The 60,948-nt window shown below is 37.7% G+C and overlaps 1 protein-coding gene across 1 annotated transcript; it reads left to right on the top strand.

The window, feature by feature from the left end:
* The first annotated feature begins 5,608 nt into the window (after positions 1 to 5,608).
* On the top strand, positions 5,609 to 55,719 carry HCFC2 (host cell factor C2). Its single transcript, XM_070370244.1, has 15 exons — positions 5,609 to 5,785; positions 7,468 to 7,616; positions 9,003 to 9,163; positions 19,766 to 19,974; positions 20,718 to 20,802; positions 22,876 to 22,982; positions 23,091 to 23,279; positions 29,767 to 29,934; positions 30,457 to 30,509; positions 36,190 to 36,367; positions 39,427 to 39,630; positions 40,175 to 40,248; positions 42,135 to 42,272; positions 43,771 to 43,956; positions 47,324 to 55,719. The coding sequence occupies exons 1-15, from the start codon at positions 5,623 to 5,625 to the stop codon at positions 47,636 to 47,638; spliced, it is 2,379 nt and encodes a 792-aa protein (XP_070226345.1). The 5' UTR covers positions 5,609 to 5,622; the 3' UTR covers positions 47,639 to 55,719.
* The last annotated feature ends 5,229 nt before the right edge of the window (positions 55,720 to 60,948 follow it).

Raw genomic sequence — 60,948 nt, 5'->3', positions numbered from 1 at the left:
TGGAATTCCAGCTGAGCTATTTCAAATCCTAACAGATGATGCTGTCAAAGTGCTGCACTCAATATACGAGCAAGTTTGGAAAACTCAGGAGTGGCCATAGGACTGGAAAAGATCAGTTTTAATTCCAATCCCAAAGAAAGGCAATGCCAAAAAATGCTCAAACTACCATGCAATTGCATTCATCTCACACGTTAGTAAAGTAATGCTCAAAATTCTCTAAGCCAGGCTTCAACAGTACGTGAACCGTGAACTTCCAGATATTCAAGCTGGTTTTAGAAAAGGCAGAGGAACCAGAGATCAAATTGCCAACATCTGGTGGATCATGGAAAAAGCAAGAGAGTTCCAGAAAAACATCTATTTCTGCTTTATTGACTATGCCAAAACCTTTGAGTGTGGTGGATCACCACAAACTGGAAAATTCTTCAAGTAATGGAAATACCAGACCACCTGACCTACCTCCTGAGAAATCTGTATGCAGGTCAGGAAGCAAAGTTAGGACTGGACATGGAACAACAGACTCGTTCCAAATAAGGAAAGGAGTACGTCAAGGCTGTAAGGCTGGGCTGGATGAAGCACAAGCTGGAATTAAGATTGCCAGGAGAAATATCAATAACCTCAGATACGCAGATGACACCACCCTTATGGCAGAAAGTGAAGAACTAAAGAGCCTCATGATGAAAGTGAAAGAGGAGAGTGAAAAAGTTGGCTTAAAGCTCAACATTCAGAAAACGAAGATCATGGCATCTGGTCCCATCAGTTCAGTTCAGTTAAGTTCAGTTCATTTGCTCACCGACACTTTGCGACCCCATGAATTGCAGCACTCCAGGCCTCCCTGTCCATCACCAACTCCTGGAATTCACTCAAACACACGTCCATAGTCGGTGATGCCATCCAGCCATCTCATCCTCTGTCGTCCCCTTCTCCTTCTGCCTTCAATCTTTCCCAGCATCAAGGTCTTTTCAAATGAGTCAGTTCTTCACATCAGATGGAGAAAATATTGACATTTCAGCTTTAACATCAGTCCTTCCAATGAATATTCATGACCGATTTCCTTTAGGATGGACTGGTTGGATCTCCTTGCAGTCCAAGGGACTCTCAAGAGTCTTCTCCAACACCACAGTTCAAAAGCATCAATTGTTCAGCGCACAGCTTTCTTCATAGTCACTTCATGGCAAATAGATGGGGAAACAGTGGAAACAGTGATAGAGTACTTTTTTGGACTCCAAATCACTGCAGATGGTGACTGCAGCCATGAAATTAAAAGATGCTTATACCTTGGAAGAAAAGTTACAACCGACCTAGACAGCAGAGACATTACTCTGCCAACAAAGGTCTGTCTAGTCAAGGCTATGGTTTTTCCAGTAGTCATGTATGGATGTGAGAGTTGGACTATAAAGAAAGCTGAGCACCGAAGAATTGATGCTTTTGAACTGTGGTGTTGGAGAAGACTCTTGAGAGTCCCTTGGACTGCAAGGAGATCCAACCAGTCCATCCTAAAGGAAATCGGTCATGAATATTCATTAGAAGGATGGGTGTTGAAGCTGAAGCTCCAATACTTTGGCCACCTGATACAAAGAACTGACTCACTGGAAAAGACCCTGATGCTGGGAAAGATTGAAGGCAGAAGGAGAAGCGGGAAATAAAGGATGAGATGGTTGGACGACATTACCAACTCGATGGACATGAGTTTAAGCAAGCTCTGGGAGTCAGTGATGGACAGGGAAGCCTGGCATGCTGCAGTCCATACAGTCGCAAAGAGTCGGATACAACTGAGGGACTGATTGGATACAACTGAGGGACTGAACTGAACTGAAATGTTTGTATCCCTGTCCAAATTCAAATGTTGAAATCCTCACACCCCAAAGTGATGGTGTTAGGATGTAGAACTTCTGCTCTTGATCTAAGGTCATGAAGGTGGGGCCCTCATGAATGGAATTAATGCCCTTATAAGAGATCCCAGAGAGCTCCCTCTGGGAGCAGTGAGAGGTCAGCAGTGTGAAACTTGCAAGAGAAGTCTTCATCAGAATCTGACCATGCTGGCACCCAGACCTTCCAGCCTCAAGAACTGTGAGAAATAAATGTGGGTTGTTTAGAAACCATCCAGCCTATAGTGCTACAGTAGCCTGAACCGACTAAGACATCTCTAACCTTTTCATCTGAATTCTTCCTCAGGACCACAATCATGTTCAAGTTTCATCCCTGGAAAAGAATAAGAATAGCTTGCTCTGTACCCAGCCATTCCTCCCCTCCAGCCACTGTTTTTTCTTTCCTTTCAGGGGCAAGTCTGTGTAAGAAGTAAAGTATACATGTTATCTGTGCAGCCTCACTTGTTATTCATTCTTCGATCTTCTGTGGCTTCCCTCCTCCCACTCCACTAAGTATTTTAATCTAGGCCATTAATAACCTCTTAGTCTGCAAATTCAGCAGATGCTGCTTCTTGGTCTTTTTCTTATCTGACCTCTCTATGGCTCTTGGCTTTGATAACCACTTCCGCTCTGTGAAAGCCCCTTTGCCTGCGGCTTCTTTGACGTCGCCCTCACCCAGTTCCCTTTTGACTTCTCTGGCTATTTATTCCCCATTTCGTTCATGAGAGCCTCCTCTGTCTTTATCACTTAGAAGTTGGTTTCTTTAGGGTGCTATTCTGCCTCACTCTTCCCTTTCTACACTCTTCTCCTAGATGGCAACTTGCATTCTTAAAGTTTCAAAGATTGAAGGTAGCTTTCTTGAGAACTGGGGACCTATTCTAGACTTCTCACTTAAGCAGAGCTGAGCTGAGTCATAGGTACTCTGTTAAAATATCCTTCATAGTGGATTAAGCATCTTGTCATATATTGAAATGTGTCCCCCAAAAAGATATGCTGAAGTTCTAACGCCCAATAGCTGTGATTGTGACATTTGAACACAAGGTCTTTGCAGCTGTAAACAGGTTAAGATGAGGTCAGCAAGTGGGCCTTAATGTGATATGACTGATGAACTTCTAAGAAAAGGAAAAGAGACACAGACACAGGGAGGACACCATATGAGGATGGAGGCAGAAGTTGGAGTGATGTGGCTACAAACCAAGGAAGGTCTATGATTGAGAGTGACTACCAGAGGTTAGAAAGAGGCAAGGAAGAATCCTTCCCTACAGGTTTCAGAGGGATTATGTCCCTGCTGATACCTTAGATTTCTAGACCCCAGAAGTGTGAGACAGCACCTTTCTGTGGTTTTAATCCACATGGTTTGTGGTACTTCATTACAGCAGTCTTAGGAAACTAATACAGACGTGTCCCACCATCCTGAAGCTCCTTATCTAAGCAAGCAGTTATCACTTGTAATCTCTTTTGTCTTAACATTTTGCCTTCATCTTTCCCTTAGTTCAGAGGTTTTCAGACTTTCAAATATCATACACCAGTTTGGGTTTTTTAAAATCTGAGTATCAACATTGGGTTTGCAACTTTTAATTTTACCCTTAGTCATTTGCTATAAGGACATTAAAACAAAACAAAAACGAACTACCATTTACTTAAAAGCATCATTTATAAAAGCTAGGACATTTTAACACTAAACTCTCAGAATAAAGTACAGTTCTTTAAACTAAATATTTAATGTTTTATGAAAAACTCATTGCTCTATCCCAACTTTTCCAGTATTGTTTCAGATAAAAAATATATAACCAAAACAGTTAAAAGCACATGGTATGTATGTAACCAAAAAAAAAAAAAAATCAGTACATAAATATTCATAGCTTTCTTTTCTTTGTTTCCAGCCATCTTCCTATTCCAAGTTCTCTTTGAACATATCATGAAGTTCAGGCATTAATCAGCGAGAGTAAAAACTTGAGAAACAGGAGCTGTAAAGAATAATAAGAATTCCTTCTTAAAAGGAAGAGAATGACCTCTCAAAAGGAAGTTTAGATGAATGAGTAGGTGGGAGAGGCATGGTTAGGTTTCAGAGAGTTGGGGACAGGAGATGAGCTAGGCATATGAAAGAAACTGAAAATAAGATGAGGAAAACGAAATTTTAGGAAATTTGGTCTACACTATGTGTATTCCCTCTTTGATACCTTAAGAGTGTGAGGTAGGGATCTATATTGCTTTAAAATTTCTTTGGAAGGAATGATGCTAAAGCTGAAACTCCAGTACTTTGGCCACCTCATGCGAAGAGTTGACTCATTGGAAAAGACTCTGATGCTGGGAAGGATTGGGGGCAGGAGGAGAAGGGGACGACAGAGGATGAGATGGCTGGATGGCATCACTTACTCGATGGACGTGAGTCTGAGTGAACTCTGGGAGTTGGTGATGGACAGGGAGGCCTGGCGTGCTGCGATTCACGGGGTCGCAAAGAGTCGGACACGACTGAGCGACTGAACTGAACTGAACTGAATTGCCCCCCACCTCCCACCACCCCAGCCCCACCTCTCCCCAGCCCCCCCGCCTCCCCGGCCCAAGACTTTGAGTGTGATTCTTTATAGGACCAGATCACAAGGCAGCCCGGACTTAAAAGGGTTACTTATGACTGCATTCAGAGGAAGTATGGTATAGTGGTTAGGGGTTGGTGCTCTGTAATCAGAAGTTGTGCCTTTGAATCCTGGCCCTACTTCTTCTCTGCTGTGGGCCCACGAGAAAATTACTTTTCTGTACCTCATTTCTCCATTCACTAAAAGGAGAAAACAGTACCCACTTCACTGGATTGTTGGGAGAATCATGAGTTAACATATAAGGCAAGGAGGACAGTGCTTGTCAATTAAACACCCTCAAACGTCTGACAACAATAAAACAGAAATCTATTCATAACCTCCCATCTGCTTAAATATTAACTTTCGCGGCTCACCGTTCCTAAACTTCTTGGCATGGCACTCTCCAAATCTGATCTGCCCTATTTGTCTTAGCAAGCTTAGCTCCGGTCTTCCTCCAGAGTCAGCTACAGCGGGCACGCGGCGCTCGCAGACGCTCGTTCGTGGTCCAGATTCCCTCCTGCCCTCAGACCGGCTCCCCCTACCCCCCCACGCCCGATCACCCCCGCCCGCCTTCCCTACCCCTCATTACCCCGCCCGGGTCGCCCCATGCCCCCGCCTTCGTGGGCATTCTCGCCGCCCTCGCGGCGCCTGGGCACGCATGTCACGCCCTCTGCGGAGACCAACTCTCCTCTCCTCTCGCCCCGCTCCCGGCACTTCAAAACCTCTAAGCGAGCTTTTCTCTTGCTGTGCTGTCATTGTTTAAAGGGTCCGACTCGCTTGCACATCCTAGATGCTCAGTTAAAGTGACCGTAAAGGGAAACGGTCTATCTTCTCCTGCAAACACAAAACTGCAGGTACTGGGTGGGGAGGGGAGACTGGTCAGCAGTAAATTTCCTTCCATCCTAAAATCCGTTGCCCCTGGTGCCCAGACCAGACACGTCGCCCGGGGATAGGGGCGGTAGTGCCTTCCAGTACTTCGCCCCCCACCCTGCCCCGCCCCGCCCCGCTCCGCTCCTTCCAGCCTTGCCCTGGACCCCCGAGGTCACGTGACCATCATCCCCCACCTTGGGGTACCGTCCCCCGCCCCAAGCGCACAGCTGGAGGCCGGTCCCCGCCCTCCCCCGGGAGCAGCGGCGCCGGAGCGGGCGCAGTGCATTGTGGGCAGAGGGGCGGGGGTTGGGAAGATGGCGGCTCCCAGCCTCCTCAACTGGAGGCGGGTTTCTTCCTTCACGGGGCCGGTCCCCCGCGCCCGGCACGGACACCGAGCGGTGGCCATCCGGGAGCTGATGATCATCTTTGGAGGAGGCAACGAGGGCATCGCGGATGAGCTGCACGTCTACAACACCGGTAGGCGCGGCGACGGTTCTTCGGCCCCTCCTGCGGGAGCCGCGGAGGGGGAGGGGAGACGAGGCGGCGGCCGCGGCCCTGACAGCTGTCACCGCCGGGTCACTGCCGTCTCCGACCGGCGGCAAGGAGTGCGGCTCGGCCGGGTGGCCCAGCTCCCGCAGCGTCCCGGGCCGTAGCTCCGTTTCCCCGGGTTTCCCTCGGGCGAAACCGGCCCCGGAGCGGGGCGCGCCGGCCCTCTGGCAGACGGTCGTGGACACCCCCCTCCCGGCCCGCGCCAACGCTGCTGGCGGACGTAGGCGAGAGAGACAGTTTCCACCCGCCTGGGCCTCTTGCCGAAGTCTCGCCCACTCCGGTGCCCCGAGATCCCTCCCTGTCAAAACCCAACTCCAAACCAGCGCTCCTCGGGGCCTTCCCTGTCTTTGCTTTCCTTCCTTCGTGGGAAGAGAATATAGGGGAAATGAGGAGGGAAAAGGAAAGGCCATTTGGTACTTTCACCCCTAGTTGAGCCCCGTATCTGGCAGGTGGCAGTCAAGATATTTACCCCGTTCTCAGCGCTCTTAACTGGCGGGGAAGTGGTTCGTGGGTGAGACCGGCGCCTGGGTCTGCGCAGTTTGGTGTGTGTGCCCAAGCTCAGCCGTTTGGCGCTCGGCGATCTGGGAGGGCCGTCGGCTTCAGCACCGCTGCGGATGAGAAATGCCTCGGGCCGCGGAGGCCCTTGCCCTTGAGTACCTCTGTGGAATATACGGGAGGTTGGAATTTCATTTTTTTCCCACTTGTAAATGCGCCAACTGTCATAAGAAAGCTGTTTTCTTGGTGTAACGTTAATTGATGAGTTTCAGGTCAACGTCGCGGTCCGTAACTTTTCTCTGGCCGAATAGCTTAACTGTAGCGGTCATTTAGAAATGAATAAAATGGAGTAGGAGAAATTTTTTATTTTCTCACCTTCTCCTCCTTCTGGCACCCCAGCCTAAAAAGTTAGAAAGTTAATCGGTACTTCGGTAGAATGTGAAAATCTTGGCTTTGAAGTTAAGTTAGACCCAGTTTGAATTTTGCTCTGCCAGTTGCTTAGGATCCGCGCTAAAGTTAACCGAAGTGTCAGATTTTTCACTTGTAAAATGGAGAGGATGATACTCCCCAGGTAGGGTTTTTGTTGAGAAATTAAATGATATATAGATCAAGGTTTTTCAGCAGCATGTCTATTGACATTTGAACTGGGTAATTTTTGGTTTTAGGGGGCTTTACTGTGCATTGGGCTTCCCTGGTGGCTCAGAAGGTAAAGAATTGGCCTGCAATGCGGAGACCTGGGTTCAGTCACTGGGTTGAGAAGGTCCCCTGGAGGAGGGCATGGCAACCCACTCCAATATTCTTGCCTGGAGAATCCCCATGCACAGAGGAGCCTGGCGGGCTACAGTCCATGGCGTCGCAGAGTCAGACACGACTGAGCGACTAAGCACACGGGTACTGTGCACTGTAAGATGTTTGGCAGTCCCAGTCCTACCCACTAGCTGCTAGTAGGACTCCCGCCGTCCACTTATGACAGCTAAACATTTTTTATTTGTCTCTGACCGGGCAAAATCATTTCCAATTAAGAACCACTGATATAAACGATCCTTATAAAAGTACATACTCATAGTTTATGATAACTTTATTATAATTGGTTTTCATTTTATTTTGGCTACTAGTTACAAATCAGTGGTTCCTACCAGCTGTTAGAGGAGACATCCCTCCAGGTTGCGCTGCCCATGGATTTGTCTGTGATGGTACCAGAATATTAGTATTTGGGGGAATGGTTGAATATGGAAGATACAGCAATGAGTTATATGAGTTACAAGTAAGTGTATTTCAAATTTATTATCTCAGACTGAAATGTTAATAATGATATTGCTCTTAATTCTTTGAAAGATTGCAAAATATTTCATTAACATGCTGAAGGTAAGTGTGAGCTCCACATTTTATAGCTTCGAGGAAAACGTTTCCACTTCACTAAAAAGCCAAAGTTTCTAATGTAATTCTTTTTCCAATACCCAGTGCAACATTTGTAACATTAAGATATCTGTTACTTAGCATCAGTTGTACAAGTTATATTTGGGCTTTTGTATCTTAGTGCAGTCTTTCTTAAGCTTTAACCTGCAACAGAAGCAGGAGGCGGGTTTGTGAAAACAGATTGCTGAGCCCCGCCCTCAGAATTTCTAAATCAGTATTGTCTACAGAGAATTTGCATTCCTACTAAATTCACACCTGCTGCTGCTGATCCCCAGACCACACCTTTTGGAAAACTTCTGCCTTAGTTATAAAAATTGTTCCTCTAACACTAATAATCCCCGCCCCCCCCCCCACCCCCCACCCCTCGCCCCAGCAATGCATACAAAAGAGTAACAGTTTCAGATAGCCTTCCAAATTTGACTCTCCAATGAACCGGACTCAGAGCCCACTGTGACAGCCCTGACTAATTTTTATTCCTAAACTGTGCTTGTATTCCCAAGGCTGTGATCATGAGGGTGTTTGGTAGTTGGCAGATGTAGATGGATTATGCCTGTTTATAAGCAGTTCATTTCAAAAAATGTAAATCCATGACTAGAGAGTAAGTTTTGGAGTTTGGTTTGTTAAATGATCTTTACATTGGACTTCCCTAGCAGGCCAGTGGTTAAGACTGCATTTCCACTGCAGAGAGCACAGGTTCTATCCCTGGTTGGGGAACTAAGATCCCACATGCCCTGTGGTGTGACCAAGAAAAAAAAGTTGTTTTATATGATCTTTATGTTTATTTAAAGATTAAAATATATACCATTCATGGATTAACTAATTTCAAAAGGTGAGAGTACATAAATTGCATGTAATCTTAAAGTTGTAAATAATTTTGAATACCTCATTTGGAAAATACTGGGTTGGCCAAAAGTTTGTTTGAGTTTCCCCATGATGTGTTGCTGAAAAACTCTAACAAACTTTTGGCTAACCCAATTTTTATGATTACTAGTGTTAATGATTATTAGCTTAGTTTGCCATGTGGAAAGCTGTGAATATGGAAGACTAGACTGATTTTCTGTTGGAACACTCATTTTAATTTCAGAATTTATTTGGTTATTTGTCATTTGTCCCCGAAGTAGTTTATTGAAGCCTTCTGATTGGATTCAGATTAAAATGTATTGGTATGATATTTTAGTATTTTAACAGGAATGTTTCGTGATTTTGTCTGAGTGTATCTATGCTCTTTTTTTAGGCAAGTCGTTGGTTATGGAAAAAAGTGAAACCCCATCCCCCTTCTTCTGGTTTACCTCCTTGTCCTCGACTGGGACATAGCTTCTCTTTATATGGTAACAAATGCTATTTGTTTGGTGGCCTGGCAAATGAAAGTGAAGATTCAAACAATAATGTTCCCAGGTATGCCAACACTTTTTCAGATCGAATGTTTATTTTATGATTTAGATTAAGAACATGTAATTTCTTCCGTCTTTAATTATTAAAAGCAATGAAGCTTATCCCTTTGCATTTGAACCTAACAGTGAACAAATTTGTGTCCATTTGTGATTTTTCCTTAGTCCCTGGAGTATATCACTTTTCAAAACTGTGCCTTTTTTAATCAAATCATCTTACTAAATTGGTATTAATATAACTGCTTGTGGCAGTTATATTGTATATGTTGAGCCATAATGTGTTTTAGTTGTTGTAAGTGATAATGAAAAGTAACAAATGGTTGTTTACAAATTATATTTCTCTGGGAATTTGGTGACAAAAATCTGAATATCAAATGAAGGCCATCATTTCCACTTTTCACATAGGGAGCTGTTAAGAGTGGTTCACACAAGCAAATACCTTTAGAACCAATCCTCTTCTTTTTTCGAACAGAATTAATCACTGCCTCTTTTCTTTTTGCATAATGTTTTGATCACATGGTCATTATAGCATTCAGGATTTGGAGGTTTAGAGTCCACAAGGCTGTTTTCTGATTCACTGCTTACCATGTATGTGTCCTTTAGTGGAAGTAATCTAAGCCTGTTTTCCTTCACTGTGAATGGGAGTGATTAAATCCAGTGTCATTGTGGTTGCTAAATAAGATCATTGGCATAATTTTCAAAGCACTTTCAAGTTGCCATCAGCAATATCAGTAGTTGTCATCACCATTATTAATGTGTCTTTTTATCTACATTAGATTGATTTTAGAGCCTTACCTTTTTTTCCCTACAAACTTAAAAAAAATAACATATGCTAAAACTACGTAGAAAATTTGGAAACTAGAGAAAAAGAGGAAGAAAAAATGTATCCCCCACACTAATCCAGATACTTTTAGTACATATCTTTTTTCATTTCTCCATTAAGCAGATTTATTTTGAGATACTGACTTGTGAAATTCAAGGAATCAGACAATGTAGAAAGTTCTTTTTCGCAGGATCCCTATTCCCCAACATAGGAAGAAACACATAATTCAATTTGATGTGTATGTTTTGGGACCTTTTTCATATAACACATTGTATTAGTCAGTTTTTGACGTGTTAAGGGTAAGCTTCTCAAGTTTATGCTGCTTGAGAGAATAACTAGATACATGTGATGCTTTTTAAAGCCTTGATTAAAGCCAGCACATTCATTTCTGTTGACATTCCATTGTTCAAAGCAAGCTCTAAGGCCAAGACCTGAGTGGGTGATGCAAGGATACATGTTTTGCTTTCTGGGAGAAGGGACTTGGGAGTATTAATCTGATTCTACTCTTTTTTTTTTTTTTAATAAAGTGAGAGCTTTCCTTTTGCTTTATGACTTTGAGTGTTTACTTGTTTGGGTTTTTTTGTTTTTTTTTTTTACCTTTAATAATATATGTTTGGGTGAACTCCGGGAGTTGGTGATGGACAGGGAGGCCTGACGTGCTGTGATTCATGGGGTCGCAAAGAGTCGGACACGACTGAGCCACTGAACTGAACTGAACGGAATATATGTTTACATGGCAGTAGATATGGATTGGCCTCTTATTAACAGTGGAAAAGTAGTCTGAGTTATGCAAATTATCTAACCATTCCCCTACAGATGGACACTTAAATATTTCCATTTTGCTATTATAGTTTTTGCATAATGTGAAATTTTTTGTAGGATTGATATTTATGAATGGAATTGGGAAGGAGATGGTGGTGATCAAAGGATACATTTTAACTTTGTTCAGTTCAGTTCAGTTCAGTTGCCAGTCCTGTCTGACTCTCTGTGACCCCATGAACCACAGCACGCCAGGCCTCCTTGTCCATCACCAACTCCCGGAGTTTACCCAAACTCATGTCCATCGAGTTGGTGATGCCATCCAACCATCTCATCTTCTGTTGTCCGCTTCTCCTCCTGCCTTCAATCTTTTCCAACATCGGGTCTTTTCAAATGAGTCAGCTCTTTGTATCAGGTGGCCAAAATATTGGAGTTTCAGCTTCAACATCATTCCTTCCAATGAACATGCAGGACTGATTTCCTTTAGGAAGGACTGGTTGGATCCCCTTGCAGTCCAAGGGACTCTCAAGAGTCTTCTCCAACACCACAGTTCAACAGCATCAGTTCTCTGCACTCAGCTTTCTTTATAGTCCAACTCTCACATCCATACATGACCACTGGAAAAACCATAGCCTTGACTAGACAGACCTTTGTTGACAAAGTAATGTCTCTGCTTTTGAATATGCTGTCTAAGTTGGTCATAACTTTCCTTCTAAGGAGTAAGCGTCTTTTAATTTCATGGCTGCAGTCACCATCTGCAGTGATTTTGGAGCCCCCAAAAATAAAGTCAGCCACTGTTTCCCCATCTATTTGCCATGAAGTGATGGGACCAGATGCCATGATCTTCGTTTTCTGAATGTTGAGCTTTAAGCCAACTTTTTCACTCTCCTCTTTCACTTTCATCAAGAGCCTCTTTAGTTCTTCTTCACTTTCTGCCATAAGGGTGGTGTCATCTGCGTATCTGAGTTTTTGATATTTCTCCCGGCAATCTTGATTCCAGCTTGTGCTTCATCCAGCCCAGCGTTTCTCTTGATGTACTCTGCATAGAAGTTAAATAAGTAGGGTGACAATATACAGCCTTGACGTACTCTTTTTCCTATTTGGAACCAGTCTGTTGTTCCATGTCCAGTTCCAACTGTTGCTTCCTGACCTGCGTACAGATTTCTCAAGAGGCAGGTCAGGTGGCCTGGTATGTCCATCGCTTGAAGAATTTTCCACAGTTTGTTGTGATCCACAGTCAAAGGCTTTGGCATAGTCAATAAAGCAGAAATAGATGCTTTTCTGGAACTCTGTTGCTTTTTCAATGATCCAGCGGATGTTGGCAATTTGATCTCTGGTTCCTCTGCCTTTTCTAAAACCAGCTTGAACATCTGAAAGTTCACAGTTCATGTATTGTTGAAGCCTGGCTTGGAGAATTTTGAGCATTAACTTACTAGCATATGATATGAATGCAATTGTGCAGTAGTTTGAGCATTCTTTGGCATTGCCTTTCTTTGGAATTGGAATGAAAACTGATCTTTTTCAGTCCTGTGGCCACTGCTGAATTTTCCAAATTTGCTGGCATATTGAGTGCAGCACTTTCACAGCATCATCTTTTAGGATTTGAAATAGCTCAACTGGAATTCCATCACCTCCACTAGCTTTGTTCGTAGTGATGCTTCCTAAGGCCCACTTGACCTCACATTCCAGGATGTCTGGCTCTAGGTGAGTGATCACACCTTCGTGATTATCTGGGTCATGAAGATCTTTTTTGTATAGTTCTTTTGTGTATTTTTGCCTCCTCTTCTTAATATCTTCTGCTTCTTTTAGGTCCATATGATTTCTGTTCTTTATTGAGCCCATCTTTGCATGAAATGTTCCCTTGGTATCTCTAATTTTCTTGAAGAGATCTCTCAGTTCAGTTCAGTTCAGTCGCTCAATCGTGTCTGACTCTTTGCGACCCCATGAATCGCAGCACGCCAGGCCTCCCTGTCCATCACCAACTCCCAGAGTTCACTCAGACTCACGTCCATCGAGTCAGTCATGCCATCCAGCCATCTCATCATCTGTTGTCCCCTTTTCCTCCTGCCCCCAATCCCTCCCAGCATCAGAGTCTTTTCCAATGAGTCAACTCTTCGCATGAGGTGGCCAAAGTACTGGAGTTTCAGCTTTAGCATCATTCCTTCCAAAAAAATCCCAGGGCTGATCTCCTTCAGAATGGACTGGTTGGATCTCCTTGCAGTCCAAGGGACTCTCAAGAGTCTTCTCCAACACCACAGTTCAAAAGCATCAATTCTTCAGCGCTCAGCCTTCTTCACAGTCCAACTCTCACATCCGTACATGACCACAGGAAAAACCATAGCCTTGACTAGACCAAACTTTGTTGGCAAAGTAATGTCTCTGCTTTTGAATATGCTATCTGGGTTGGTCATAACTTTCCTTCCAAGGAGTTAGCGTCTTTTAATTTCATGGCTGCAGTCGCCATCTCCAGTGATTTAGCATGTATCAAATGTTTTTTCCTTTTTATTGTTGAATAATACTCCATTGTACTGATATGTCAGATTTTATTTATCTGTCATCAGTTGATAGACATTTGGATTGTTTCCAATTCGGGGCTCATATAATAATGCTGTTATCATTTGCCTACAAGTCTTTCTATGGATATGTACTCATTGCTCTTGATTAGATACCTAGTAATAGAACTGATGAGGCATGTGGGAAATTTATATTTAACTTTTAAGCACTACTGGACTGTTTTCCAGTGACTACCATTTTACCTTCCCACCAGCAGTGTATAAGGGTTTCAAATTTTCCACATCCTTGCTAACATTTGTTATTGTCTGTCTTTTTGACTGTAGCCAACCTAGTGGGTATAAGGTCATGTCTTACGGTTTTGGTTTGCATTTCCCTATTGACCAATGATGTTGAGTTTCTTTTCATGAGCTTTTTAGCCATTTATATATCTTCTTTGGAGAAATTTCTGTTCAAATCTTTGTTCATTTTAAAATTAAATTGTTTGATATAGATGGCCAATAGGCACAAGAAAAGGTGCTGAACCTTGCTAATTATTAGAGAAGTGCAAATCAGAATAATAATCAGGTACCCCCTCACACTGGTCAGAATGGCCATCATTAAAAAGTCTACAAATAACAAATGCTCGAGAGGGTATGGAGAAAAGGAAACTCTCCTACACTGTTGATGGGAATATGAATTGGTATAGCCACTATGGAAAACAGTATGGAAGTTTCTAAAAAAACTAAAAGTTGTCATATGATCCAACAATCCCACTCCTGGGCATTTTTCCAGAAAAAACTATAATTAAAAAAGATACATTGCACACCTATGTTCATAGCAGCACAGTTCACAATACCCAAGGCATGGAAACAACCTAAATGTCCACAGACAGATGGATGGATAAAGAAGATGTGGTACATATATACAATGGAATACTGCTCGGCAATAAAAAAGAAGGCAATTTGCAATAACATGGATAGACCTAGAGATGATCATACTCAGTGAAGTAAGTCAAAAAGAGAAAGACAAATACCATATAATATCACTTATATGTGGAATCTAATATATGATACAAATAAACTTATTTATGAAACAGAAGTCGACTCACAGACATAGAGAACAGGCTTGTGGTTGCCATGGGGCAGGGATGGATTGAGAGTTTCAGGTTAGCAGGTGCAAACTGTCATATAGAGCTGGGTAAACAACAAGGTTCTGCTGTGTAGCACAGGGAACTATATTCAGTATCCTGTGATAAACCATCATAGAAAGGAATATAAAAAAATGTATATAGATATGTGTAACTGAGTCACTTTGCTGTACAACAGAAATTAATGTAACATTGTAAATCAACTATACTTCAATAAAATAAATTTAAAAAATAAAATTTAGTTGCTTGTATTCTTATTATTGAGTTGTAAGACTTCTTTATATATTCTAGATACAAGTATTTTTTTACAAAATCAAATATATGATTTGCAAATACGGATTATGCTTTTAGCATCCTTTTTAAGAACTGTTTGTCTGTCTTCAAGGTCATAAAGATTTGTTCCTCTATTTTGTTCTAAAAGTTCTATAGTTTTATCCTTTACATTTATATCTGTGATTCTTTTTGAGGTAATTTTTATGCCTGAAGTTACTGAGTAAATTCATCCTTTTACATACGGCTATTCAATTTTCCCTTGTAAAGATCATTGTAAAGATTACCCTTTTCTCATTATATTGTTTTGGCATCTTTGTTGACTATCAATTGACCATAAATGTAAGGGTTTATTTGTAGACTTCTAATTCTGTTCCACTGATCTATATTTCTGGTCTTATGCCAGTACCACACTGTCTTAGTTACTGGAGCTTTGTAGTAAGTTTTGAAATAGGAAGATCTAAGTTCTCAAATTTTATTTGTTTTTCAAGAATGTTTTCGCTATTCTGAATCCTTTGCATTTCTGTGTAAATTTTAGGATCATCTTGCCAGTTTCCGCAAAAAGTTCTCCTAAGATTTTGATAGGGAATATGTCAATATTTGGAGAGTTTCTATCTTATTAGTATTGAGTCTTCTAGTCTATAAACATAGAATGTCTCTACATTTATTTAGATCTTTAGGTTGTTGGTCAGCAATGTTTTCAGATTTTCAGTGTAGTAATCTTGCTCTTATTTTGTTAAATTTATTTTTCATCTTTTATTCTTTTTGACATTGTGACTAGATTTGGCTTCTTAATTTCATTTTTGGATTGTTTATTGCTGCTGCTGCTGCTGCTAAGTCGCTTCAGTCGTGTCTGACTCTGTGCGACCCCATAGACGGCAGCCCACCAGGCTCCCCTGTCCCTGGGATTCTCCAGGCAAGAACAAGGGAGTGGGTTGCCATTTCCTTCTCCAGTATATGAAAGTGAAAAGTGAAAGTGAAGTCATTCAGTCGTGTCTGACCCCCATGGACTGCAGCCTACCAGGGCTCCTCCGTCCATGGGATTTGCCAGGCAAGAGTACTGGAGTGGGGTGCCATTGCCTTCATTGCTAGATTACAGTTTTTCTTCTTATTACTGTTTTTTATATGTTCTACATATCTATATGTTCTAAATAATACTTTCCAAGTCTTTTGTTTACTCCCCCCCTTTTAAGAGTTTTCCTTTTTCCTTTATCAAGTATGATGATACATATATTTTAATGGCTTTCTGGCTCTGTGTCTTGCTTATTAAGAAGACTTTCCTATCCCAAAACTATAAAAATAATTTTTCTATCATTTTTTCTAGTACATTCACAGTTTTGCTTTTTATGTTTAAAATGTTAATGCACTTGCAATATATTTTTGTAGCTTTTTACTTTTTCTTCTGAATGAATTTTCAGTTCTCCCACAACCATTTGTTAAATAAGCCAATCTTCTTCCACCTCCCCACTGTTTTGAAGTCCCATCTCTGTCATATCTTAATTCTCATAGAAATGGGTCTTTTTCTAGTCTCTCCACCCCAGGGGTTACGAACTACTCTTTGTATGTAAAACTTGGCTTACTGCCTGTTTTTGCTAATAAGTTTCATTGGAACACAGCCATTCCTGTTTATATACATGTTGTCTCTGGCTGCTTTCTTATTAAAAGAACAGAATAGAATTGAACTTATTATATATAAAGTCTAAAATATTTACTATCTAAAAAATAAAATAAAATAAAATAAATAAAATATTTACTATCTAGCTCTTTATAGAAAAAATATTATCAGCTTTTATTCTAAACTCTATATTCTGTTTCATTAATATACTTAATATTTACCTATCATTAAGTGATGTTTGCTATAAGCTTCCATTATATGCCTTTGGTCAGATTAAGGAAGCTTTTTTTTAAAAAAAATATATATACATATATATATATATGAAGTATGTTGTTGTTCAGTCACTGAATCGTGTCCAATTCTTTACTTGTTTATGAAATATCATGTCATGTGCCTTGTGCTCAGTTGTGTCCAACTCTTTGACCCCACAGACTGTAACCTGCCAGGCTCCTTTGTGGATGGGATTATGAAGGATAGTTGGATAATATTATATAAGTTTTAAGTGTACAATATAGTGATTCACAATTTTTTGAGGTTATACTCCATTTATAGTTGTTACAAAATATTGGCTATATTCTCTGTGTTGTACAATATATTCTTGTAGCTTATTTTATACCTAATAGTTTGTACCTCTTCATCCCCTCCCTCTATGCCTCCTCCCTTCCCTCTTGCCACTGGTAACCATTACTTTGTCCTTTATATCTGTGAGTCTGTTTCTTTCTTGTTATACTTAGTAGTTTGTTGTATTTTTTTAAGTTCCTGTATATAAGGAAGTTTTCTTAAATCTGTAGTTTGATAATTCATTTTTTTCTCTTTTTAACCAAAAGTGTATGTTGAGCATAATTTAAAAATTTTTTCAAATGGAAAATTTTGTTATTATCACTAATATCTAGTTTTATTACACTCAATTAAAAAAATATGGTCTGTGGAGTTTCTTCTTTTTAGTGATTATTTTTGTGGTCTATTTCACAGTCATTTTTTGTAACCATTCCATAGTTGTTCATAGGAGCATGAGTTCTTGACTGTTCTTAAAAGGTTCTTTATTAAATCAGTGTCTTAAATTATTATTCAAAACTGTTCTATGCTGTAGATCTTGGTCATATCAGCTTCTGAATGAGATGTTAAAATCTCCCAGTATGATTGTGAATTTTTGTTTTGTTCCTTATATATATAATTTCAACCTGTGTATATTATTTTGTTACAAACTTACCTTTCGTAAATAGAACTAACAGTTAATTAGTATGAACTGTTTACAGCATACTGGCTGGCATTCATTCTGACCTGTTTAAATCTATGCCATATCAGTTGTTAAATAGTTTTATTATCATCCTTGCTATGCTTCCCTGGTGGCTCAGCTGGTAAAGAATCCACCTGCAATGTGGCAGACCTGGGTTTGATCCCTGGGTTGGGAATATCCCTAGGAGAAAGGAAAGGCTACCCACTTCAGTATTCTCGCCTGGAGAATTTCATGGACTGTATAGTCCTTGGAGTCGCAGAGTCGGATATATCTGAACGGCTTTCACTTTCACTTGTTGTTAATAACTTATAGTTGGATTGGGGTTCTTTTGATTCCCCTACACATTCCCTACCTTGAAGAGACTTTATTATAATCAGGAAGTTTTTTCCTGCCCATGTAATTTTATGTCTTCTATAAACTCTGCTTGTTGTTGCTTCTCCATACCCCTTTGTCTACCTTTGTAGATTTGTAAAAGCTGTGATGAGGGTGAATATTTGTGTAAGTGTATTTATATAATTTTTATTTCCTGTTCTGTGAACTGCCTATTTATACCTTTTACCTATGTCTATTGTGTGATTGGTTATTATCTTGATTTCTTGATTTTATGGGTCTTTATATTAAGAAAATTTAATCTCTTTTCTGTGATGTATACTAAATTGTTTTCAGGTTTTTTTTCTCTTGACACTGTTTATAGTTGTTTTTTCCCTATCCTATTTCTATAGATTATGCTTTTTTTCCCATCTTCCTTTTTCTTGATTTATTGGTTTTTTTTCTGATTCATTCTTTCCTTCTAATGATTTGAAAATTACACATGCTATTTCTGTGCTTCCTTTTGTTGCTTGGAAATTATCACACACATTTAAACCAAAGATACGTTTTCATCTTTGGAAATAGATTATCTGTAGCCTTTTTTTGCTTACTCCCTTTTTTCTGTTTTGTAGCATTGTGAATCTTATTCCAAATGACAGTAATGTTAAGAAATTAATTTTTTGTTTAGTCTTCCTCAGTGATTATTTAGACCTCACAACCACAGTTATCAACATCAATTTAAATTTAATTATAAATTACTAGTTTATTTGTACAACTATTTCTTTTATTCAGTGTATTCTTTCTTGTATTTCTTTTTATTTTTCATGAATGATCTAGAATCATTTTTTCGCAAAACAAATTATATGGCTAAACTTTGAAGTTTTATATGTTCTGAAATGTTTAATTTTGCCTTCATACTTGAGTAATAATTTGATTACTCAATTTATTGAGAAATAGATTCCTATGAAAATCATTTTGCAGAAAACATAGGAAACATCCATGTCACAGATGAGAAGTCTGATGCCAATTTCTAGGATAAAAAAGCTATGTAGGACATTGCTATGACATTATAGAGTGAAAATTTATAAAGAAAAAAAAGTTGCAAAGCAACATTTGTAGCATACCTTGCTTGTACGTATGTAGCTATCCATAGAGAGAGAGATCTTAAAGGGTATTTACTAATTATTGTCAGTAGTGATTGTTCTGGTTATCTAGTACCATATAATAAATTGCCCCAAAAGTTAGTGATGGAAAATAGCAACCATTGTATTGTGTCCATGGATTCTGTCCTTTGAAAATTCATACGGGAGACATCAGTGATGGCTAGGCCCTCAGATGGGAAGGCTTGAATGGTCACTCCCATGTCTGATGCCTCAGCTGGGATGGCTGAAGGATGGACTCAACTAGGACTGTTATCCTGTGTGCCTGCGTGTGTCCTGTTCAGATGGTGGTTTTCTGACAGTTGAACTTTCATGGAGGTTCAGGATTCCGAATGCAAGTGTTCAGTGGTGAAGCTGCATTGGCCTTCTGTGACTCAGCCCCAGAAGTCACATAGTGTCATTTCACTATACTCTATTAATTAAAGCAGTTGCAACCTACCCAGCACCAAGGGGAGTGGACATAAACCCTGCTTGCTGTAGGGAAGAAGGTCAGGGAATTTGAGGCTATGTTTTAAAACCATCATGGTATTGTCATGGACACGAGTGCTGGCTGTATGGTGACAGGTTTTTTTAATCTCTTCTGTTCACTGTTGATCCCCACAAGAGTGCCTGGTACACAGTAATGTTTGATAAATAGCATTGAATGAATGAGTTATGGGGTTTCTGCTCTCCTAATATTTTTCTGTACTGTATGACTTTTTCACAGTAAGCATATATTATTTTTATAAATAGAAATAAAAAGCAAATAAAAGATATATATTATATTAATGTTTTAATTTCTTTCATTATATCCTAGATATTTAAATGACTTCTATGAGTTGGAGCTACAGCATGGTTCTGGTGTTGTGGGTTGGAGCATTCCAGTGACTAAAGGGATTGTGCCTTCTCCAAGAGAATCCCACACAGCTGTTATATATTGCAAAAGAGATTCTGGAAGTCCTAAAATGTATGTTTTTGGTGGAATGTGTGGTGCTCGCCTGGATGATCTATGGCAACTTGACTTAGGTGAGCTTAAGTTGATTCAGGCTTAGAAATTCATTATGATTGATAAAGGCAAATATAAAAATTGCCTTGGAAAATATTTTTATTACAGTATTGAGTTGTACTTAGATTTAATATGAATGATTGCTGATGAGTCAAGTTGAACAAATGAATGTTTGATTTATGATAGTGACACTCCTGGGCTCCCTATAAGTAGAATCACCATATGTTCTGGTTTGCCTTTAATGGTCCTGTTTTATGCTTATTGTCCCATGTAATTATCAGTAGTACCTCCTTTCACTCTATAAAGTGTCCCAGTTGAGGATGATTGAATTTCTGTGGTTACCCTGTCTATAGTAAACTTGGCATTAGTAATGGTACAGCTGGTCGATAAAAAAAAACCCTTGCATAGCTATTTTAAGGTACTGTAGGAATGAATATTTGGAAGATGCATGTGCTGTCACTTCTGAGTGTCTTCTGCACAATGTGCTCTTACTTAAAATGTTAAAAACTTTAATCTAGTCTTAATTCAAAATTGTTTGCACCCTAAATACACCTCTCCATTGCAAATACTAACATTCAAGTATAAATAGATTGCTGTGATTGACAATTTGTGTCAGTTGGAAATGTTTAAGATGAAATTCAAATAATGGTTTTGAAACATTTTAGCTTCATTTTGGTAGGTCCCTTTTTTAAAAAATTTCTGGAAGTTGAGGTAATTCTCTATTATTAGATTAAGTTGCTAATATACTTGTTTTTATTTTTAGAAACTATGTCATGGTCAAAACCAGAAACTAAAGGGACAGTGCCACTTCCACGAAGCCTTCATACAGCCAGTGTTATAGGAAATAAGTATGGTGTTATTTTGTATTTTGGTCTTTTTTTCTTTTTAACAAACTTAAGAAAGATATGTACAAAGAAGAGTGATGCTGCTAGTTTCTTGAAGATGATTTGATAATGCTTGCTTGCACTAACTGAAACCAAAATAATATGTGCACAGGAGCTAAAGTAGCATGCATTTTCTTGTCACACTCTTTCTTCTGCTTCTTTGTATTCCTTACCTCATGCACAGAGTAGGTATTACATAAGGGTAAGGCAGGGTGATGTCAAACTTATCCGTCCTCCATCAATAGATTTGACACATGTAACTCATTGTTTCTTCTTACACATTTTTGGTAGTGCTTGATTCATACTCAGATGTATATTTAGCTTCTGTGTTTAATGATTATACTTTGGATGGCATTATGGATAGAAGGTGAACTCTGTAACCAGATTACCTGAATTCAGGTCTCAGCTTGGATACTTGTACTGTCTGTTCAGGGGCAAAGAAACTTAATCTGTCTGTACTTCAGATTACTCGAGTATCAGTCAGTTCAGTTCAGTCTCTCAGTCATGTCCGACTCTTTGTGACCCCATGGACTGCAGCACACCAGGCCTCCCTGTCCATCACCAACTCCCAGAGTTTACTCAAACTCATGTCCATTGAGTCAGTAATGCCATCCAACCATCTCATCCTCTGTCATCCCCTTCTCATCCCGCCTTCAATCTTACCCAGCATCAGGGTCTTTTCAAATAAGTCAGCTCTTCACATCAGGTGGCCAAAGTATTGGAATTTAAGCTTCAGCATCAGTCCTTCCAATGAATATTCAAGACCAATTTCTTTTAGGATGGACTGGTTGGATCTCCTTGCAGTCCAAGGGACTCTCAAGAGTCTTCTCCAACACCACAGTTCAAAGCATCAATTCTTTGGTGCTCAGCTTTCTTTATAGTCCAACTCTCACATCCATACATGACCACTGGAAAAATCATAGCCTTGACTAGACAGACCTTTGTTGGCAAAGTAATGTCTCTGCTTTTGAATATGCTAAGTTGGTCATAACTTTCCTTCCAAGGAGTGAGCATCTTCTAATTTCATGGCTGCAGTCACCATCTGCAGTGATTTTGGAGCCCCAAAAAATAAAGTCAGCCACTGTTTCCACTGTTTCCCCATCTATTTGCCATGAAGTGATGGGACCAGATGCCATGATCTTTGTTTTATGAATGTTGAGCTTTAAACCAACTCAAGTATAAAATGGGGATAACAGTAAAACCTCCTTCACAAGGCTCCCATGAGGACTGAATGAATCAGTACATGCAAAATGCTTCCAACAGTGCCAGGTACATAAAGAGCACTCCTTCAAGGTTAACTGTCATCAACAAGTTCCCTTTTTTATGCAACACTGAGCCAGGATTAGGAATATTGTTTCAAGTAGAATTTAAGTAAGTACTTATCTCTGTAGAGACTTTATCTTAAAGGTAATCTTTTAGGAGACAACAGTTATAATTTAGAACCTCATTAGTTCTTCTCAAAAATAACCATAAGCAAAATCTAATAAGATATTCATTTTTTTAAACAGCAGAACTCTTTTATAAAATGTGGTTTTCTACTGGAACTGTAATATAGAAAACAGATTTTAAAAAACAGAGCTTCTCTGGTTGGCGTGAGGCTACATGGCCTAATCTCTGCCTGATGAGCCTTACCTTTTCAGTAACCACTGGGTATGTCTCAAGAACCTTTAGGGCTCTGAGGAACATAGTTTAATGTTTTTTGTTTGATGATATCAGTGACCAAAGTTATATGAAACTGAATTCTCTTTGGTTACTATACACATCAATTCTAAATTTGACTTTCAATGTCCTGCTTCTGGCTGAGGTACCCCTTAGTATATTGCATACAATATTGATTTTTAAATGTGTTATAATTGAAATATTTCCTACTTTAAATAACTGGCCAGAGAGCAATTATTTTGATTCTGTATGGCTTCATAAACTCTAGAATGAAGACCACTTTATTCATTATCGTATTTGCATTTCCTTGACAGTGATAAGTGATAAGTGATTTTAAAAAGAAAACCAGCTCCTTTATGTTTTCCTTTTGTTGTTCAGGATGTACATCTTTGGTGGATGGGTTCCACATAAGGGGGAGAATATTGAGACTTCACCTCATGATTGTGAATGGAGGTGTACCAGTTCATTTTCTTACCTGAATCTTGGTGAGTCTTTTAAGAATTATTTACTAAAATAAAATTTATTAATAAAATAATTTTTATTATTTTGTCATTTAAGAGAAGTTGATCAGTCATGGATATTTCTATGTTTAGATACAGCAGAATGGACAACCCTAGTATCAGATTCTCAGGAAGATAAAAAAAATTCAAGACCAAGACCAAGAGCTGGACACTGTGCTGTTGCAATTGGCACTCGATTATATTTTTGGAGTGGAAGAGACGGCTACAAAAAAGCACTGAATAGTCAAGTTTGCTGCAAGGATCTTTGGTATCTTGATACTGGTAGGTAAGAGTATTTAACAAACAAAGTTTTTCCTTAGATAAATAATCAAGTAATGTCTATCTTTTGAGCTCGCTATCATGTCACTACCTCTCTTTTTCATAATTAAAAATGAATGGAAGAAATGATATATATAGATATTTTCCATTCTAGAGGAGTTTCTTAATTTCCCTTTCCTTGAGTTTAGAGTGAATTTAGTGACTCCCATCTGAAGAGTAGAGTATGGAAAGAGAAAACTAGTAGCTTTGCAGTGTAGAAACCTGGTAAGCATCACCTTAAGTAATCAAGGTCAGTATCACCAGTGATAAGTTGTGTTGGTATCAGTTAGTCCCTGCCTCCCATATCATGTGATAAGAAGATACTTCACCTCTGTGGTACTTTTCCCCAAAATGCATAATACCGTTCTAAATATGAGGACATATCAGACAAATCCAAACTGAGGGACATTCTAGATGTTTTACAGGATATGTGAACAATATTGTTCAAAAGTTTAAAGTGATAAAAAACAAGGAAAGACTAAGAAATAGTCACAGATTAGAGGAGACTAAGGAGATATGATGATTAAATATAAGGTGATATCCTGGAACAAAAACCATTTATTGAAAAAGTGGTAAAACCTGAATAGTCTGTAGTTTGGTTAATAAATAGTATTGTTTAGTTGTTCAGTTGTGTCCAGCTCTTTTGCAACCGCATGGACTGTGTAGCCTGCCAGGTTCCTCTGTCCATGGGATTTCCCAGGCAAGAATACTGGAGTGGGATGCCATTTCCTTCTCCAGGGGATCTTCCTGACCCAGGGATTGAACCTGTGTCTTCTGCATTGGCATGTAGATTCACCACTGAACCACAAGGGAAGCCTTGATAAATACTGTTATTCCAGAGTTCATTTCTTAGTTTTAACAAGTGTATTAGCATTAGGAAATAATGAGTAAAAGGTATATGGGAACTCTGCAATTCTTCTATAAATCTAAAATTATTCCAAAATAAAAAGTTTTTTTAAGAAGTATTATAATAAAAAACAATTTTTAGTATAGAACTCACATCCATTTTTCCATAAATATTTATTGATTTATTGGTTGACAGCTGTGAATAGGAACTGTTCTAAATGCTGAGAATAAATCAGTGAATAAGACTGATAACATCTGTCCTCTCAAAGAACTTATATTCTATAAGAGAGTGTGAGGATAGAAGGTTGATGGGTAGTTATCAGACAAATAAACAAAATAAATTTAGTTTTGGGTAAGTATCTGAAGACAGTAAAATAGAACAATAAGATAGTATTGGGAGGTACTAGGAATGGGGTGAAGTGGGGTGGCTACTGGAGAATGGGTAGTCAGGAAAGGGTGAACTGGCATTTGAGATGTAATCCAAATGAAGAGGGCATGACAACCCATTCCAGTATTCTTGCCTGGAGAATCCCATGGACAGAGGAGCCTGGCGGTCTACAGTCTATAGGGTTGCAAAGAGTCGGACATGACTGAAGCGATTTAGCACAGCACAGCACCAAATGATGAGAGAGTGCTATCCATGTAAAAAATGGGGAGGGGACACTACAGGAAGTATGAAAAGCAAGTATGAGGGCCCTGAGATGGGAATACCTGGCATGTTTGGCACTAGATCTGAGCTGAGTAAAAGAGTGTAGGCATGGAGATTAGAGTGATGACCACAGGGCAGATCATGTAGGACCTGGAACATCATGGTCAAGATTGCATTGTTTTTAAAATACAATGGTAGAGGGATTTATTAGTTTGGAGGAGAGATGTGTCATAATCTGATGTGTATTTTGGAATTGTCAATGAACTTGTGTGGAAAATAAATTGTAGGGGGCAAAAGTAGACACAGAGAGAAAAAAGAGGCTTTTGCAGTCGTCAAAGAAATCTTCGACTCTAGAGGTGGAGAGAGTGGAGAAGTTTGAAATGTATTTTACACTTCTTGTTAACAGAACTGACTGATGAGTTGGTGTGGCAGTTGACAGAAAGAGAAAAAAACGATGACGTTTTTACCTTGAATAATGTGGCATTATTTCCATTTACTGAGATGGGAAAGATTGTGGAGAAAACAGGCTTGTGGAGAAAATGAAAAGTTCCATTTAAACCTTGCTAAGTTTGAAATAAGGAGATCAGTTAAGCAGTTGAGGGAATAAAGAAATCTGGAAGGCAGTAGAGAAATCAGATCTGGAGACATAATATGTGTTGTTTTATGAGAAAAGCAGTTATAAAACATACCTATGATTCCAGTTTTTCTTTTAAGTGTATAAACAGGAAAATCTGTAAGGGTATACTGTGTACCAAAGTGATAATAGCTAAGAGGTGAGAGTATACATTTTTTAAAAAGGTTTTCTCTCTTATCTGTATTTTCTGCAGTAGCATGTGTTGCTTTTATAATGTAGAAAGTTTAATTTTAAAATTAAGATTTAAAATTTTTTCAAGATACTTGAAAAAGTAATAAATGGAACAATTAAGTTAGAGGCTAAATGCTTTCTATGCAAAAAGTAGAAAAATGAACATATTAGGCTAGGAGTTAGGAAAAAAATACAGAAAATTGAACTTATGATTCATCTTTGAAGTTGGGAATTATGAGCTGATGTCTAAGGATAAGATTCTAATCAGTCTCTGAGATTAAAAGAAAAATGTGCACATATAAATTTTTTCCAGTAGCAACTATGTTACTCTAACAAGATTATCTAAGAGATCTGAGACTTTTAAAAGATTAAAAATCACTGTCTCTGAATGGCCAGTTTTTCATAAACCTTTCCATAAAAGGCTATAGACAGGAATATCTGTCTAAAAGTAATCATGGCCACTATCATGAAGATAAAATTTAGATTTTGCTTTTTCTCTTGCTAACTTGGCATCAGTTTGGGTAGGGGAGGGATATAAAGATTCTTCATCTTGCCTTTTTTTTAAACTTTTAGTTAAGTTTTGTGCACTTGAGAACATATAAAGATTAGTATACTTCCATAAGGTGTTTTAAAAAATGAAAAACAGCAGTCTTTTGCTCCCACTTTCCTCCCATCTTACTTGTTTCACAAGCATGTGCTTTCAGGTTTGTTAAACAGTTCCTATGGTATTTACCTTCATAGCTCCATATGACATGAATATATTACTCTTTTTTCAGTTTAGTCATAATATGCTCATTTTTCAAACTGTGGAAGTCATGGAAGTCAAGGATTTCTCACTTCTTCCCACCACTCCTTACCTCTCTCCTATGTACCTTTTCTAACCCCCACTCTCTCAGTCTGACTGATTATGATCACACCATCATTTTGTTAGATGAGAGTTCAGTGTTTTACATTCAGTTCAGTTCAGTTGCTCAGTCATGTCTGACTCTTTGAGACCCCATGAACTGCAGCATGCCAGGCCTCCCTGTCCATCACCAACTCCCAGAGTCCACCCAAACGCATGTCCATTGAGTTGATGATGCCATCCAACCATCTCATCCTCTGTTGTCCCCTTTTCCTCCTGCCCTCAATCTTTCCCAGCATCAGGGTCTTTTCAAATGAGTCAGCTCTTCCCATCAGGTGGCCAAGGTATTGGAGTTTCAGCTTCAACATCAGTCCTTCCAATGAACACCCAGGACTGATCTCCTTTAGGATGGACTGGTTGGACCTCCTTGCAGTCCAAGGGATTCTCAATAACCTTCTCCAACACCACAGTTCAAAAGCATCAATTCTTGGGCGCTCAGCTCTCTTTATAGTCCAACTCTCACATACATACATGACCACTGGAAAAACCATAGCCTTGACTAGATGGACCTTTAACCATATAAACATATTAACAGGTAAGCTATGTAGAATACCTAGAGAGGTGATTATCTCTCTTGTACAACTTCTTCATTTGCTTTGGATTAGTAATGGTCACCTTGTTTTAGATTTGTATATATTTACCACTAATTCAGTCTATGCTCTCTTGTTTAAATCTTCTCTCATTATGGTTAGATGCATCAGATATTCTATCAGATTTCCTCACCTTGAAGAAATTTCTCCTCCTCCAATCTGGGATGTAAAGGGTATATTGGAACTCTGCCTTCTACAGATTAAACACACCTATCCTCTTAGAGTTTCCCTTCGTCATCTTCCTGAGGATGTCTTTGGCTTATCACCTGTGCTGGATTCCCTGCTTCCTGGATCTCTTATTTTCCCCTTTCTTAGTTTACTTCCTCATTTTTTGTAGAACACATCCCAGGAAAAGGGTGCATAGGTGATATATTTATTTTGAGATTTTGCATTGTTTGAAAATACATTCAGTATTCCTTCCCACCACATTGGCAGTTTGAGTGGAAATAGAGTTGTATATTGGAAGTCATTATCCTTCAGAATTTTGGAAGCTGGGGAAAATATTTTTCGAAAGGTGTTATATTGTATTCAAACTTCTGGTGTTTTTGTTGAGAAGTCTAAACCACTTCTGATTTTTGGCCCTTTTAAATGTGAACTTCCCCCTCATGCTTAATAGCTTTTAGGATTTTTTCCTTGTCACTACTGTTCTTAAATTTTATGATATGTGTTGTATGTCTTGTTGTGTGTCTTTTTTTAATTCCTTGTGTTGAGTACTCAGTGAGTCCATTCAGTCTGGAAGCTCATGTTCTTCAGTTGTAGAAATTTTCTTGATTTATTTCACTGATTTACACCCTGCTGTTTTCTCTATTTTTCTTCATGTAACTTCTGTTATGTGGGTGGTGTATCTTCTGGACTTGTCTATTTGTCTGCTTTTTCTTAGGTATGGGTTGCCTTACTTTGAGACACATAAATAAACTGAGTTGTGAATAGGATCATGGAGGAATTTACATGGGAGTAGTTGAAGGAACTTGGCTTAATTATCCTGTAAAATAGGGTCATAAGACTTTTTTTGGTAAAGACCCAGAGGGTAGATATTTTAAGTTTTGTGTGCCATATGATCTCTGTTATCGAAGTCACTCAGTCATGTCCAACTCTTTGCAACCCCGTGGACTGTAGCCCACCAAGCTCCTCCGTCCATGGGATTCTCCAGGCAAGAATACTGGAGTGGGTTGCCATTTCCTTCTCCAGGGCATCCTCCCGACCCAGGGATTGAACCCAGGTCTCCCACATTGCAGGCAGATGCTTTAACCTCTGAGCCACCAGGGAAGCCCCCATGATCTCTATTACAACTACTCAACTCTACTGGTGTAGCATAAAAGGAGTCATGTTGTTGTTTAGTTGTTTAATCCTGTCTGACTCTTTTGCAACCCTGTGGACTGTAGCCCTCCAGTCTCCTTTGTCCGTGGGATTTCCCAGGCAAGAATACTGGAGTGGACTGTCATTTCCTTCTCCAGGGGATCTTCCCTACCCAGGGATAGAGATCTTCCCTACTCTTTCCCTTCCCTTCCCTTCAAACCCACAGGGAAGCCCAAAAACTGGACTCATAGCCAATGCATAAACAAATGAACATAGGTGTATTTCAGTAAAACTTTATTTACAAAAGTAGGCATAAACTGGATCTGGCCCATGAGCCATAGTTTGTTTTTGCTGACCCCTATTCTAAAAGATACAAAGAGATAGATATTAGACTTGTTATATAAAGATTATAACTTACAGATTTCGGCTCAGTGAACTGAAACTGTTAGGCGTTCAGTCGTGTCCAACTCTCTTTGTGACTGCATGAACTGTGACCCACCAGGCTTCTCTGTCCATGGAATTCTCCAGGCAAGAATACTGGAGTGGGTTGCCATTTCCTTCCCCAGGGGATCTTCCCAACCCAGGAATCAAACCTGAGTCTTCCGCTGCAGGCAGATTCTTTGCCCTCTGAGCCACCAAGGAATTTCAACTGACTAGAAGAATAGATTTTCCTTATGTAACTGTCTAGAGATGGAATATACTGCTCTGGGATTTGTGAGTTCCCTAATTTGGTAGGTAAGCAAAAAGAAAACTGGGATATTGTAGAAGTAATTTTAGGTACTTTTTTCCAGTTCTAAGAGTCCATGATTGTAACTTGTTTTAGAAATGTTGGTAATATTTTATGCCAAAATAATTACCTGTTTTGAGTAGTACAAGTTTTGATAAGAAGGTATTAACTTCAAAGAAGTTATGTTTTTCCAAAATATCAGCTCTAAATCATATTTGCTAACATTAACAGTATTTCTAACATGTATTCTCTTGGCTTAAAATTGGCTCATAAAATTAAAAGCTCCTGAAGAAGGTAAAATATTTATAGCTGTAACTGTCAAGTACTTGGTTTTCCCCCCTCTTCTAGGATTAATTTTTTTTTTTAAATTTGGTGACTCAGCTTAGACCTGGATTATTTTGTTTGTAGTTTTATTTGCCTAAGTAATTAGATAAATACATTGAATCAGAACTCTAAATTATTTTCATTTGACCTGCTATAGCTTTTCTTATCTGAGTAAATTTTTTCCCTCTTAGTGAACAGATGAAATATTCATTGCTTTTATTGTTTTCAGAATTCCAGGTCTGTACAAACTATATAGAGAAACTGTTGATACATTTGAAACTTAAATACTTAATCCAGTTTTGTTCTTTAGAGAAACCACCGGCACCATCACAAGTACAACTGATCAAAGCCACTACCAATTCTTTTCATGTCAAATGGGATGAAGTGCCTACAGTCGAGGGCTATCTTTTGCAGTTGAATACAGACTTGCCATACCAAGCTGTATCATCAGATCCTTCAGCATCACCAAATATGCAAGGTAGTATAATTTTCACACTTAGAGCATGTATGCTCATATGCTTTATGAAAAAAAGATAACTATAGAAAAGCTTGTGATTAGATCTGGTTTAAGAAATGTTATGCTATGATGTTTCCTACCTGGTAAATCAACTATGTTTCAACTCTGAAACTTGGCTGTATTACCATCATGATATAGTAGAACACATACATATGTAGGGTAGAATGTTTTTTTTGTAGTTCATTTCGATGTGCTTTCTTAATTTGACATGATACTTGTTTAATTAGTTTTTGTAAATATTTCAGCTTTCAAAAATATTTTTAACTAACAGGCATTTGGAAAGTAAAAGCAAATTTAATTTTACATGTTCTTCCAAAAAGGATTTAAATCAACTATTAAGCAGACTATTAAGAAAACAGATAAACTTTGATAGTTACTACTTTTTAAACCTTTAATATGTAACTTTTAAAAATATTTGATTGTAACATATTTTCTTGGAAGTTTATTTATAGCATATCAGTCTGAACTTTCCTATTCCTACAGGAGTCAGGATGGACCCTCACAGACAAGGCAGTAATAGCATCATTCCTAACAGTGTAAGTTGAAAAAATGTATAATGGTAAATGAATGTTTATGGTTATAGTGCCAGTTTTTATTAATATTTTATATTACCTTAGGATAGGGAGTCTCAACCATGGCTATACATCACATTCACCTCTGAGATGAAAAACAGATAAACACAGGTTCCCATGCCTTTCCCCAGATCCAGTGAAACAGAATCTTTAAGATGATGAACAGGTAACTGTTTTTAAGGAAAGCTCTGCATATCATTGTGACAGTAGCCTGAATTAAGAACCCTTGGCTGGGAGATTGAAGTCTCATTGCACATAGTATCAGAGGCTAATATACACATAAGCATACACACCATATATATTAAAAAAATAAATTTAGGTGGTACTACAAGGTTTATAATAAAAAGCAACAGTCCCCTACTCTGTTCCTATTTGCTCTTGATCCTGCCTCTCTAGAAACTACTACTTTCAAATATTTTATCTTTCTTCTGTATCTACCTTTATGCGTATAAATAAAATCCTTGTGCTGCCACTTCCTGACTTTCTAGTTTTAGATCAATTGTCTTCAATAATGGAAGATGAAGATTTTTTTTGTCTCTTAAAATATTGCTGTTTCCTCCCCTTTCTCTTCACATGCACTTATAATATTTTTAGTTGAATCATTATGTGATATTTACATTGTGATGATGACATACTCAGAGCTGAGCCCTGTAATGTGCTATGAACATTGTTCCTTTTTCATGTAATTTTTTGTTTTTCTTGGCATTGTTAACTGCCTTACTCTTTGATTTGCTTGATTTTCTTCTTGCCTATCATTAATTCATACTCTGATTTTCCAATAAAATAATAAAACTCAAAATATTTGAACATATAGTTTCTTTTTTCTTTCTTTACCACCTCTTTGCCCCCATAACCATCCCTACAGAAACCTCTGTCTTGATGCTCTAGTTTGTACTAATTCTTCTCTAAGTCTGCTACTCAGCTGTAATCTTAAAACTTCCATTTGTTTCTTTTTTAAAAAACAAATTTTATTTATTTTTAAATTTTTGGCTGTGCTAGGTCTTCTTTGCTGCATGTAGCCTTTCTCTAGTTGTGGCTAGTAAGGGCTGCTCTCCAGTTGTGGTGCATGGGCTCTTTTTCCTCTCCCCTTTTTTCTTATTTTTTAATTGGAGGAAAATTTCTTTACAATGTGTTGGTTTCTGCTGTACAACAGTGTGAATTAGTCATAAAGAATTTGCCTGCCAATATAGGGGACATGGGTTCAATCCCTGGTCTGGGAAGATTCCACACGCTGCAGGGCAATTAAGCCTGTGCACCACAGCTACCAAAGCCTGCGCTCCCCAGAGCCAGTGCTCCTCAACAAGAGAAGCCACAGCAGTAGCTGTGGCACACAGGCTTAGTTACTCCACAGCATGTGGAATCTGCCCAGACCAGAGACTGAATCCATGTCCCCTGCAGACAACTTCTTAACCACTGGGCCACCAGGGAAGTCCCCGTTTGTTTTTTATTGTAAGCTTCTTTTATCTCTTTTCTGTGTTGGAGCCTATGTTTCTTGATCTCACGTCATTCTCTTTTTTTGATATTCTCCAATAGTTTCCTGAGAAAGGGAGTATGAAAGGTAAACTTTTTAAGGTCTTCCATATCTGAAAATGCCTCTTCTCTGTTTACATTTGGTTGGTAGTTTGGCTGTGTTATAGAATTCTATATTGGAAATGTTTTCCTGAGAAACTGAAAGGCATTTTTCTACTGTCTTGTAGCATTCAGTGATGCTGTTAAGAAGTCGGATGCCACTTGGATTCCTGATCATTTACATGAGACCTAATTGTTTCATTTTAATCCCCAGTTCTCAGAAATTTCAACAAGGATGTACCTTACAGTGTATGTCTTTGCTTTATTCACTGTGCTGTCCCTTCAATGGCCTGTGTCATTCTGGGAACTTAGGGCTTTCATTACTGATTATTTCTTCTTTCCACATTCTCTTTTTTTTTGTTACTCCTGTTATTGAATGATGGTACTCCTGAACTAATCCTCTGATTTAACTTTTTATTTTCTATCTTTTCTTCTGTCTGGTCTGCTTTCTGAAAAGTTTCTTCATTTGTATTATAAATCTCTTATTCAATTTTTAAATATATTCAGCCACATAGTTACTCTCTAAAAGCCTGATCCTACTCTTTCTTTCTTTTATGGCATTTTATTTTTGCTTCAAAAATATAATATCTCTCTTATCTCTTCAAGAATTATGCTTCTTTAAAAAAAGGTTGAGTTATATTCTGCTCTCAGCATTATTTCTTTTTTTCAAGCTCCCTTTAAAAAAAGTTGGTCTTGGACTTCCATATTAGAGCCTGTCAACAAATGTCTGGTGATGCTTAGTATCCTTTCATGTTTAAAGTGAGGCATTAAAAAGGAGCTTGGAGGCTGTCTTAGTCCATTTGGTCTGCTCTAGCAAAATACCATAGCCTAGATGGCTTATAAACAAGAGAAATTTATTTCCTGCATTTCTGGAGTCTGGAAGTCCAAGATCAGGGCACCTGTATGGTCGAGTTCTGGTAAGGAACCTCTGCAGGGTTGCACACTGCTAACTTATCATTGTATCCTCACATGGTGGAAGGAACAACTGATCTTTCTTGGCCACTTTTATAAGGGCACTAGTCACAGCCCAAAGGTGCTGCTTTCTGATACCATTACCTTGGGGGTTAGATTCAACATATAATTGCAGGGGACACAAATATTCAGACCATAGTGGCTCTATGCATATGGGCATGTTTGGTTAGTAGACCTTAAGGAGGGTTTCTGAGTGAGAATCCACAAATACTAGTATCTTTTCTCTTGGACCATTGGGTTTCCTCTGAGACTTCTCCAGCCTCTTGCTTACGGGTTTTAAGCCTGGAGCTTAATGCAGGGTAAGCGGTATGTCTCTGTTCAGTGTACAGACTTAATCCCCATTTTCAGTAGGTTGCCTGTTCTCCAGCCTCACCAGAGATACTGTACCACAGTCCAGAGCCTCCCATTTCAATCTTTGTGCCTACCTTCCTTCTTCAGTTAGAATGGAGGTGTGGAATTTGTTTGCCTTTGTATACTGGAAGAGCAGAGCTGGGGCTACAACTACTTTTTTTTTAAGTTTTAAATTTAATTTTTAATTGAAGGATAATCGCTTTATAGAATTGTGTTGGTTTCTCCCAAACATCAGCGTGAATCAGCCATAGGTATACATATGTCACCCTCTTGAATCTCCTTCCCACCTCCCTCCCCATACAACCACTGTTTATATAGTCTTCCATACAATGGTCCTCTGGTGTTTATTTCCACTCCGTACTTCAGCGTCCAAAGAACCTGATGCCTCCAATTTCCAAGCCTTTCTGGGCTCTTTAGCAAAAATGGTTCACCTGTCCATGACTTTCCATCTACAGGCTCTTAGCTTCAGCCTTTTCTGCTTTATAAAGGCATGCCTCATTTTTTGCACTTCACTCTCAGATAGTATGACATGGGGAGTTCATAGTGAAATAAACTTGAGGTCAAATTCTTGCTTTGCTGCTTGCTGGCTACTTGATCATGGGTATGTTATCTAACATCTCTGAGTCTCATTATTTTCCATTTATAAGCTAGGGTGATATTATCCAATTTATAGAATTCTTGTGAAAATTAAGTGAGATTCAGACTTTATAATATGTATCATGGAGCCTATCAAGTAGTATAATGGTCCCTAATGGTTGTGCATATCATCATCATCATTTATTAACACTAGCATAATCACCATCAATTAGAATGGAGGTAGAGTGTGTATTGGGCTTCCCTGGTAGCTCAGCTGATAAAGAATCTGCCTGCAAAGCAGGAGACCCTGGTTCAATATGTGAGTTGGGAAGATCCCCTGGAGAAAGGAATGGCTACTCACTCCAGTATTCTGCCTGGAGAAGCCCCATGGCCAGAGGGGCCTGGCGGGCTACAGTCCATGCGGTTGCAAAGAGTCACACATGACTGAACGACTGAGCCCAGCACAGAGGGCATATTATGAACAAGTATCCTTTGAGCCATGAGAAATTATAATTGACTATAGTTCTAATTGACATTAAAGATAGAGACAGAAAAGTAACAAAAAACAGATAACTAAGAAGAGGCAGGAAATATTGGGGTATTTGAATGAAGCCAGATCACTTTTATGGTTCAGCAGACCTAAAGTTATTGCTATATAATAACTGATATTTACATTGGTGATTTGAATTACCAAAAGGTTTAAATGTGTTTATTATAGTATCTTTAAGAAAATAAACAGGTGATTAGGAAGATTGCTATCTAAAATGTTTAATGGTGAAGAATATTGATATATGTATGTATTAAATCTTGATGCCTGTATGGAAAACTCAGTCATACAAAATAATTCGTATGCTTGAAGGTTTCATGTAACAGATTTTTCTTTTAGGATTCAAAAGATCTTTAGTAAGGGCTTCCCAGGTGGTGGTGCTGCTGCTGCTGCTAAGTCACTTCAGTCGTGTCCGACTCTGTGTGACCCCATAGACGGCAGCCCACCAGGCTCCCCTGTCCCTGGGATTCTCCAGGCAAGAACACTGGAGTGGGTTGCCATTTCCTTATCCACTCAGGTGGTGCTATAGTTGTGAAGAATCTTCTTGCCAGTGCAGGAGACATAAGAGACACTGATCCCCAGGTGGGGAAGATCCCCTGGAGGAGGGCATGGCAACCCACTCCAGTATTCTTGCCTGGAGAATCCCATGGACAGGGGAGCCTGGCAGGCTACAGTCCATGGGGTTGCAAAGAGTTGGCAATGACTGGAGTGACTTAGCACACACACAAAATCTTTAGTATACATGTCTAATCTTGTTAAGAAAATTTGACCAGAATGTTAAACTCAGTACCTTGGGAGTTGTCACCTATTCAGTTCAGTTCAGTCGCTTAGTCATGTCCAACTCTTTGAGACCCCATGCACTGTAGCACACCAGGCCTCCCTGTCCATCACCAACTCCTGGAGCTTACTCAAACTCATGTCCATCGAGTTGGTAATGCCATCCAACCATCTCATCCTCTGTCGTCCCCTTCTCCTCCTAGTTTCAGTCTTTCCCAGCATCAGTGTCTTTTCCAAGCAGTCAGTGCTTTGCATCAGGTGGCCAAAGTATTAGAGTTTCAGCTTCACCATCAGTCCTTCCAATGAATATTCAGCACTAATCTCCTTTAGGATTGACTGGTTTGATCTCCTTGCAGTCTAAGGGACTCTCAAGAGTCTTCTCCAACACAAAAGTTCAAAAGCATCAATTCTTTGGCGCTCAGCCTTCTTTATGGCCCAACTCTTACATCCATACATGACTACTGGAAAAAACATAGCTTTGACTAGAGGGACCTTTGTTGGGAAAGTAATGTCTCTGCTTTTTAATATGCTGTCTAGGTTGGTCTAGCTTGTCCGTATTTACTTGAATACTAGCTACCACTTGTAAAATATAAATTTTATTCCCTGGAAATTTACTGTTCCTTTTCCCTTCAGAACTGATCTTTTGAGAATGGATATTAAGTGAAAAGAAATTGTTTTCTTAAGCTATTATAAAATTTAAAGAATAATATAAGGCTATGATTTAAGCTATTTTATATTTTGGAGAATTTATTTTCAAAAGCATTTAAGTTGTAAATTGTTTTGCTTGTTTTTACATATATTTCTATTTAATTGAACATTACTTACTGCAATAAATTATTTTCTTTCTTGTAGATCAGTGATATAGTGAACAGTGTGAAATCTGAACATACAGCCGTGAAAGGAACTTCAGTGAAAAACAAACCAGATATCAAAGCATCAACTGATTCTAATGCCTCTTTGCATTCATCTTTGGCAGCTAATGCTTCTAATCATAATAGTTGTGTGGTGGATATGCTAAGGAAAAATGAAGGTATAAAGATGGCATTTTAAATAAAGCTAAAGCTTTTTATAATAATGATAGAGAATTTTAGAGTCTTTGAAAAAGTAGATGTTACATAGTTTGGATCCAGTTTCAAAAGATGATATATATTACTATATTAACCCTAATTAAAATGATGTCATTATACCAAGCAAGAACTTACCTAAGTAGTGATGATTAGTTATTAACTACAGAATTTAAATGAGGCAAGCTCTCGTATGCCATTTGAGGTTGGCCAGCGTGTTCAGTGTCACTGTTCCATTATTCTATTGTCCTAGTGCTTATAACTATCTGTAATTATTTATTTTGGGTCAGGATTTTGTCTGTCTTGTTCACATATATTTCCCAAGCACCCAGATCCATGCTTGACAAATCGTAGTCACTTAATAAATAAATAAATAAATATTTGTTTAGCAAATAACTGTATTATCCTCAGAAGGATAGTTCATGTATGAGAATTGTTGATTAGCTTGTTGAATGCATGGAACAGCTTATAATTTGATGGCTCTTATATTTAAAAGATTTTAATTTGAATATTCTGATATCATTTGTGATACATTAAATGTTACCTCTGATTTCAGTATCTAAAATTACTTTATAAATCTTATTCTGATATATCCCTGGCATAGTAATATGTGGCTTCATTTTTAATTTGAAAAAATTGTGAGTTAATAAAAAGCTAATCCCTCTTCAGTAAATAACAAGACAAGTATTCTTTTTATTTCCATTTTTCCTTAAGAATCCATGGTAGATAAAAATATTCAAGAAAAATAGTTTCCTATAGTTTTTCTGATTTCATTACTTGTGGAAGAGGAGAGACTTTGTTTTGTTGATTTGCTGATGTAAGCGACTCATTTGGTCAGAATTATAAAAGCTTGGTACTAGACATCAATTTAAATTTTTATAGTGATTTTCTATGTCCATCATGTAAAGAAGTTTACATTCTTGAAAACAAATATGAGCTTTGAGATTTTAGGATCCTAATGTACTCTAAATCATGTACTCTAAATCGTACTTATAAGGCAGTTTGGATAAAATTAATATTAGGCAAATGGGGAAACGAGTGGTTATACAATGACAGCATCTGGCACATCGTAGATATTCAAATATGTAAATGAATGGCTAGCTAGTCTCAGGTTAACAAGAGCAGATTGGGCTTTTCCTCCGTAGGTTGGAGTAACTGGTATTTTTCAAAAGTGAAAGAGTGGCACGATTAGTTTTTGTTTTTTTATTTTGGAAAGGACATTCTAGCCTCACCATCAGGAAGAGCTATTATAGGAGATGATTGGGAGACTTGTTAGAAAGAGATGCATAGAGACTAAAGCAGTGGGTGAGATGGAGAGGAGAGAATACATTAGTTCAGAGACTTTTAGAAAGTAGCACCTATTAGACTAGGAAACTGGTTGTATATGATAAATGAAAACAAGTCGAACATGACTCCCAGTTTTCTGGGTTGGATATTCAGTGGATGATGATACTCTTCATCAGGATAAGAAATACAGAAGCAAGAACAGATTTGGGAATAAGATAGGCTCAACCTTGAACTTGCTGTTTTTGAGGCACTTGAGGAACATGTTGGTAAAGATTTCTAATGGACAGTTGGATACTTAGGTCTGGAGTCTAGAAGGCAGTTCTTGGCTGGAAATACTAATTTCAAAGTTAAGAATATCTGATATCCACAAGAACAAGGACCTTCTCTGACTTGTTCACTGCTGGATTCTCAGGACCTGACACTGTACCTAGGACATACATAGTTGAGAGATGTATGATTTGTAAATGGTAGCTAAAGCACCAGGGAAATATGCAAAGGGAGACAAGATAGGGCTTGGAAAATACCTGCATTTAAAGAGTCATTTGAACAAGAGAAGTCAGCTAAAGAGATTAAAAAGGCTTCCCAAGAAGGTTAGGCAAAGAACCAAAAAAAATGGTATCATATTTTTTACCTCTGTAGTGGGTATTACCATTTATAACTATACATTTATAATGGTATCATATTTTTTTACCTCTGTAGTGGGTATTACAATTTATAACTATACATTTATGATGCATACATGAGTGAATACAAGTCATAGACAGAAACAACTTCAAAAAAAAGTATGTGGTCAGCATTGTTTATATTACAGAGAGGTCAAGTAAATGAAAATTGATCAGTATCCCTTAGAGCTAAGTATCCCTGGACATTTGTCAGAGCCATTTCCTTAGAGTGGTGTGCTCAATCAGATTGGGGTGGTCAAGAAAGTAGACTGCTCTGAAGGAAAGTAGCAAGGGAAGATGGTGACTGGAGAAGACTTGATGATGTGTATAGACTGAGGGCCAAAACTTCCACAGAAGAGTTTGAAAACCCTGAAGAGAAAGGAATGATTGATAAAAGAGGATCCCAAAATATAGGGGAAGGAATGGGACCAAGAGCACAAGAGAATAGATTAAACTTACCTTAGGGGAGAAGTCATCTTCTGAAATGGAAGAGAAGACAGAGAGGCTGGGCACAGTCATAAATACATTTCTAGTTTAGGACAAGAGAAGGCAGAAAATGGGTGGCATTCATGCCTGATGACTTCTATTTCTTTTTTTTTTTTAATTTTTTTTTAAATTTTATTTTATTTTTAAACTTTACATAATTGTATTAGTTTTGCCAAATATCAAAATGAATCCGCCACAGGTATACATGTGTTCCCCATCCTGAACCCTCCTCCCTCCTCCCTCCCCATACCATCCCTCTGGGTCGTCCCAGTGCACTAGCCTTCTTTCCCTAAAATGGAAGGCAAGGCCATTTGATCTATCGTTGAGAAGAGTTTAAGAACAGTGATTCAGGGTTTAGAATGGAGGAAGGAGCTGAGAAGTTAGACATCCATGGATATGATGCATTTTATTTTTCTAAATGTTGACATTTTATGCCTAATGGTTAAGTCATATGGCTGATATTTGTGGTGTTCACGTTTAATGATTTTAAAATTGAAAATGCTTAGAATTGGGTGACAAGAACTCTAAGATACAGCAGTTATTTGCAGATATTCATTTGTTAACAGTTAATCTTTTCCGTTTAATTTTAGGTCCTCACACTTCAGCAAATATAGGTGTTCTAAGTAGTTGCCTGGACTTAAGAACAGTAATCCCTGAAACTTCTGTATCCAGTACTGTTTCCAGCGCACAAACTATGGTAACCCAGCAGACCATTAAAACTGAATCATCCAGTACAAATGGGGCAGTTGTTAAAGATGAAACTTCACTAACAACATTCAGTACCAAAGCTGAAGGTTTGAAATGTGTTTCACATACTGTATTTTGAGCCATTTTTGTATAGAAATTCAGCAAACTTATTTGTTTCAGATGGGAATTGCATTTCATCTTGGATTGAATTGAATATAAAAAGATAAAGGCATTTCATTTAAAATCATTATATAATATATTCTCTGCTGCACTGTAATACAATCAGACTTTATCTTTCCTACCATGAGTTTATTCAGCAAAACTTTTTTTTCTTAGAAAAGATTAGTTCTCTGCTATGGAGTAACAGTTCTTATAGCTTGATCAATTTCTGATTTTGTAAATTCTTATTTTATGATTTTGCAATAGGAATTGTATTTCATGTTTGGCAAACATTCTCTGAAGTTCCAGCTAGTCATCAAATCCTTGAAAAATGAGCTTTGTGAATTAGTTCAAGTTAGAGGGTCCATATTTCTAATTGTTGTGATTTTTTTCTCCCTCTGGCTATTTTTGCATATTTATAAGTTATATTTTACTGTGTCTGTTTGCTCAGTGCTTATATAAGTCTTATCTGATGAATTGTTTAATTTTTAGTTGATGAAACATGTGCACTACCTGCAACCAAGATAAGCCGTGTGGAGGCACACGCTGCCACGATGCCGTTTTCTGTAAGTATATGCCCTGGAGATGAGACGTGCGCACAGGTGGCTAAAGACGCTTTAAATGCTGAGCAACTTCAACCTACATTCAGGAAAAGGCTCTTGGGTATCCTCTTAGTAATTACTTGACACAGATTGAAAAATGGAGGCTTAAAGAGAAAAATGTTCACAGTAGAATCTTAAGTGGAAAAAGTTGGATAAAAAAATAATATATATAGTGCATTCCCAATTTTATTAAAAACACACAGTACATACATACATTCACATTCTCACATGAGTCCACACAAATCTACACTACAGTGCTAGATGATTTTCTTCAGGTCGTGGGGCCAAAGATAGTTTTTACTTTATGTTTTCAGTCTTTTTCTATAATGTTAACTTTCATAATCAGAAATGTGTGTATATACATAGATATATGTATATATGTAAATTACTTAACAATTTAAAGAATAAAAGGACATGTTATAGAACATAAAACTTGAATGGTTTTATTGCTAGCTGCTTAATAGGAGAACAACAAAATATTGCAATCTGGAGTCAGATATACCTGTAGCATATCCTAATAATCTCTAACACTGGATTTTTTGGTGGAAGGCCAGAATTAGTCTGCCTGGTACCAAACTTAAATGCCAGGAATGTGCCTCACAAATATTATACTAAGATTGTCTCAAGTGGATGAATAGGAGGATAATACATATATGTGGTTTTGCATGTTTTTAAATTATCAGTCATTTCAACTTTATTGCTATGAACAAGAGTTTTTATTTAACCTAACATTTACCATTTAGAACCTTCAAGAATAGTCTGTAGTTTTAGTTTTCTTTCAGTCATGATTCTGTGGATTTTGATCATGTCTTTACCTTCATCAGCTTTCACCTTTCCAGAATGTTAAGTGCTAGTGTTCTAATAACTCTTCTCAAAGAAGAATTATTAAAATGATTTTTTTCTCTTAAATCTGTTTTACAGTGCATCAGTTGGAATGGTATCTATAGTTGCAATTGGAGCCAGTTGTTTTATAAAAGTTGTTGAAGAGCGTTTTAACAAGTTTAAAGCTATTTCTCTTTTAAAAACCTTTAAGACTCTTCTGGTTAGCTCACTTTGTCATGTGTGATAGCCTCAATAAGAAGTACTGTGAATTATAAGCATGTACCTCTGCTGTTATATATTTAAGACAGAAGTAAATAACTGAAGTACATATTTGTTTTGAGCTTCTGGAAACAGTGTCTCATTTATAAAGAAGATGGGCTTAAAAAGGATAAGTATAATTCACTTATCACTAAAAGTAATTTAAGGTACAGGAAGTTTATTTGTTAAAGCAAGATAAAAATGTCAAACTGTTTAATCTGCTCCTCTTTAGTGTATGCTAAATTATATTCAAATTGCATTTTAGTTTTGAACATTTTTTCTCCTTTTAGGTTTGGAGAATCACAGGTATTTCAAGTGCAAAGATCACTGAATTTCTGCTAGTTGTTTTTGAATCTAGAAATAAGCTAGCTTGCAGTGAATTTTTCCTTATTCGCTCCTTTTGGAGTGAGTTGTAATGTCACACTAAAGGGATTATTACATTTTCTGAGAGAGTCTCTGAAATGACAATGTTCTATAAAACAGCTGGCATTTTAACGTGTCACTGATTGGAAAGCATGCTAACTCCAGCTAGGTTGATAGCACAGAGCTACTGACTTGGAGAATGCCTGTCACTCCCTGTGTTTGAATTGGCATCCCTGTCTCACTGTCAGTTGACCTAATCTGTTAAGAGTTTATTTACTTATGAGCTATTAATGTTGTGGCGTTTACCCATATACGTACTTGTAGATCACTGCATGGAGTTATTAAATCTTGGCATTTCTTGTATGTTCAGTAAGAGTCTTCATAAATTTTTCTTTCTCTGAAATTAGAAAGAGACTCCTTCAAATCCGGTGGCCATGGTGAAAGCAGGAGAACGACAGTGGTGTGACGTAGGAATTTTTAAAAATAATACAGCTTTGGTGAGCCAGTTTTATTTGCTGCCAAAAGGGAAGCAAAGCATTTCAAAGGTAGCTATTGATGTGTTTTCTACACTGTTAGTTATAAGCCTCAAACGTGGAACTTTAAGAAGTAAGCCTGATTCAGGACATTTGAATGAGTGAAATTGCGATCTGTTTAGTACCTATAATTAAGAGTTTATATTAGTTATTGTATTCTTTTTTAAGGCTCTGTTTATAGAATATATCACAAGCAGGTTATTTTTAAAAGTCTTATACACTCATTGGGCTGGATTTTGAGTCATAAATGATACAGTCTGGCCAGTACAGATAAAGATTTCTTGAAGTATCTCTAATGTTGTTACCTGGAGAGTTTAGAACGGAACTTTTTTTTAACTTAGAACTTTTGTTAGTCCCAATTTCATAATTTAAGAATGTTAAGCCCTTAACACTATTGAATACAGCGAGGACCTTATATAGATAGAGACATTAATCTTCTAAGAATTATGAAACAGATAATAGCTCCAAAGCATACTGAACTAATTTTTTTCTGGAATGGGAATTGCAGAGAGGGAATTGCCAACAAAATGGATATTCAGGTTTGAATCTCCCAAAGATCTTACAAATGGAGAATATAACATTTATCATTATATTTTAGTTTCTCTAATACTACTTTCTGGTGTCCCACTTTTACATATTGAATCTTCCAATTCTTAGCAAAAATAGACATCCTGATTAATATTATGTTAGTATTATGCCTAACAAAATTTCTGGCTGTAGTTTGATTTCATATATATGGAAATACCTGTATCTAAGGGCTTGGTAGCTATCTGTCGTTCCCAAAAGAAGGAAACATATAGTAAACTTGAGTTTGAGTTATCAGTTTCAGCACTTGACAGTGTGACCTTGGACAAATCACTTGTTTAACCTCGCTGAGACTCAGTTTCCTCATCTGTGAAATGAAGTAACTCCCTTAAAAATGGGATGAAACGTTGGCACTGTTTCACAGTGATGTAGTGATGTAAAAACTGTTTGAAAGTTGTAGGTGTTATGAGCTTCCTACCTAGAGTATGCAATCTGGTTATTTAATATTTATTCAGTATCTGCTGAATATTAATTTTTTAAATGCTCTGTGCTGGCATGCTAGTTGTTCCTTTTCTATCAAGCTTGCTTGCTGATGTCCAAAAGGTATCATTCCTGGCTAGACTGACAGTAAATCTTCTGAGACTTTTATTCCAAGTTAAATTTACATGGAGATAGTTGTTACTTTGTTAATAGTGGTTAGTTTTTTTTCTCTTTTCTCTGTATTCTTGATGTGCAAAATACCTTTATATTTCTTTTTATAACCAGTGACTCTCAACTGGAAAGGCGCTTTTCCTCTGGATGAGAATCACCAATTTATGGGCTTATTTACTTTTGTTTTGAGGGGGTTCATTCCATATATGAAAGAGGAAAATAAATAATGTGCACTACAACCCTAAAACTTAATTCATTCTTTAAAAGTTTTGTTATTCAATGAAAAATAATTAATTGCATCTTTTCTTTGACTTTTGCATATATTACATTTTAGATAGGAAATGCAGACGTACCTGACTACAGTTTACTTAAGAAACAAGATCTTGTTCCAGGCACAGGATACAGATTCAGGGTTGCTGCCATCAATGGTTGTGGAATAGGCCCTTTCAGCAAAATCAGTGAATTTAAAACCTGTATTCCCGGTTTTCCTGGAGCTCCTTCTGCGGTCAGAATTTCAAAGGTGAGACATCAGGTCAAGACTTAATGATTTAAATTACTGAAATGTTGTACATGAAGTAAAACTATCAGTTTAAAGATTCCTTTTAGTGTCTGATGAAATGAGAGATATCTAAAAGGGGTGGATTAAATTTTTTAAAAATATTTTTTGCTAATCACTCATGATATATATTTATTTAAAATATTTTAATTTATTTGGCTGTGCTGAGTCTTTTTTTAAATTATTTATTTATTTATGGCTGTGCTAGGTCTTTGTTGCTGCATGGGCTTTTCTCTAGTTATGGTGAGTGGGGGCTACTCTCCCATTATGGTGAGCAGGCTTCTCATCATGATCGCCTCTCTTTTTGTGGAGCACAGGCTCTAGGGCCCAGGGTCTTCAGTTGTGGCACATGGGCTCAGTAGTTGCAGCTCGTGGGCTCTAGAGTGCTCAGTAGTTGTGTGTACTGAGTCTTAGTTGCAACAGGTAGGATCTCGTTCCCTGACCAGGGATCAACCTGGGCCCCCTGCATTGGGAGTACAGAGTCTTAGCCACTGGACTACCAGAGAAATCCGCATTCGTGATATTTTAAAAATTTATTTATTTTTAATTGGAGGATAATTGCTTTACAATGTTGTGTTGGTATCTTTTATACATCATCATGAATCAGCCATAGGTATACACATGTCCCCTCCCTCCTGAACCTCTCTCCACTGCCCACCCCCACTTCCCACCCCTCTAGATTATCACAGAGCTCCAGGCTGATTTCCCTGTAACCTCCCATTAGCTATTGGTTTTACACATGGTAATGCATATATTTCAGTGCTGCTTTCTCAATTAGTCCCATACTCTCCTTCCCCTGCTCTATCCATAAGTCTGTTTTCGATGTCTGAGTCTCTCCTCCTGCCCTACAAATAGGTTCATCAATACAATTTTTCTAGATTCCATCAGTTCAGTTCAGTTCCTCAGTTGTGTCTGACTCTTTGTGACCCCATAGATTGTGGCACACCAGGCCTTCCTGTCATCGCCAACTCCTGGAGCCTACTCAAACTCATGTCCATAGAGTTGGTGATGCCATCCAACCATCTTATCCTCTGTTGTCCCCTTCTCCTCCCACCTTCAATCTTTCCTAGCATCAGGGTCTTTTCAAATGAGTCAGTTCTTCACATCTGGTGGCCAAAGTATTGGAGTTTCAGCTTCAGCATCAGTCCTTCCAATGAATATTCAGGACTGATTTCTTTTAGATATGTGTTAATATATGATATTTGTTTTTCTGTTTCTGACTTACTTCACTCTGTATAACAGGCTCTAGGTTTATCCACCTTACTAGAACTGACTCAAATTCATTCATTTTTATGGCTTAATAATATTCCACTGTACATATATGCCATAACTTCTTTTATCCATTCTGAACAACATCTAGGGTGCTTCTATGTCCTGGCTATTGTCAGTAGTGCTCCAGTGAACATTAGGGTACATGTGTCTTTTTCAATTATGATTTTCTCAGGGTATTGCCCAGTAGTGGGATTAAAAAATGCTCAACATTGCATATTATTCAGTTCAATTCAGTCACTCAGTCATGTCCGACTGTTTGCAACCCCATGAATCACAGCACACCAGGCCTCCCTGTCCATCACCAACTCCCGGTGTTCACTCAAACTCACGTCCATTGAGTCAGTGATGCCATCCAGCCATCTCATCCTCTGTCGTCCCCTTCTCCTCCTGTCCCCAATCCCTCCCAGCATCAGAGTCTTTTCCAATGAGTCAACTCTTCGCATGAGGTAGCCAAAGTACTGGAGTTTCAGCTTTAGCATCATTCCTTCCAAAGAAATCCCAGGGCTGATCTCCTTCAGAATGGACTGGTTGGATCTCCTTGCAGTCCAAGGGACTCTCAAAGAGTCTTCTCCAACACCACAGTTCAAAAGCATCAATTATTCGGTGCTCAGCTTTCTTTACAGTCCAACTCTTCACATCCATACATGACCACTGGAAAAATCATAGCCTGGACTAGACGGACCTTTGTTGGCAAAGTAATGTCTCTGCTTTTGAATATGCTATCTAGGTTAGTCATAAATTTCCTTCCAAGGAAGAAGCGTCTTTTAATTTCATGGCTGTAGTCACCATCTGCAGTGATTTTGGAGCCCCGAAAAATAAAGTCTGATACTGTTTCCACTTTCCCCATCTATTTCCCATGAAGTGATGGGACTGGATGCCATGATCTTCGTTTTCTGAATGTTGAGCTTTAAGCCAACTTTTTCACTCTCCTCTTTCACTTTCATCAAGAGGCTCTTTAGTTCCTCTTCACCTTCTGCCATAAGGGTGGTGTCATCTGCATATCTGAGGTTATTGATATTTCTCCTGGCAATCTTGATTCCAGCTTGTGCTTCTTCTAGCCCAGCGTTTCTCATGATGTACTCTGCATAGAAGTTAAATAAGTAGGGTGACAATATACAGCCTTGACGTACTCCTTTTCTATTTGCTTATTATTAGAGAAATGCAAATCAAAACTACAACGATGTATCACCTCACACTGGTCAGAATGGCCATCATCAAAAAATCTACAAATAATAAATGCTGGAGAGGATGTGCAGAAAAGGGAACCCTCTTGCACTCTTGGTCGGAATGTAAATTTATACAGCCACTTGGAGAACAAAATGGAGATTTCTTAAAAAACAAGGAATAAAACTACTGTATGATCCAGCAATTCCACTACTGGGCATGATATTTTTAAGGACACAAATTTCAAGCAGAATTATAGCATCCAGATTTGGAAAGTCAGGGAGATCTGTGTATGCTTCTTATATTAATTTTGTTCTTGTTATAGAAACGAAAAGTATTATGCTAGAGAATTTTAATGTGTGTGTTCAGTCGCTCATTCATGTCTGACTCTTTGCCACCCCATGGACTGTAGCCTGCCAGGCTCCCCTGTCCATGAACTTTCCCAGGCATGAATACTGGATTGGGTTGCCATTTCCTACCCTTCCTAGTTGGGAAGGGGATCTTCCCAGCTTAAGGATCAATCTTGTGTCTCTTGCGTCTCTGCTATTGGCAGGCAAATTTTCACCACTGTGCCCTCTGGCTTTTAATTGGATTATATTTTATCCTAAGGTCATACCTCTGTTTAGAGAAGAAGAGGTCTGCTTTCAGATAAGAAAGATCTTGTTCTTTGGGTGTACAGGCAGACATTTAAGCCTAGTTATGTTTTTTAAAAGGGCATAAATTAAACATTATAGATCCAGGTAAGGTAAATTTTTAAAAATCAGCAACAAAAGTTGTAACATCTGATACAGTTACTTTAGTGAAAAGCATCTTGTGTTCTAAAGATAACATAATAAATGCTATTAAAGAAAACTTCAGAACCTTTATCTGTTTTTGTTTTTCTGCTCTCTTCAAGAATGTCGAGGGCATCCATCTTTCCTGGGAACCTCCAACTTCACCTTCTGGAAATATTTTGGAATATTCAGCCTACTTGGCTATCCGCACAGCACAAATACAAGATAATCCAAGTCAACTTGTGTTTATGAGGATTTATTGTGGTCTTAAGACATCATGTATAGTAACTGCTGGGCAGCTTGCAAATGCACATATTGATTATACATCCAGGCCTGCCATTGTGTTCAGGATATCAGCAAAGAATGAAAAGGGATATGGACCAGCTACACAAGTTCGATGGCTTCAAGGTAACAATAAAAAAGCACCTTTAAATTGATTTTCTTTTTTTTTTTTTTACTGAAGCTATTGTGATGATTATTTATTAGTAACTGGTTTTGGAGATTTGTCATTTAAAAGAATATTCTCTGACTGTATTTCTAGCAGTTATGAATTTGAGTTTGTAAGTTGTTCTTAAAATGTATTTGCTCAATTCTAGATCCAAATAAAAATAGAAAAGAAGCAAAGCCTCTCTGAAAATCAGTATATGAATTCTTCCCCATAGTTATAGCTCTATTATAAAGAAAAATAGTAAAATTAAGATAAAAGCTAAAGGCTTTATTACCCCAATATCTTTTATAAAGGCCATGTAACTCAGTCATCCTAGAGTTATTGAGATGATTCTAGTAACTGGCTGTTGTACACTGTGCTGTCTTATATGGTAAATGTTACCTACACTGAAAAGGTCCAGTCTTTGAGTACTCCCTCTCACTTTATTCTATATGAGCAGTGGTCCTCTAGCAACTATCTTCTACTGGATAATATTTGTAATACTGATTTTAGGAGCCATTTGATTCATTTCTTTGTTTATCTACAGTTAGCACAGAGCTTAAGAAATTAAAAAAAAGAAAGAAGCAAGTTCAGAAACTCTGCTTTGGAATTTTTATCATTTTCCAAGAATCATGGCAACATACAAAAAGATTAATTGGTTTTCTCGATTCATACCAGGTTGATATATTGAAATATATTTTTGGCCAAAGCACTTACCTGGCCCTCAGTTTCCTGATTAATAGATGAGGGAGTTAAAAAAAAAGTTTACCTTTAAGGTACCTTTCAGCACTTAAATTCAGTATGTTCATTAGAAGTGAAGTTTATCCCTAAATATTTTAACATCTGTCTTAATGGATCTAATTTTGCTTTTGCTGAAATTAAAATGTTCATAATTAAAAATTCAGAGTTTTTTGTCCTCCTTATCACAGAAAGAAAGAAGCACCTTAACAGGACATGAGTTTTGAAAGTGTTTTAAACATTTGTAAGATTTTTGTAAATGCTCTAAATGTTTTATTTTTGCATTGTTTTTACCTTGAAATTGTATAAACTTTTTTACAACTGAAATATAAGCATTAGACAGCTTACTCAGGTTCCACTACAACCTTAAAGATACATATAGGCATTATGGAAAGTCTGCTACAGGTGACTTGTTTTAAACCTTTTAGGAATTTCATGGTTCCACTGCCTATTCGAATCCAGAATAAATATATAGAGCAATAATTGCAGAAAAGACATTTCAGACTAAGCTGCAGTAACTGCAGGAGCACAGGTCTGTCCTTTTTATATCATGTAACCTTTTGCCGGTTGAGGTTGACTGAGTAGCTATGTCCTCAAACTTCATGTATAATACTCCCAGCAAAGATGGATTTAATTGTGCAGAACTGATATGTATGTATGTTCCAGTTACTAATTTAAAGTGTATAGAATATTTTAATATATAATTTTTGTAAAGAACTGGGATTTTTATACTACAGTATTTGTAATTAATGTGTCTTCACTAATTAAGTTTCTCTTGAAGAAAATATGCAAACTGTTAGACACGTATTGAGAGATTTCCAAACTCTAAAGGTAAAATAAATGCACTACTGTCGTGTTGTTAGAATACCTTTTTTGTGGCTATATGAATCCTTGATCTCTAAATGTGTACTTTACAAACAGTGTTTACAAGGAGCTTCTCTGGTTTGTTAGCCCAGCACCTGCCCTGGTGAGAGCTTCATTCTGCATTTGTTTAACTCATATGCATTGCTTTTGGCATATGCTTGCTTTTTGCACTAGTAGAATTTTAACTTACCTCATTATTATGTTTGTAATCATTTGTATAGCTTCCATAATATGTCTGATATAGGCTAAAGAAGTACTTAACCAAAGTTAAAATAAATGGTAAGCAATTTTGCACATATGTGTGTATGTTTAGTTATAAAAAGAGTAAGAATGCAAAGTTACAGTAAGTATATATTTCAAGCCCAGTCATTTTATAATCTACTTGCTTTATTAGGAAAAGGTCTGGCTTTTACCCCTTATTCTCATTAAGGATTAACAGTTTGTTAATCAAACTGCATTAACAGTTCGCATCTTGAAGCACTTCTCTTAATAACAAGGAATAAGTTGACTTTAAGCAAAGAATAGAATATTTGAGTGTGTACATTTCTAACTATTTAGTATTTTGTTTTTTAGTTTACTTTGCTTAAATGCCTCTTCTGTTCCAGACTAGCAGGTGAATATGGACCTGTGGTTCTAAAATATGTCTTATTTTCTAGAGTGAAAGGCAGTCTTTGTATACCAAGGGATTTACTTTGAGAATTAGCCCAAATTCTTAACATTTTTTTTATAATTGTACATTAACTTCTAGTCATATTTATCCCTTTGATAAATGGTTGGTGACTGAAAGATGCCATAGAGAAATCTCTGTGGCTTTGACATTAATAATAAAAGATCGTTGAGCTATATGTTTATGAACAGAATGGATGGAGATAAATAATAGGAGAAGTGCATTTAGCTTCTTATGATTTGCACATTTTCTAAGTGAAGATCCTCTGGTGTTGCAGTGGGTTATAACATGCAGATATCTTTCGTAAGAGGATTTACACTGAGTTAAATTACTTTCTTTACTCCCCCTAGCTGAATAAGCAATTCAGATGTACAAGTCTTTGTGCCACAATCCTCCTGGACTCTGCAGCTTTGGTTCACATAGTAGTAAAAAGATTTTTCTGTAGCACGCTCTTAGAATTATGTTTTCTAAAATATTGTACTGACTTCATTTTAGTTTAGTAAACTTTTTGGCAACTCAACTAGAAGTAGGGTATTATAAACTCACTTTTATCCGCATTAAAAAAAAAACAAATAATCTGATTGCATGTATGAGCCCCTGCTCCCTCTAACCCAATCGCATAAATATAATCATCTGTAAGAACGTTAAACTGTTGACCCATTATTTCAAAGACTTGCAGATTAGCAGAGTTTTGTTGCAGAGATATGGTCTATATAACTGGAGATATTTTTTAAAATTGCAGCATTTGTAGCATAAAAATAACTTGTAACATTGGATATGAAGAGATTATTCGTATTTAAAAGTATTGTAGTCATCTGATCTTAAATGAAGTAGGTTACAAAAGAGACTTGGTCCTTGACCATTGAAGGTATAAGTAACTGACAGTTACGTTTTCCAAGACTAACTTTAGGCAGTTTTATGTACTGTGTACCAGTGACATGTAAAATAAAGCACCTTCTCTACTGTAACCAGTTACAGGTGTTATTTATTTTGAATTACGTGGAAGAAAAATTAGTGATGGTATAGTAAATCTGTAGAAATGTTGATTTTGTATAAATCACCTAAAATGATATGGACAATCTTGTAAATAATGTTGCTGTTAGTTGTTTAGTCGCTAAGTCATGTCCAACTCTTTGCGACCCCATGGACCGCAGCACACCTTTTCCTGCACTATCTCCCAGAGTTTGCTCCAACTCATGTCCATTCTGTTGATGATGCCATCCAACTATGTTATCCTCTGTTGCCCCCTTCTCCTTCTGCCCTCAATCTTTCCCAGAATCAGGGTCTTTTCCATTGAGGCAGCTTTTTGCATCAGGTGGTCAAAGTATTGGAACTTCAGCATCAGCATCCTTCCAGTGAATATTCAGGGTTGATTTCCTTTAGGATTGACTGGTTTGGTCTTGCTGTCCAAGGGACTCTCAAGAGTCTTCTCCAGCACCACAATTCAAAAGCATCAGTTTTTTGGCACATAAAGAATAAAATGTGTCTAAAAACTTATGAGTTAGTGGATTGTGTTTGGGAGTCATTTTCTGATACAAATATAAAGCTTCTCTAAACTTTATTGTAGCTAAACTAGTATGCTTGAAAGTAAAAAAGCAAATGGCTGCAAGAAACAGATTAACCTAGTTGTCCCGTTCCTTTTTTTTTTGGTCTTGTTTACTTTTAATATTTTTTCTTTGTGCTTTTCATTTTAATTCATAGCAGCCTGTCTTCTGTCCTAGCTGCTCCATCAAAATGGCTGTAGCAAAGGTCAGGGATAACATCTCATTTCCCAAATCCGGTGAATTGTTTCATTGTACTTAATCTTATCATTTGAAACTTTAACCACTTTAAACTTGACACTTGCACTTTTAGCTTCTGTCAAACTGTGCCCTCTGTCTTCTTATGTACCTCCTCTGTCTGCAGTCCTCTTTTCCACTCCCACCTGTCTCCAGAGATTCACGTAAATGTTGCCAATATGATGAAGCCTTTCCTGACATAATTTATTTCTAGGGAGATTTGACTCCTTTTTCCTGTGCCCCCACTGCCCTTTGTTCAGTCTTGTCATAGCAGCCTAAAAGCTGTTGTGCCTTTGTCAGCATTGTTCCTCTCCCTCTGCCAGGTGGTAGGTCTCTAGGGCAGAGACTGGGTCTTTATCTCTCTTCCATATCAGCCATTTAGCTGGTACTTAAATATTTTAACAAATGATTAAAGAAAATTGTCTCTTTCCATACTCCCCCTCCTCTTCTCAAATGGCATCAAAGTGCAAGGGAGGCTTTCAAACGGAAAGAGATTTTAGCAGATGTAATAAGCTTCTGGAGGAAATACAAGCTCCACCTTTGTCTTACTCTACCCTGCTGTTTCTTAAGTTCCTAAGAGAAGTTCTGAGATAAGTAAGAGATATGTTACTATGTATTTATTAGGCTAAAAAGGATTTAATAGGGGTGTGTATAGATATCAAGAGGGATTCTTTGATCTAAAAAGATATGAGCATTTAGTGAAATCGGTTGGCATTACTAGATAATGATTTTTTAATGATCAGGATTTCTAATGATTTTGGATGATAAGGAAAATGAGCTAAAAATATTTCCAAAGTCAGTCTCTGATTTCCACACAGGAAAGCCATGGACAGTTGTCTAGAAGAAGCTACCTACCTATTTAATACGTAAGCACAGGGAGCTGCTGAAGGACACAGAGCCCCAGCATTAGTACTGCACTGGAGTCTGTCAGGCCACAATGGTCACCTCTAAGCTTACAGGACAGAGGATTTTTACTTGAAAATAAAATGACAGTGGCACACCTTCCTTCCAGGTTTCCCAGTTATACTTGGGAGTTCTTATATAGTTATGCATTTCTATAACTCAGAAAAGACTTTTTAAAAATCAAGCCTGGAAAAACATGAACTACAGCATTCTGGGGAGGAACAATTAATTCTAAAAACTGAACGATGAAAGAAAAAGCTATACCAGCCTCCTTATCCAAAATAGATTTCTGTATCTTCTATTTCTGTATCTGTATATGTTAAAAAGTAAATGTTTATTTTTGAACAAAGAGTTCAATTCAATTACTCTTTGAAGAAAGAGTAATCTGTCCACTAGCAATTCATGGTCCAGCAAATGTCCAGCTCTGACCAAGGGAATTATCCATTCCTCCTCCTCTCTGAAAAGACAGAGTGGAAGTTCCTTAAGAGCTTGAGGAAAGTCCCCTCCCTATTTCTCTTTTTCTTAGTGAAGGAGGGCAAAGCTACAGGTATAATAATTATATCTGATTTAACAAAGGTGTGGGTGTGCCACTTAAGGCAGCATAGCATATAAGAGAGTGGGTGAGACCCTGTAGGTTTTGTCAACTGCTTGGTCCAAAATCATCCTGCAGCCAGTTGCTGTTTAGCACTTCCTGGTGGCAGTGTCCATTCCAGTTCACATATGGATAAGATTTTGGGTCTTGCAGCCAACAGCCTAGGATTTTAGTAATAGCATAGTGATGTCTGGAACTTTCTGAATGACTGGAACCCAGTTGGGGAGATAGGACCTAAAGGATACTCTGTCTGCTCTCCATTTCCTGGGAATGTGTTGCCAGCCATTTGCTTCCAGGCCTAGCCCACCTCTTGTACCAACTCCCTAACCCAAGATAATAACTTTGGCCTGTGTTGTTGGGTACAAGGCATAGATCCAGTGTTTCAAGATTTTTTTTCTTTCAGATTTCTAGATTGAATACCAAAATGTATAGTTAATCCCCTCAATCAGATTAAATTGCACTTTAACTGTGCCTTGTTCAATCTGCAAAATGTCACTGCTGGTGATGACTCTGGCAGAGACATGATTGCAAAATTGTTACGACACTTGTGACCAACTTGGGCACCTGTTATTGACCAGTGTGGAGAAACTAGCTACCATGCACTTTATTTTTCAATTGCTTAATACATAAATGCACTATTAGGAGAATGTGCCAAAGGGAATTTGTACTTTTGAAAGTCAACAGAATTCAGTAGAGTCAATGTCTTCTCAGTTTATTTTGGGATTTGCATCACTTATCATTTTATTCTCCACTTATACAAATAATTATACCCAGTGAACAAAGTAACCGGTTAACCAGAATCATGCCAGTGGCTGAACCAACTTGGCAGAGCAGCACTGTAATACTGCCATCTCATTAGATCCCAGCTTTCTGGGAACGTAATTAACTTCTGTGAAGAATAGCTCGTATTTATTCCTTTCTTACTATGTACTTCTTCCCCACCAGTTACAGTAATTGGCTGATTTGCAATGCAGAACAGTGGCTGAAATATCAGATATTCCCTCTCTTTGTTGGTGAAATTGTATCACATAACCTTTTATTTTTTTCTTTTTAAAATGTTTGTTGAGAATAAAATGATCACACATGTCTTCAGCTTAAGAATTAGAATACCCTCAGATGTATACAGCTCCCCCACTTTGCCTTCCTTCCACACATACCACATGAGGTAAACATTATTCTGGATTATTTGGTAACAACTCTCATGTTTTTATTTATGGCTTTGCATTCTATGTTATGTATCCCTAATATATTATTTAGATTTACTTGTTTCTGAACTTGTATGTAAATGGTATCATGTTTTATATATTCTTCTGTGACTTTTTCTGACATTGTTTTTGAGATTCTTATCAATGTTTATGCATGTAAGTGTATTTCATTTGTTTTCACTACTGTATAGTATTCCATTGTATGACTGTACCACAATTTATTTATCTGTTCCCCTGTTCATGGAGGTTTGGATTGTTTTCAGTTTTGGCTATTCTGAATGACACTGCTATGAGCATTCTACCAATTACAGTGTAAGCTCCGTGTGGGCAGGGGGTTTTGTCTTGCTTCATCTGATTTTGTCTAACACATTCACAATGTCTGGAACAAGGCTGGTACGTGGTGGATGCTTAATAAATATCTGAGGAATGAGTGAATCCTTGTACATGTCACCTGGTGCACATGTGCAAGAGTTCTCTAGGGCAGTTGTTTTCAAATATGGTCCAGGGACTCTTGAGGACCCTGACATCCCTTCAGAGGGGAGTCTGTGAGGGCAAAACAATTTTCATAAGAGTGCTAAAACATTATTTGTCCACTTCACTCTCATTTTTCACATTTAAATGTTTTTCAGATATATGACGACATCACTCTGACAGCTTACCAAGGGTGTACCTGTATATTTTTGTTTTGAAAATGTGTTTTAACTTCTACTATGGTAAATTTTGATAAGTATAAGCCACATGAACAAGAAGCTCTTTGAGGTCCTCAATTTTTAAGGCTGTATAGAGGTTCTGGAGTAAAATTTTGAGAACTGATGCTCCAAAAAGCAGGTTTCACTTAGTCATGCTGAACTGTTTTCTTCAGCATTTGTACCAGTATGCTCCCACTGGTAGTGGTTGAGTGTCATTGCAAATGTTTAGGTCTTAGCAAACACTTAATCTTGACTATCTTTCATATTTGCCAGTTGGGTGGCAATTATATAGTATCTTACTGTGCGTTTAATTTGCGTTTCCCTGATTACTAATGAAATTGAATGTTTTTTCATATATAAACGTGTTTCCTCTTTGTGAAATACCTGTTCATGTCTTTTACCCATTTTTCTGTTGATGTCTTTTATTTCATTGATTTATATAAATTTCTTTATATATTCTGAATCCCAGTCCTTTGTCACTTAAATATGTTGTATGTATTTCTCCCAGTTTATGTATTATCTTTTGTAATTGTATTGAAACTTATTGATTAGCTTGGAGAAAATTGGTATCTTTTCAATAATGAGTCTTCCCATCCAAAAACATTGTATATTTCTCCATTTATTTAATATCTCTCAATAAACTTTTAACTATTTTTCTCCATAAAGGCCTTCATGTCTTATATTAGTTTTCTTTTTTTATATATATTTTTTAATGCTGTGGTAAATTTCTTAAAATTACACTTTCTAATCTAAGTGGTTCTTACTGATTATAGATATATTGTAGCTATGTGTTGATTTTGCATCTAGCAACCATGCTAAATTTTTATTAGTTCTTATAATATATTTAGATGTCTTTTGAGTTTTTTATATAATCGCATCATGTGAAATGGTGGCAGTTTTCTTCCTTTTCTTGAACTTTCTCCCTTTAAAAAAATTTATTACATTCTGTACTTGCTAGGACTTGTAGTACAATGTTGAAAACTGATGATGAACATCCTTGTCTCAGTCCCAGTTTAAAGGGAATGCTTTTAACATTTCAGTTGACTATGTTTTATTTTTTTTTCCACAAATGGCCTGTCCTCAGATTAAGGAGATTCTATTTTTGGTTTGCTAATTGTTTTATTTTTTTTTAATATTTATTTATTTACCTTCATCGAGTCTTTGTTGCAGCTTGCAGGATCTTTCTTGCCTCATGCAAGATCTTTTGCAGCACAGACTGTATTTGTGGTGTGTGGGCTTAATTGCCCTGTGGCATGTGGGGTCTTAGTTCCCCAACCAGGGATCAAATTTGCATCCCCTGCATTGCAATGTGGATTCTTAAACCAGGGAGGTCCCTGCTAATAGTTTAATATGAATGAATGTTGAATCTTATTGAATGCTTTTTTCTCATTTATTTAAAGGGATGAGTTGTTTTAATGTTACCGCATTGAATTGATAGTTGACTTTTTAACATTGAACCCATCTTTAGTTCCTAGGATAAACCCAATTTGGTCCTGGTGTGTATGTGTGTTAATACATTGTTGGACTCAACTTGCAAATATTTTCTTTAGGATATTTGCCTCTACATTCATGAGTGAAATCAGCTTATAATTCTTTTATGTCCTGCATTGTCTGTTTTGGTGTCAAGGTTATACTAATCTTACTAGATGAGTTTTTCAAGAGTGTTTAAGATTGGAACTAGTCTTAAAGCCAGTGGTCACTAAGAGCATGTAAACTGTTGATCCATTTCTTTGAGGATTATAGCATCATTAAGCTATATTATTTTTGAGTCAGTTTTATTAAATTTAATAAATTCTTCTAGTGATTTCTCCATTTCATCTTAGTTTAAAACTTCTTGATATTGTTATCCATATTATCTTTATATCATTTTAGTTTCCACAGCATATGTAGTTATGACTGTTTCTCATTCCTGTTTACTTATGCCTTCTCATTTTTTCATCATTAATCCTTCCAGAGGTTTGACTGGTTAACCCACTAGTCATTTAAAAAATGTGTTTCCAAATGCTTGGGAGGGTTATAGTTGTCTTAATTTTTCTATCTAATGTCATTTTGCCAGAGAATATGAGCTATAAGATCTGAAATTTGAGACTAGCTTTATGATTTATCTTGTGACCAATTTTTATACATGTCCCATGTGTACATTGGTGAGTGTATATTCCTCAGTTGAATAGTGTCCATTAGATCAAATTTGTTAGTTGTGCTGTGCAGATCTTCTTTACTTGATTTATCTTATACTTGGTTCTTATTTACTGAAGAGCCTCGAGATTTCATTATTAGCAGATTCCTCAGTTTCTCTTGAAGCTGTTTTTGCTTTCTCTTTGGGCTTTTAGATGAATGCATGAGTGCTTAGTCACTCAGTCGTATCTGACTCTTTGCAACCCCATGGACTATACCTCACCAGGCTCCTCTGTCCATGGGGTTCCCCAGGCAAGAATACTGGAGTGGGTTGCCATTCCCTTATCCAGGGGATCTTCCTAACCCAGGGATTGAACCCACGTCTCGTCTCCTTCATTGGCAAGCAGTTTCTTTACCACTAGCGCCACCTGGGAAGCCCAACTTAGAACTTTTCCATCTCCCTGGTGAATTGAATTTTTTATAATTATGTAGTGACTCTGTGAATGCTGTTTGCTTTTATCTTTTTGTTGTTACCTTTATTTACTATAGCTATATTTTGGTTAGTGTTTATCTGAGTATCTTAGATATTTCTTTAGCCTCACATTTTGATACACAAGACCACAGAAAACTTTGAATAGTTTGATAACATTTACATCTACTGTGATTACAAATATAATTTGGACTTATTCCTACGATTTCTATTTTTATGCTCTCATATCATCTTTTTAAAATTTTTGTCTATTTCTTATCTTTCATTTTTTCCCTCGTTTTTTTAATTTTTTATGAGTTCTATTTGTTTTACAAATGTACTTGTTCTTTTTCTGTATAATCTTTTGCTCCTTATTCATATTTTCCATGCTTCTATTACTTTATATCAATACATCATTAATTTTTCTTGTGTTGATACCAGTATTCATTGTGGGTGAGTGTACTGTCTGTTGTATAAATTTGTTGGTTTTTCATTTATGGTGCCATTTCCCCTTGTTTTGTGATATCCGAAACTTGTTTTCCTTGGGAAAAATGCAAATTACATGAAATAAGGACTGAAATTGAGATCTCCAGGAGAATTTGTCTGTTCTGCCAAACACCTAGGAGCCAGTGAGACCAATTTTAATTATGATCTTGAAGGTTCTCTGATTTCAGATCATGAACCTTGAGGGCTCACCAGTGACGATGAATTGGAGGGTGGTAGTGATTTAGCCCCCTGCCACCCAGCACCAAACAGCCAGGTTCCTCGTGCCCACTTCTCAAGTGGTAGCTCAGCTAGATTCTGGCCTGAGTGAGCCTCAGGCTTTCCGTCTCATCCCCTAGCTACTGGCAGCTTCCAAGTTTGACAGAACTCTCGTGGCAAAGGCGGGCTTTTGTGCTAGCTTCCCTTACAGGTTTCCTGTTTGCACTTCAGTTTTGGCATTTTGTAGATGCCTTCTACTTTCATGTCAAATCAGTGATAAACATTTTAAAAATATATATTATTTAATACTACTTTAGATTGTTTCTTACATTTTTTCAGCATTTGTTTTTTTAAAGCAGGAGTTACTGAAGGTATCTAGACTGCCTTACTCTCGGAAAGGAAGTAGAAATTAAAATTTGCTTTACTTTGCCCTAATATAAGTAGGAAATATAATAGGTTGTAGTCTATTCAGAATTACAGGATGCCTTGTTCTCTCCATTGTACTGTCCTGCAAGACAGCACTTTTATAGTATGGAATTGTATAGAAAACTACTTTTTTAGTCACACTCTTCCTCCACAGTAAAGAATGGCTCTGCTATTTCCTTAAATGGCTATTAGCCCCAATATTACTTGTGTTGATTAGTGACTGCTTTGGTCTGGAAAAAAGGATTTGGTTTCCTATAAACCTAATATTGGGCATTATATATGCATGAATGGGCCCTTTGACATACCTGTCCTGGCTGAAAGGCACTATCTGTTATGACTTGTCTGTTCCTAGCAACTTGTTTTCAACCAATTTATTGTTTAGTACTAAGTTGTATCCAATTCTTTTTGCGACCCTCTGGACTATAGCCCGAGGCTTCTCTGTACATGGGATTTCCTAGGCAAGAATTCTGGAATGGATTTCCATTTCCTTCTCCAGGGGATCTTCCTGACCCAGGGATCAAATCCGCACTTCCTGCTTGGCATGCAGATTCTTTACCACTGAGCCACTGATTACCCAATGCTTAAAGGTTCAGGACTGTCTTTTCAGATGTGCTTTGAAATTAAGCCCTGGAAAAGAGGTGTAAAAGTAAGACACAAAACTGTTACCGTTTGCACTTAAGAGTACACTCAAGGAAGACCTAAATTATGCCTTTTTAAAAGAGGCAAAAACTTATGCTGTAGTGTGAGAGTTTTTTAATCTTTTATTTTTTTGGAAGATGGAGCATTACCTATCAACTTGTAATTTCTGCCCCTAAAACCAATACATAGCCATTAGGTCTCTACAGACACAGCCAGCACTTACTTTACTGACTTTATGTGGCATGCTTGGTGGCATTAAACTTGGCAAAGGAGTTCTTCTAGTACATCACCTTGCACAGGTGTCTATTTGATATGCAGTGCCAAAGGAAATTGTCTTTGGAGTAAGGTCAGGGAAAGCTGTAACTGTATTAATAGGCAAGCTTATATCTCAAAATGTGACGCCCAGAAGCCAGTGATATGAATCTATCCCATTGCCGTCTATGGTCCATGATTTGAAAGGATTCTGCCTTCTGGTTTTAAAATTCTTAAAATCAGGTATATAAAGCAGCACAGTCTTGAAAGAAACATCCAGGAGTCTATAGCAGCCAGCATATCCGCTATTACAATACAGTCTTGGGTGGCGCTATTTTCTGTGATGATTAGTACAGTTTTTACACAAGTTTTAAAGGCTTTCCTAATGAAGTTTAAACTAAGATCTGAAGGATGAGTAGGCCTTAGCCAGGCAGAGGAAGAGAAAGAATGTTCTAGACAGAGGGAAGTTTATGTGTTTAAAGCCATGGCAGGGTGGTGGGAAGAATCAAGGAACAGGGCACAAGGAGTCAGTGGGCCAGGATGGCAGCACAGAATGAAGCAAGAGGAAGCTCAGCTTGGTGAAATTAAGCAAAGTAACATTTCCAGCTCTAAAAGAAAGCATAAATTAAAACTGAGTATTTTTTAGACAGTGTAGTATAGCTCTTTGAAAGACAAAGTTAGTAGAGTTCTGTTTTTCACTCAAGAGCACATTGTATGCTTTATAAGTTTAATGCTATATATGTATATGTAAATTATTACATAAACTAATCTATAAATAGTCAAATTCAGGGAGACCAAAAATATACATTTAAAATTGACTGGCTTTGGGAATTCCTTGGCAGTGTTTAGGACTTGGTGCTTTCACTGCCAGGGGCCTGGGCCTTATCTCTGGTTGGGAAACTAAGATCCTGCAAGTCGTGTATGTGGCCAAAAATATAATAAATTAAAAAAAAATTTTTTTTCAGTAAAATAGACTAGGCTTTTGGTAGAAATCTCATCCAGTAACATTTAAGTGACTCAGAAGCATAATTTACTACATAAATCAACAAATAATTGTCTTGTTTTAGACTGCTGATAACAAGTTTCCCTAAAAGAAAATATATTTTCCAAGAAAATTTTACACTGCAAGATTTCATTCTTGGTGAATGGTAGAAACTATTTAAAAACACTTTCTTTAAATTTTTCATGCCTAATCGATACTGCTGTGAAATCCTTTTAGTTGGGCCTTCATAATATCTGTGTTCAGTTAGCATTATTAAAGGTTAAGTGGTATACCTGTGA

This window comes from Bos mutus, chromosome 5 (genome assembly GCF_027580195.1).
Source record: "Bos mutus isolate GX-2022 chromosome 5, NWIPB_WYAK_1.1, whole genome shotgun sequence".
Classification (NCBI taxonomy): domain Eukaryota; kingdom Metazoa; phylum Chordata; class Mammalia; order Artiodactyla; family Bovidae; genus Bos; species Bos mutus.
Note: the sequence above shows the minus strand (reverse complement) of the source record. Positions and strands in the feature narration are given on the sequence as shown.

Bases quoted from the DNA above. Each gene is read 5' to 3' on its own strand.
- HCFC2 (XM_070370244.1), top strand. From the start codon at position 5,623: ATGGCGGCTCCCAGCCTCCTCAACTGGAGGCGGGTTTCTTCCTTCACG. The intron at 5,786-7,467 runs GTAGGCGCGGCG...TTTGGCTACTAG, and splicing joins GCTGCACGTCTACAACACCG to TTACAAATCAGTGGTTCCTA. The intron at 9,164-19,765 runs GTATGCCAACAC...ATTATATCCTAG, and splicing joins TCAAACAATAATGTTCCCAG to ATATTTAAATGACTTCTATG.